Source organism: Rhinopithecus bieti, unplaced genomic scaffold, assembly GCF_001698545.2.
Source record: "Rhinopithecus bieti isolate Rb0 unplaced genomic scaffold, ASM169854v2 scaffold_82392, whole genome shotgun sequence".
NCBI classification, from domain to species: Eukaryota; Metazoa; Chordata; class Mammalia; order Primates; family Cercopithecidae; genus Rhinopithecus; species Rhinopithecus bieti.
The window spans coordinates 487,441-559,080 of record NW_016830337.1 but is presented as its reverse complement, the minus strand read 5'-3'; the positions used below and the strand labels follow the sequence as shown (position 1 = coordinate 559,080).

At 48.3% G+C, this 71,640-nt stretch overlaps 2 long non-coding RNA genes across 2 annotated transcripts; one reads left to right on the top strand and one right to left on the bottom strand.

Moving 5' to 3' along the window:
- Positions 1 to 42,417: 42,417 nt before the first annotated feature.
- On the bottom strand, positions 42,418 to 52,461 carry LOC108524306 (uncharacterized). Its single transcript, XR_001884020.1, has 3 exons — positions 52,360 to 52,461; positions 50,536 to 50,671; positions 42,418 to 43,098 (listed from the first exon to the last, which is right to left on the bottom strand). It is a non-coding gene; the product is annotated as an uncharacterized LOC108524306 (long non-coding RNA).
- LOC108524307 (uncharacterized) lies at positions 45,524 to 46,593 on the top strand. The gene is made up of 2 exons (XR_001884021.1): positions 45,524 to 45,813; positions 46,272 to 46,593. It is a non-coding gene; the product is annotated as an uncharacterized LOC108524307 (long non-coding RNA).
- Positions 52,462 to 71,640: the final 19,179 nt, after the last annotated feature.

Here is a 71,640-nt window from a genome sequence, read left to right as displayed (position 1 = left end):
TTGCAGGGGCCGGTTCTTCCCCTAACTGGAAGACTGTGATATGTAGAAAGCAGTGACAAGGTTTAATTTAATTTAGGTTGTTGAAGCCCATCAAATTATTCCATTCCCACCCCCTGGGCCCTTCTCTTTCCTGCCCTTGAATCTCATCTTCCACTTGGTCCTTTGACAGGGACGATTCGCCTTGTGACGTGGAGTCCCTAAGCCATCCAATTTCCTGTGCATTATTAAAATTGTTAAAACACGGAATCCAGGTACCGTTGTTATCTCTTTTATTGATTCATACAGAAAAGAAACAGCCAAAGAAAAGGAAAAAAATAATCACGTGACCTTGGATCCATATCAGCTCAGCACAGCTGAACAAAGGCTGGGGAAATTTTCTGGTTGATGTGTGAGATTTCATTCTCAGAACAGCGATGCTTCAAAACAATGATACCACCCATGGCTTTTGTTTATGGAGGGCTCATAGAGGCTGTCTGGTGCTGAGGGGTCAGGGAGGGAACTGCTTCTGCATAGGACATTATTTGTTTCAGCAGGCATTTAGTGAGCACTTGGTGTGTACCGAGCATGGCTCTAAGCACTTCACAGGCGTGATCTCATTGAGTCCGCCTGACAGCCCTTGGAGAAGTGATGTTATTAGCCCCATTTCACAGATAGGAAAACTGAGGCCTGGAATGGTGACGTGTTTCCTGTTCCTCACAGAGTGAGTAAGAGATAGAACCTGGATTAGCAGCAGTCTGTTTCACAGCCCGTGCTAGTCAGCCCACCTGGTTGACTGATGCAGCTGGGTGACCTCGGCCCAGGTGTTTCACCTCCCTGTGTCTCGTGTTTCTTCTCTGGAAAGTGAGGACAATAGTTACACTTTCCCGATGAGGCTATTGGGAGGATCAGATGGGCTCCAGGAGCCTGGCAAGCGCTGCATAGCTATGAGCTGTATTGCATCTGAAAATCCACCATTGGAAAAATAAGGCAGACGATCTTCTGTGGGAGCCACAAAAATCAGGATTCCAAGATGCCCCGCCTCTGCCTGTACCTGGGGCTGTAGCTCCAACAGTCACAGTTCACGGTGATCAGCCTCCCAGATATCACGCAGGCTGTTCTCCGTGGGGGGTTAACATTCTCCTAGTAAGTGCTTCACTTGCAGCTTCTCTGGAGCGGCTGGTGCGTGCGTGTATTTGTGTACTTGTATGTGTATGTGTGTGTATGTGTGTATGTGTGTATGTATGGGTGTGTATGTGTGTGTGATTGTGTTTGTGCATGTGCACGTGTCTACCTGGGTTACAGAAGGGGCTCTGGGGTCAGATGGCCTGAGATTTAACCCCACTCATCAGCTACTCATTAGCCCACAACCTCAGGCAAATGACTTAACTCTGTGGTGCTTCTGTGTCCTCCTCCATGCCGTGGTGACAATCATAGCCCCCCCACCTATAGGGTTGATGTGAAGATTAGATGAATTAGTCTGTATGAAGCTCTTAGATGGGGCCTGGCACAGGACTGGTGCTGGACACGTGTCATTACCAGCCATGATCCCCAGGTGTCTGCTGCACACCAGCTCCACACAGGACCCTGGGGTGAATGCCATGTAGACCCCTTCAGGCAGCGCCAGCCTGGGTGGGGGGAAGTGTTCCAGCCCACTGCTAACTAGCTGGGTGGCCTGGGCCAGCTTCTTCACCTCTCTGTGCTTTCACTCACCTCTGGAAAGTGGGGACAATTACACTTACCCGAGGATGACATTGAGAGGATTCAACAGGCGCCAGGAGCCCAGCAAGGGCTGCATAGCTATTACTGCCATTCCTATCGTTGTCATGTCTCTGTTTGTTCTCTGCCCCTGGCCGCTTCCCTGTTCCTCTAGTAATCTAGATGCTTTCCTGCCTGGTGGTCCTGCCGCTCCCTCTGCTTGGCCCTCACCTCCTCTGGATCTTCATTTAGTGACTTCTGGTTACACATTGCTCCCTTGGGAGGCCTCCCAGCCAGGCTATCTGATGGAGCCATCCAATGGAGCTCTTCGTCCACCACTGGCCACTCTCCAGCCAAAAGTCAGCAAACTACAGCTGGGGGACAAATCCAGTCTGCTGCCTGTTTTTGTCAATAAAGTTTTATTGAGACACAACCACATGGATCTGCCCGTGTATCATCTATGGCTGCCTTCAAGGGCTTGGTTGAGTATTTGCGACAGAGACTATGTAGACCAGAAAGCCCAAAGCATTTTCTATCTGATCCCTCTGGCTGCATGGAGGAGATGGGGTGGGTGTTGGATGTTGGATGAGGTTGGGGGGAGACCTTCTGTCCTTGCACAGCATAGAGAATGCTGAGGGTTCCCAGACACTGGACCTGCAGGCGGAGCGATTATGTCGAGCAAAGCTGACTCTCAGAGGCCAGGTAGGCCCTGACCGTTCCAAAGGTGGGTCACATTTCTGGCCCCCAATATTGTTGTCTGAGAAACGGAATATTTGAGACTCTGGGATTCAGATAAGGGCCCTTCTGCCTCTAAATTTTGCGTGTCTGCGCTGCCCATGACTTCACAGAAAGTTTGTTGGCTCCTGTTCTATTCTGCTATCCCATTTGATTTCCATCAACCCTGAGTTGGGTTCCCAGAAACAGACTCTGGGATGAGGATTTGAGAATAAGGAGTTTATTTGGGAGGTGATTCCAGAAAACCCCACAGGGGAGTGGGGCAGTGAGACGGGGGTGTGTGTGCTATCATACCAGTCCCCTGCTTCCCATCGATGGTTGGCAGAGGGCTGCATCTGGGGCTTCAGCTCCCAGCACTTCCCAGGGGCCAAGAGAAACCCTCAGCTGGAGCCTGGGGCTCGTGCTCAGATACCTGCCCAGCAAGGACTGGCCGTGTGTGGAGGGCGTGTGGGCTGCACCAGCAGCTCTCACACCATCACAGCAACAATTACTTTCCAAAGGCATTTAGTTAAGTGAATTGCGTGTCTATGTTTCCCTATCTGATTGGGACCTCATCACCTGGGCCTTCATGGAGGGTGAGCATCGACGAACACTGGCTGAGGGCAGCAGGGGTGTTTCTCTCCTTCGGTCTCTCTGCCGTCACAGGATTCCATACTGCCCCTGCCCCTGTTTATATCTGATCTTATAAGCAGGACCGATGTCATGATTCCACCTCTCCTTCTGTTCATTTCTGGTTCTTTTTGGTTGAGTAGTTGCAACAGAGACAACCCTTTCTTCACTGATTTCACCTTTTATACATGCAAATTGGGAGCGACCCCATGGTCTCCAAGGCTGTGTCTGTCCCAGATTTGTAGCACACAAAACTCTTCCAGGCACAGCCATGTTCAGCCCAGAAAGCTGAATGCATTGAATGATTCTTCTGGGATTCTTCCTTCTTCCTTCTTCCTTCTTTCTTCTTCCTTCTTCCTTCTTCCTTCCTTCCTCCTCCTCCTCCTCGTCCTCCTCCTCGTCCTCCTCCTCCTCCTCCTTCTTCTTCATCCTCTTCCTCTTCTTTTGTTTGAGATGGAGTCTTGTTCTGTCACCCAGGCTGGAGTACAGTGGTGCAATCTCAGCTCCCTGCAATCTCCGCTTCCTGAGCTCAAGCGATCCTCCTACCTCAGCCCCTTGAGTAGCTGGGACTACAGGTGCATGCCACCACACCCAGCTAATTTTTTGCATTTTTTGTAGAGACAAGGTTTTGTCATGTTACCCAGGCTAGTCTTGAACTCCTGAACGCAAGCAATTCATCTGCCTCAGCCTTCCAAAGTGTTGGGATTACAGGTGTGGGCCATCCTGCCCAACCTCCTTCTGTTCATTTCTTACCAGGCATGGTGACCTTGCCTGGGATAGTGAAAAAGCCAAGACACTGAGCAAGAAACTCAGATGGCAACATCTGGTTTAAGATTTGCCCCTCATGGGTTGTGGGAGCTTGGGCAGACACATAAGACTTTAGAGGCAGAAAGGTCCTTATCTGAGTCCCAGAGTCTCAAATCTTCACATTTTCAGGCAGGGACATTGGGGTTTGGAAATGTGACCCACCCATGGAACAGTCAGGGTCTACCTGGCCTCTAAGACTCAGCTTCATTTGACATAATCTCTCTCCCTGCAGGCTGTGTCTGGGAAGCTTCAGCATCCTCTATGCTGTGTGAGGACAGAGGATCTCCCTTCAACCCCACCCAACATCCAACACCCACCCCACATCCAACTCCCACCCCATCTCCTCCATGCAGTCAGAGCGATCATTCAATGCATGAAACCCTGCTGTCTAAACGCTTCTATGGTATCACCTGGCCCCAAAAATAAAGACAGAAGCTCCTGAATGTGCTGTGTCGGTGGAACTGGGTTTGATTGTGAGCAGCAGAGACCTAGAATGATAAAGGCCAAAATAAGGTAGAAGAAACAGAGAAAAGTCCCCCATGCCTGGGCCCAGTCATCAGGACAGAGTGTCAACAGGACAGTCAGAGAGGTAGGCAGGAGCTGCATCTCAGGGGGCTGGTAGAAGGCTGGATTGCACTCTGTGTGTGTGGGATGAAGTCACAGGAGGATTTTGAGCAGGGGAGCCACATAATTTTATTGACTTTAAAAAGGTGTACTTGTCTCAGTCTCCATATTACATTTGTTTCAATGACTACTAGGTTAATATCTCTCCTCCCCCACCTCTACCCCAAATGAACTGTCCATGGCCATAGGAACCACATCTATGTTTTTCTCAGCTTCTGTATGTATCTATGTATGTCCTGCTTCTAGCACATTGCTTGGCCTGTGGCTGATACTCAGTGAATATTTATAAAAGAGAGAAGGGAGGAGAGGAAAGGTGAGTCTTGAGCCAGGGCAACCCTTTCTTCACTGATTTCCCCTTTTATACATGCAAATTGGGAGCGATCCCATGGTCTCCAAGGCTATGTCTGTCCCAGATTTGTAGCACACAAAACTCTTCCAGGCACAGCCACATCAATGCTGAGGTTGACTGTATGTTGAGCAAGAAAAAGTAATGACAGGAGTCACGTTGACTGCGATTCAATCATCTAAAAAGACAGGGGCCTTTAGGCATGTGGGTTTGGCACCGTCTGTCACCACTGAGAGGTAACTAGAGGATGATTTATTGCAACCTTTTCTGGTGTGATAAGAGCTAGTTGCTTAAAGGGGAAAAACAGATCATCCATGGCTGCTTGCTTAAAGAGTTCAGTGAGTATTTATTCTTCTTTTCAGCCATATAGAAACTTGGAACAACTTTCCTGTGTTCAGCAAACTTTACATCTTCTGCAGACTTCAATTACTCAGTTATCCTATGCTAGCTTACTCAGGAAGGGCTAGGTCCAGTGGCTCTCGTTGTACTAATGCTATGTACCCACAGACATACATTTTGAACTGGAATCTTGTAACTTTAAGAAACAGCAGCCTCATTCAATCTTTTCTCAGGATGGCCCATTAGTGGGAGGAGCTACATCCAGGTCCACAGGATATACTGACAGGGGATATGTATCAGACGTGAGAGTCCCATATTGGTATTTTGGGTAGTAGAGGCTACAGTGTTGGTACCCAGAGGTATTTTCACGTGAACAGCTCTGTGGTAAGATTTGGACCAAGTTCCTGGCTATGTAACTTTAAGTCTAATTATCTAGCCCTTCTGGGTAGATCTCCTAGTTACCTGCTATGTTTTAGCAAGTGTCTGCCTAAATTTACTGGACAGAGTTCTGTTGTTTGCAACTAAAGCCCTGACTCATACATGGTACAGATATGTGAAGTTGCCTATGGAGTACCAGAGAGGAAGATGGGAATAAAAGGGGGCACATGCACTTGGACTTAACTAGGACCCTGGAACCGGGAAGCCGGCACACGAGGTGGGCTATCTGCAATTGATCGTATAGGTTTCCTTTTGTTTAGTCATTCAGAAAATATTTATTGTGCACAAACTATCCCAGGCACTGTGCTAGGTGCTGGGGGTAAAGTACCGAGCAAGATGAAGGTCCTGTTCTCACTGAGCTTCCATTCTGGTTGGAGAGATAGCAAGAGATGGAAAATGAATAAATAAGACATTTTCAGATTGTGATAAGTGCTGTGAAGAATGGTTTGATAAAAAGTGATGACTGTGGAAGGCTGCTTTAGCCAGGGTGGTCAGGGAAGGTTTCTGAGGAAGCTAACCTTGGGGATGCAGAGGATCCAGCCATGCTAGGTGCTAGGGAGCATGTGTCCTGGTGGGAGAAGCAATGAGTGCAACAGTCCGGAGCAAGAAAGGTCTCCATGTTAAAGGAACGCTAAGGGCCAGATCGTGCAGAGCCTCCTTGGGCACATTAAGGAGTTTGGATTTTATTTCACTACAGTAGGAGGTCATTGAGGAGATTTAAGCAAGGAAGTGACGTCAGGATGTGTATTTGTGAAAGCAGAGCTTGAGCCGGTGGGGGTGGCAGGGAGCAGGGGCACCTAACATGAGTGGAGAGCTGCTGTGGAGTGGATGTTTGTCCTCTCCAAACCTCGTGTTGCAATTTGATCCCCAATGTTGGAAGTGGGGCCTAATGGGGGGTGTTTGAGTCATGGTGGCAGCAGATCCATCATGCATAGATTAAGTGCTCCCTCATGGGTGAGGGAGTTCTCACTCTGTCAGTTCCCATGAGAGCTGGTTGCTGAAAAGAGCCTGGAACCTCCCCATCTTGCTCTTGGTTCCTCTCTCGCTATGTGATCTCTGCACACGCCAGCTCCCTTCACCTTCCACTGTGAGTGGAAGCAGCCCGAGGCCCTCATCAGATGCAGACGTCCAATCTTGAACGTTCCAGCCATCAGAATCATGAGCCAAATATTTTTTCTTTATAAATTATGCAGACTCGGGTATTCCTTTATAGCAACACAAAGCAGACTAAAACAGGAGCTGTTTAGAGACCTAGCATCCAGGGTTTTTACTGGGGCAGCACCCGCTGCTTAGCATGCACCAGGATTCCAGACACATGGAAGGAAAGTAGATGCCCAGCCTAAATCACATTGTTTGCAGCAAGGAGGCTATTGTAATTTTCCGACCAAGAGATAATGAGGGCTTGGGTAAAGGTGGGGGTGATAGAGAAGAGAAAAGTAAGTGGATGAAGAATCTACTTGGGAGGTAGCGCTGTCAGAAAATGCTGATGGATTGGGTGTGGAGTGTGAGAGAAAGTGACTGCCAGTCTTAGTCAAATGGACACAGATTATCATGGGAGAATCCATTACCATCATTAAGCACTTTAGAGTTCAAGAAATGCTGCTTCATACATCTCTCTCACTTAACCATGGGCAATTCACAGTAGAAAGGATCTTAGGGGGCATCTAGTGTAGCTGTCTAGTGTAGCTGTGTACTTTGACAGGTGAGGAAACTGAGACTCAGGGAGGGGAAGTGTTTTATTCAAGATCAGACAGAGAGTTCATTGCAGACACCAGCTTGGAATCTGTGTTCTTTGATTTCCAAGTAAGTGATCTTTCAATATGCCATTTTTATGGGAGGATTGGAAAGATTATAAACAATAGAATGTTAAAGCTGGAAAGGATCTTGTGCTGGTTCTTAAGTTACTGTTTCTCGTTCCCAAACTCAACCTCTTAAATTGCATTCTATGATGCTGAAGCTAAGCCTTTACATTTATTCTTTATTGTTTCTTGCTGGGCTCCACCCACTTGGGATAGCAGCCTGGGCCCAATCAGGGGATAGAAACCACACAGCGATTTAAACAGAGAAAATGTTACATAAATAATTATTAAACTATGATAAAAGAATAACTGTAGAATATTTAAAAAGTATATATGGCTCCCTAGGGCTAAGAGAATGAACCCAAGGAAGGACAAACTTGGAAAAGGGCCCCTTCCTATGAATAGGGTTTAGAGCTCCTTGTAGAAGGTGGTTTGCTGACCCCTGACTTAGCTTATTGGTATACAGGAAGAGCACCTTATGCAGTCACTAATATTCTGAAGTCGGCAATCCCTTCTCTTCATCTCCACTGTTGCCATTTTGGTCCAAGCCATCATCATCTCTCAACTGACTATTGCAGTATTCTCCTGTCTAGGCTCTTGGTTTCTGTCTTGACTCTGTATTAGGTCAGGTTTCCTAGAAGCAGAGCCTTTGACAGAGGGCTTATCCATGTGACTTATTGAGAAGCTGCTCCTGAGAGAAGGGAGTGAGGGTGCAGAATAGGTCAGGAAAAAAAAAGAGCTAAGCAAGGAAGGAGAGTAACTTCAGCCTGGTCCCATGGAAAGCCTGGGAGCATGAATTGTACCCCAGAGTTGGTCCCAGTCTGAGGCAGGGGGCTGGCATTTGCATCTCCATGCTAGTCACTGGCTATGGGCTGCCCTAGGGTGAGCATGGGGGTTGCAGCTTATTGGACAAAGAAGTTCTCATGTGGCCTAGGGCAGTACTCTGGGGAGGGGGACGCCTGTGAGCCATTTTCAGACACCACTCAAAATGGCTGGGGCAGGCTGGGTGCAGTGGCTCATTTCTATAATCCCAACACTTTGGGAGGCTGAGGTGGGTGGATCACCTGGAGTCAGGAGATTAAGACCAGCCTGGCCAACATGGTCTCTATTAAAAATACAAAAAATTAGTGGGACGTGGTGGCGGGCACTTGTAATTTCAGCTACTTGGGAGGCTGAGGCAGGAGAATCACTTGAACCCAGGGAGCAGAGGTTGCAGTGAGCTGAGATTGCGCCATTGCACTCCAGCCTGGGCAACAAGAGCCAGACTCTGTCAAAACAAAAAACAAAAAACAAACATAGTTGCACATGCACAGTAAAAGGGATCCAGGCAAGGGTCTGATTGCATCCACTCCCACTCCAACAGTCTATTAATAGACAGTGGTCAAGGTGGTCTTCCTCTTCAAGTTCAGGTTCAGGTTCAAAGACAGAATGGGTCAGTCTTGTGATGGGGACTGTGAGATTTGCTGGGCTGTTGTAAGATCTGCCAAGGGACATTAGAAGAAAGACAGGAAACCACACTGGGGTTAGAATCCCAGAGAATTTTATTTCAACTCCGGCCCTTTCTGGCTGTGAGGTCTCGGGTGAGTGTCTTCTCTCTCTGAATGCATTTCATCCCCTAAAAATGGGACATCCACACCTGCCAGAGGATCTAGCTCTGGACACATCCTCCGAAGCCCACCACTGCTGCTCCTGCTTCATGCATTGGCAGTAATTTTGAATGACTTGCTGGTTGTTCACATAGGTTAAAAAGCTGCTTGAAATGATTTGAGCCCAGAACTGAATTTCATTTTACATAGAAATACAATTTTATTTTTACTGTTTTAAACTGAGTTTTACCACACTGTTCCCATGGTGTAAACCACAGGAAGATTGTATTCAGTTTTTTTCAGGATTTATTGAATGTTGCTCACCAATTTGAAGAAAATCACCTTATCAATGGCAGAGCCTCTTGTGGTGTCTGAGTTGCCCAGAACAGTACAGCTGTAGTCAGTCTTCATCTGTGGCTTCGTTCACTGCGATTTTGAGTCCAAGTTCAAGCATCTGATGACATTACTACATCTTCTAGCTTAGTCATGCCAGGTGTATTACTCTGTTCTCACGCTGCTATTCAGAAACACCCGAGACTGGGTAATTTATAAAGGAAAGAGGCTTAACTGACTCACAGTTCTGCAGGGCTGGGGATGCCTCAGGAAACTTACAATCATGGCAGAAGGGGAAGCAGGCTTGTCCTCCTTCACATGGTGGCAGCAAGGAGAAGTGCAGAGTGAAGTAGGGGGAAAGCACCTTATAAAACCATCAGATTATCCTGAGAACTCACTCACTGTCACAAGAAAAGTATGGAAGTAACCACCCCCATGATTCAGTGACCTCCCCACAGGTCCCTTCCATGACACGTGGGTATTATGGGAGCTACAGTTCAACATGAGATTTAGGTGGGGACACAGCCAGACCATATCACCAGGGCACTTACATGTTGAACAATGTTTTATTTTATTATAAATTCCTTTGTTTTTCTCTTTATATCCCTCTGGGGAAATTATGTTGACTAAGAAATATGCATGTAGCTAGGTTATATTTTCTATGAATTTCATTTCAGTTGAGTAAAGGGAAAGTGATAAAATATTTGTGTTAAAAGCCTGGCACTGACTCTGATAGAGCTGAGAATCACACATCTACAAAGAATTAGATACATCTTCTCTTTCCATAGGCAACACACAGCCTCACTGAGAGATACCTTGGAGCTCTTTGTTAGTTTGAGTCACATTTTACAAGGAAGGACTTTCTGTCCTCTCCCAACCGCTGTCCTTTTTAGGACTCCTTAAGAGGGACTGTTTTCCTCTTAAGGAGTCTGCTGGGGACCTGTGTAATCATTTAGCCCACATCTTGGGCCACATCAGCTCTCCTGAAATGGTCCTACTAGCGTGAGTGTGGCTGTCTCACTCCCCTTTGCTGGAGGAAAAGACCTGGACTTCTGCCAAATTGAGGTCCCTGCCTGGTGAGTAAGTAATTTGTTTCCTCCATAGGAGATGGAGCGACAGTCAAGAAACAAACAAACACATTTTTTTTTTAAAGGCATAAAAGCTTAGTCATGCAAATCAAGACAGAGGAGAGAGGGTAAAGAAAAGGGCCTTATTCATATTCTGCAACTTCAGCAGGCCCTGGCCCATGGGCTGATTTCTGTTAAAACACTCCGCCCAGAGCAGCCAACACTCCGGCTCATTAATAAAGGTTTGTCCCAACTGGAGTAAACACCACCCGTTCCCAGGACACCCAGAAGCAGAAAATTAACCAGAGGTGAACTGGGTCATTAGCTGCGGCACAATATGGGTCATCCTAGATTAATTTAGTCCCCTTCAACTGGAGGCTCAAAGAGAGTGACCGGTTCTCATAGCGGGGGACAGTGACTTAGCAGTGTGTTGAGGTCTCTTGGATACCAGGCCAGGAGCTGTCATTATGATTCATGGCGCCTCTGACATCACTCGGTGGTTTTGTGATGCAAAGTTCACATGTCTGAGCACACATAAGGGACGCTGTGAATACGTGTGTATTTGTTGTGTGCATGCCTGCAGAATGGGACACAGAGACTCACTCTATTCATCAGGGATTTGTTTTAATCAGGTAGGTAAGATCCCCAGACACAGAAAGGACTGTCATGTGGGAAGACATTCATTACACTCTAGGTCCCAAGAAGCAGGAGACACGGCATGCTCTGCAGGGCCACAGGGGGAACCTGGGAACCCAGAGAACTGTGCTCTGCAGGGCCACATGGGGAACCTGGGAACCTGGGGAACTGTGCTCTGCAGGGCCACAGGGGAACCTGGAAACCCAGGGAACTGTGCTATGCAGGGCCACACGGGGAACCGGGGAACCCAGGGAACCGTGCTCTGCAGGGCCACATGGGGAACCCTGGGAACCCGGGGAACTGTGCTATGCAGGGCCACATAGGGAACCTGGGAACCTGGGGAACTGTGCTCTGCAGGGCCACATGGGGAACCTGGGAACCTGGGGAACTGTGCTATGCAGGGCCACACGGGGAACCGGGGAACCCAGGGAACCGTGCTCTGCAGGGCCACATGGGGAACTCTGGGAACCCGGAAAACTGTGCTATGCAGGGCCACATGGGGCACACTTTCTTTCAAGAGGAAGAGGGAGGAAGTGAGACATGAGCAAGAGACTTTACTGAGGACTGAATGGGCGGGCAGAGTCACCAGGCTTAGGGTGGTTAGTTGAGTCATTCCAGCAGGCTCTGGGACACAGGGGCTGTCCTAGTTGTCTGGTACCTGGCCCTGGAGAGGGAGAGCCCAATGAAAGAGGTGGTTGGGGTGTGGGCTCTTGATTTTTTTTTCATTTGCAAGACATGCTCCAGGTGAGTTGTTTCCTGTCTCTTAGGAATTGGCAAGCATGGGAAGAGCATGCTGTCCAGGGTCGGCAAGGCCTGGAAATGTCAGAGCATCAGAATACTGAAAATAAAAGACATGGTCAGTACTCATACATAGACATGACACACACCTGTATACGCATACGCAGACTCACACTGTGAACAGCTGAGTTAAAAAAGCCTTCCACTCCTGGAAGCGGGAGTCACATCACTTTCTCCAAAGCATGTCTTATCCTATACAATGGGTGCTTTAAGTGCAAGAATACTCAAGAAATTGCAGGGATAAAGTTAAACAAATCCAAGTGTTATAATTCTGCATTATGCATATGTTTTGACTTTTCATCTTTTATTCAGAGAGTAAGAAAACCAAATAGAGTAAAGGAAGCCCAGCCAACCAGCTCAGTTTCTCATGAGCAGAACCAGGAGGAAATTGAAAGGGGAGGGAACCCCCTTGCCAAAGCCGCCTCCACTTGCACTGGGAAGCCCACTGCAGGCCACCTCGTGGGCTGGGAGATTCGTCAGCAGACACTGGCCTGTGACAGTCACACTTCCTACTCCTCAGTCTGAGATGCCCCAACCAGATTGCAGAGACCGGATGGGGAAGGAGCAGCCTCTGCAGAGGCCCGCCTGGTTTTCCAGCCCTGGACTTGCAGCCGGGACATGAGGGCTCCCTCCTGCTCCCCCACCCCTCCTGCTGGTGAAGCAAGCCCTCCTGCCCAGAGTGGAGGCTTCTCTGCCCTGGAAAGATGCTTGGAAACTTGGCGATGCTTCCAGACGTGCAGGCGCCAGGGGCCTGTCCACTCCTCCTCCCCCTTCTCCTGGACTCGCTGACCTTCCTTCTGTGCCACAAACAACCAGGTTCATTCCCGACCCAGGGACCCTGTGTGACCGACCGTGCTCCTGCTGGATGCTGTCCCCAGCCCGGTGCATGGCTGCCCCTTCTCACCTTTCAGGGCTTTTCCAGGTGTCACCTCCTGGGTGAGCACCTCCCTGACCACCCGGTCCCCAGGAGTCCCCTCCACCAAGGCACTTTCTAGCATGTCACCCTGTTTCCTCTTCTCAGGATCACTCACCACCATCTGAAATGAACTTGAGCATGTGTTGACTTGGGGAGCATCTCTCCCCCTCCTTACCTGTTGTGAGCTCAAGGAAAATCAGGGACCGACCTGACTTATGAACCTGTGTCCCCAGCACCTATAGTGGTACCCAGCCCAGAGGTGCTGGCTGCACATGATGCTGATGACTCCGGGGGTGAGCCTGGCATCCGAGTCCTGGGCTCAAGTCCTGATACAGCTATTCCCAGGCACCTGACTTTGGGAGAGATGCCTCCTCTCTGGGTCAAGGTTTTTTCCTTTGTGGCATGAACCAATACTCCAATATCCATCACTCACGACTGCTGGGGCTCAAAGACCAAGGTGACATATATCAAGGTGCTTGGCCAACTCAGAGAATTGTACAAAGAGAAGTGACCATGTTAAGTTGCTGGCCCACTCCTGGGTAGAAGTCAGGGAGGGGGCTAAGGAAGAGCATGGTGATGGCCCGCCTGGCGGAAGTCTGCAGTGTGTGGGTGTGTGTGTGCAGATGTGTTTGTGCATGCATGTTATTAATGTTGTTTAATTGCCATTCAGTTTCCATAAATAGTAGCTAATTCTTCCTATGTGCCGAGCATACACACTCACTTAATTCTTGCAACAACCCTGTGTGGTAGGCACTGCTGTTACCACATCATCCCCATTCTACAGATAAGGGAACTGAGGCAAGGGAGAAGAAATGACACAATCTCCTGGACCCTCTCGATGCCACTGTGGACAACAGGCCACCTGAACTCACGTTTCCAGGCTCCACTTGGCCATTTCTGTGACTCTAAGTTCCCCAATCAAAGCTTAAATTCATCACGCTGGTGTCCTTTGAGGATAAAAAAATGATTAATTTTCTGCAACTCACTTCTCTTTCTAGGTTAAATCTATTTTGGTGGGAAGGCTGGGGGTACTGGGAATATGATATTGATCAATCTAGAATGCATAGAGGAGTGGACAGCAGTTTTTAATCAAACAAGACTTTCGACCCTGGCACAGACCATCCATTTGCAGGTTCTCCTGGGACATGGACGTGGTGCATGGGGCTGTGTTCACCTGTGGTGGGGACATGTCAGCTCCTTCGGGGCTCCACTTGACCAGACCCAGTTCTCGTGACACTGTAGGCAGGAGACAGCAGCATGCATCACATGGGGCTGGGGTCTTCTGAACACCCTGAAGGGGCATCTCTGGGTTTCACCTACCTGGACAGTTTCTCTCTGTTTTGCTAGTTCTTAGTGGGCTTCCCTTTGTGAGAAACAACCTTCCTCCACTCTGTTTGTTTTTTTTTGAGACAAGGTCTCACTCTGTCACCCAGGCTGGAGTGCAGTAGCTTGATCAGGGCTCACTGTAACCTCCACCTCCCAGGGCCAAGCGATCCTCCCACCCCAGCCTCTCTAGTAACTGGGATTTCAAGTGTGCACCACCATGCCTGGCTAATTTGGGTTTCACCATGTTACCCAGGCTGGTCTCAAACTCCTGGGCCCAAGCAATTTGCCCACCTTGGCCTCCCAAAGTGCTGGGATTATAGGCATGAGCCACTGTGCCTGGCCCCCTTTCCAACTCTTAATCCCCAGCTTCCCAGCTCCAAGACTGGCAAATGACCCAGACTCCGCCAATCAAACATACTCAGTGATGGCATCATGAGGTGGGTTCGTGAGTCCAGCTTGTCTGATCTGAGTCAGTCCCTGGACTTCTGCTGGGGAACTGAGGAAGAGGCTTCTCTTTTCTACTGTCCTTGCTGGGCTGATGGGATGATCAGGATCTGCTGGGGCATCTTTGCCACCTCATGAGAACTGTGTGACCCAGAAGGAAGCCCACCCAGGAGGATGCCAGCCTGAGAAATGGAAGAGACCCGTTCCTGATGACGTCATTTTCCAAGATCCAGCTGTGCCTGTAGTCAAATACTGTTGGGTCATTAAGTTTCTGGAGTGAAGATATTCATGTTTTGGCTCATTTGAGTTTGAGTGGGTGTTCTGTCCTTTGTGATCAAGAGCGCTGCCCGATAGAGCTTGCAGTGAGCCGAAATTATGCCACTGCACTCCAGTCTGGTGACAGAGAGAGACTCCATCTCAAAAAAAAAAAAAAAGGGTGCTGCCCAATAGATGACAGTTCCCCCCTTTTGTCTCAGTGACTTTTAGAGCTTTTGGAGGTCTGCTGTCATGGGGGGTGTGTGCCTAGGCTGTAGGAGGAGATTCATATTTGTCCTGTATTCTTGGGAAACCTTTGACCTAAGACTAGTCTGAAAGGGCCTCAGGTGCTCTAATCAAATTGAGACCTGGTCCAATCCCTGTGGGCCCCTGAGCCAAAGGTGAATAAGGTGCCTGCCTAGCAGGAGGTTGTGACCCTCAGGTTGATGGTGGGATGAGAGCTGGGAGTCTGGATGGGCCAGATGTAGGCAGACTGCAGGATGAGATTTGAAGGCCACAGCTCGAAATGACATTGAAGATCAAGATCTGTGCTGTCCTCCATGGTAGCCACTGGGCACCTGGGGTTATTTCAGTTTATATCAATTAAAACTAAACAGCTTAAAAAATTCAGTTCCTCCGTCACGCTAGCCACATTTTGAGTGCTCCATAGTCACATGTGGCTATTGGCTGCCATACTGGACAGTGCAGACACAGAACATTTTCACCACATGCAGAAAGTTGTACTCAACAACACGAGACAGACATATAAGGTTTTGAGTCCAGAAGACATCAAGTTGGAGACAGGCACTAGCAAGAAAAAGAGAGCAACAATAAGGGGAACTGTGACCAAGACGCCTCCACTCATTCATTCCATCCTTTCTTCATTCACCTCTTCACCTCACATTGATTGAGCTCCTATCAGGCACCCTCTATGGCTGCGGGCTCCAGGGAAACACGAGAGAATTAGACAGATGTAGCCTCAGACCACACAGAGCTCACGTTTAGTCTGGGGAGTCAGATACTAAAGGAGGTAAATAAGTCACTAAACAAGACAATTCCAGAAAATAATAAATGCCAACATGAAAAGAGAGCAGGTCATAGGATAGAGCGTCTTTGATGGGAGGATCAGGCCTCAAGTTTGGGGAGACGTGTCATCTTGGGCAGCTAAAAACTACAGGGCTCAGAAAACCTCAGACATACAGAAAAGAGAGGAATGTGCTGCTTTATAGCCCACTCCCAGGAAGGCTGGGAAGCCCTGGTCCAGCGGAAGCATGGAATTGGGAAGGAGATCCGACCACAAGGACAGGAAGTGGACAGGGCCTCCAGGAAGCAGAGAAGAAAGGAAGCGCAGAAGTGGCCATGGGGCCATCGTGGAGTCTTTTCATGGACAGAAACACAAAGGGGCTGTTAGGAACAGCCACCCCCGGCCAGCCCCACCTGTGATCACGACCTGACACTCATGGTTTGTGAAGGTTGTTTGGTGGGTTCGTGTTTCAGAGGCATTTGGCCTCTCTGCTTTTGGAACCTCTGTGAGTGGACTTTCTCTCGGGGCTCACAGTATTTTACTCTCTTCAAGGAAGTGGCTGGTTGTAGTTTAGCAAACAGCCACTGACATTGCTGCTCCTTCAGCCTCTGCAAACAGAGCTGCAAGATCCTCAAGGCCTTTTTAATCCCCAGAAACAAAGTTCACAGGAGGCCAGAGCCTTTGGTGGTGGGGAGCGGAGTCAGCAGGGGGAGGGGAGAGGCCTTTAGGAGAGACTGAGCCACCAGGCCACCGAGGGAACCTGGGCCTGGGATGAGGGACGTCAGCCCCTCGGAGCAGCTGCAACAGTAGAGTCTGACCTCCCAGCAAGGAGCTCTGGCTGCAGGTTTGTTTTCTTTGAGCAAGATCTCGGAAACAAAGATGCCTACAATGACCTCTGCACATAGGAACTTTCCATTTCTGCATTACGCAGGGCATACGTGTGTCACTTAGGTGTTAAAACAGACCAAAATGTGTTCTCCCACTCAGAAGTGAGCAAAGCCAACCCCAGCTGCGGTTCCCCGACAGCCCAGTGAATTCATCCAAAGGAAATGGCCCCACATGGAGGTGGGTGAGGCCCAAGGAGGATGATTGTGGTGGGAAACTCAGCAGGCGGAAATGTTCTCTTGGTTTCTCGGCAGGCTGGAGGTTTCCCAAGGGCCGGTGAAGTTTCAGCCCTAATAGCTGCAGGATTCTCTCAGGGATAAGTGACAGAAGACCTGATGGCTCCAGTGGCTTAGCTGAGAGTGCATTAATAGGCTTCAGCACTCATGCTCGATCTTCAGGCAAGCTGGGTCTGACCCCTGGACACTGTCCCCCCGAGTCTCTGGCCTCCACGTATCCACCCGCTGCCAGGAGGAGGCCCAGCAGCTCCAGGTGCCCCTGCCTGGTGCCAGCTGCCCACCGAAGCTCTCGCCTCACACTCTCAGGTTCAAATCCAGGGACAAGAGTGGATCCCACAAAGGCCCATAAGACTCACCCTGAATGGTCAGCTTAGGTCCCTCCTTCGCTGAGCCCATCATTGTCCAGGGCAAGTGGTGCTGGCTAGGCTAGGTCCAGCTCCTGTGTCCACCCTGGGACCTGAGGTTCAGGGTCAGCTCACCCCAGACACGTGGATTGGGCAGGGAGGGTGAATCCTCAAATACTCTTCAGGTTCTGTCATATGGAAGGGCAAGCGGAGGCAGGAGGAGGCAACAAGACCTATTCCCTCCTCTAACGGCACTCGCAGGACAGCCCAGCCACACATGCAAAGAATCTTGAAGGCATAGGATGATGTGGTTGGTGTGGAAGAAGGTTCATAAATTCTGGATTTAGCTTTGAGGGCTTCAGCCAACCTGAAATTTATACCTGTGCAGGTGGTTGCTGGGTAGGGTGACCACTACCGTCTGTGTCTCTCCATCACCCAGGGCTGTGCTCAGCTCAAAGCCACAGAAGCCCAGGCACGGTGGCATCTCCAGGGGGAAGTTGCCTTATTCCAGATTCACAGGTCCAGGGGCAGAGGGGCCAGGGCAGGTGTGGGGCCGCAGGATATCGCTCAGGGCCGGCTCCTTCTGCCTTTCTGCCGCCATCCTCAGCTGGTGCCTTTATCTCAAGGCCTCCTGTGGTTGCTGGTGCTGCCACGCTCGGCCTCCTGTCTGCCTCCAGCCGGGCGAGGAGGAAGGAGGAGGTGAGAGCAGGAAGGGGCTTACATAAGAGACCACACTTTCCCAGAATCCCCAGCAGCTGCCTGTTCTCCCCCTCCACTGGGCTAGAGCTGTGTCACACAGGCTGAGCGGCCAGGGAGCTGGGCACCATCCAGGAGCGTGTGATCGTCAGGGTCCTGTTGGTAAGAAAAGGGCATGTGGGTAGACATCTGGAGTGCCTGTCATGGTCCAATTAACTGGCTAAAGGGATTTGTGGGTGTGCAGCTGTTTTCAATCAAAAGTACATAATTCACATCTTCCCAAACACAGATTCCTGCTTTTGAGTAATGAAGGTGACCAAACCACATGACCCTGCCTGCAAAGATCCCACCTGGACTCCCGGTTCCTCCAAGGAGCCGTCATGTGGTTCAAATTCATCAGAAATTCTCTAAATCTCCACCCTCCTCAAGGTGCAGAGTTGGCTGCTTTTCTGTGACCCCCGCTGATCACTGCAATCACTGGGCGCCTCGCCCTGCAAAGCCCCAGCTGTCCTCCATCTGCAGACAAGCCGAGGTATGAAAGCCTCCTCGCTGGCCCAGGAGCCTGTCATTGTCCTCCAGCAGCTCTAGCCTGGATGTGGTCCCAGAGATAAATCATATCTCTTTAAAAAGCCATGGTGGCCCATTATTTCTGCTTGAAAATACCCCTGGCTCTTCACTGGCGAGCTGGTTGACAGGCCCCGGCTGTTGTGCTCAGCGCTGCATAGAGTCACGTCAGTCTGTCGACTTGTGTAGTGAGCAAGCTGGTAGCTTCAGATTGCGTGCACATGAAATCCAGTCCTGGCATCCAGGTCTTGGCCGGGGGTTGCAGAGAGAACCACATCTGCAGAAGAGTTGGTAATATTTTATAGTCCCAGCCTCATGTCCACGTGAAATGCCCTGTTCATACCGGGCTACAGGGGCAGGAGCAAAAATGATACAATGACAATTCCTGGGCGGTGTTCTGCAATATTCTGCAACACTTTCTCAAGAAAACTCCAATCTTTAAAAACAGACTGAGCACAATTAAACAATCACTATAGATATTTCAACCAGAGGAATACAGTGAATCATCTACCCATCACCCAGGTTCAACAGCTCTCAGGGTTTGCCCCCTTCCTTCCAGCTCTTTCCCCTCTTTCTGCCAAGTTATTTTAAAGCAAATCCCAGACCTCAAGTGGACATTTTCTTTTTTCCTTTTTCTTTCTTTTTTTTTTTTTTTTGAGATGGAGTCTCGTTCTGTCACCTGTTGCCCATGCTGGGGTGCACTGACTTGATCTTGGCTCACTGCAAGCTCCGCCTCTTGGGTTCACGCCATTCTCCTGCCTTAGCCTCCCACGTAGCTGGGACTACAGGTGCCTGCCACCATGCCCAGCTAATTTTTTTTGTATTTTAGTAGAGACGGGGTTTCACCATGTTAGCCAGGATGGTCTCGATCTCCTGACCTTGTGATCCACCTGCCTTGGCCTCCCAAAGTGCTGGGGTTGCAGGCATGAGCCACCGCGCCCGGCCAACTTTTTTTTGTTTGTTTGTTTGAGGTGGAGTCTTACTCTGTTGCCCAGGCTGGAGTGCAGTGGCGTGATCTCGGCTCACTGTAGCCTCTGCTTCCCAGGTTCAAGCAATTCTCCTGCCTCAGCTTCCTGAGTAGCTGAGATTACAGGCACCACCATGCCCGGCTAATTTTGTATTTTAGTAGAGACAGGGTTACCATGTTGGCCAGGCTGGTCTCAAACTCCTGACCTCAGGTGATCCACCCGCCTCAGCTTCCCAAAGTGCTGGGATTACAGGCGTGAGCCACCGTGCCTGGCCTTCAACTGGACATTTTCTAACAAAGTTGCAATATCCTAATCAAGTCTAATGTTCAAATTCCCCAGGTATTGCACAGATTTTTTTTTCTGGTTGCTTTTCCAGAAATTCAACAAGGACCACATGGCATTTGGTTGTTAAGTCTCTAACTTCTCTTCAGTTGACAGTGATCCCCTCTCCTTCATTTTACTTTTAATGCCACTGCTTGTTGAATTCCTGGGAGCAGTTGCTCTGTGGGATGCCCCACATCCAGGATTTGTGCGTCTGCTGCCTCATGGTGTCATTTCAATTCCTTCCACAGGCGGATGCCACTGGACATCCTTGCCAAGGTGTGTCAGTTTCAATTAAACCTAGAATGGGGTGTTGGAGCTCAAAGGAGCCATCGTCAAGCCATTGCTTGAGCAAAGGAAGGTGTGGGTTGTTTTTTTTTTTCTTCCTGTCGCCCAGGCTGGAGTGCAGTGCACTGCACTCCACTGCAGTCCACTGCAGCTCACTGCAACCTCGGCCTCCTGGGTTCAAGCGATTCTCCTGCGTCAGCCTTTTGAGTAGCTGGGATTACAGGCGCGCGCCACCACGCTCAGCTAATTTTGTATTTTCTTTAGTAGAGATGGGGATTCACCATGTTGGCCAGGCTGGTCTCAAACTCCTGACCTCGTGATTTGCCCGCCTATGGCCTCCCAGCGTGCTGGGATTTCAGGCGTGAGCCACTGTGCCCGGCCTGTGTTTCCTGGATTCTTGTTGAACTAGCAAGGCAGGTGTTTGCTTCCAGTCTTCACCATCAAATGCCCTAACAGCTCTGTTCTGGGTTGAGTCACTTTAATGAGCTGCCCTGCCGTTCCCAGGTGAGATGTCAATGAGAATTTGCAGTCCCAATACCAGGGCCACGTTCTCAGCACCTGAACAAACCCTAACAGTCGAGACAGAATGAATGAAGGACGGATCAATGGGCTGGGTCTACACAAGCACACCCATAAGGCAACCCGAGGGCACATTATTTTGGTCTGAGTTATCTCCTGGGTCACGGGTGTGAGACTAGGAAGGTCAAGGTTTGCTTGTTATCGTTATACAAAGACACTGACCCTGTGTGCTGGGCTCTGCCATGGGCGCCTTCTTATTACATCATCAGAACAGCCTCAGGTGGCTCATGATTCCCTCACTCACAGACGAGGACCTGAGGCTCAGGAAAGATACATTTGCACAAGGTCTCACATCTTGTAGGTCTGGGTTCAGCCTGGATCCACGGTTTCCATTCTTGCCCTAATCCTCCATTCCCTCCCAGCAGCCAATCAGTGGCTGTCCAGACATGCACACCAGCTGTGTTGCACCCCACCATATAAACTTCTCCAATCACTTCCCACTGCTCCCCATGTGAACCCCGGGGGGCCNAAGCTCCGCCTCTTGGGTTCACGCCATTCTCCTGCCTTAGCCTCCCACGTAGCTGGGACTACAGGTGCCTGCCACCATGCCCAGCTAATTTTTTTTGTATTTTTAGTAGAGACGGGGTTTCACCATGTTAGCCAGGATGGTCTCGATCTCCTGACCTTGTGATCCACCTGCCTTGGCCTCCCAAAGTGCTGGGGTTGCAGGCATGAGCCACCGCGCCCGGCCAACTTTTTTTTGTTTGTTTGTTTGAGGTGGAGTCTTACTCTGTTGCCCAGGCTGGAGTGCAGTGGCGTGATCTCGGCTCACTGTAGCCTCTGCTTCCCAGGTTCAAGCAATTCTCCTGCCTCAGCTTCCTGAGTAGCTGAGATTACAGGCACCACCATGCCCGGCTAATTTTTGTATTTTTAGTAGAGACAGGGTTACCATGTTGGCCAGGCTGGTCTCAAACTCCTGACCTCAGGTGATCCACCCGCCTCAGCTTCCCAAAGTGCTGGGATTACAGGCGTGAGCCACCGTGCCTGGCCTTCAACTGGACATTTTCTAACAAAGTTGCAATATCCTAATCAAGTCTAATGTTCAAATTCCCCCAGGTATTGCACAGATTTTTTTTTCTGGTTGCTTTTCCAGAAATTCAACAAGGACCACATGGCATTTGGTTGTTAAGTCTCTAACTTCTCTTCAGTTGACAGTGATCCCCTCTCCTTCATTTTACTTTTAATGCCACTGCTTGTTGAATTCCTGGGAGCAGTTGCTCTGTGGGATGCCCCACATCCAGGATTTGTGCGTCTGCTGCCTCATGGTGTCATTTCAATTCCTTCCACAGGCGGATGCCACTGGACATCCTTGCCAAGGTGTGTCAGTTTCAATTAAACCTAGAATGGGGTGTTGGAGCTCAAAGGAGCCATCGTCAAGCCATTGCTTGAGCAAAGGAAGGTGTGGGTTGTTTTTTTTTTTCTTCCTGTCGCCCAGGCTGGAGTGCAGTGCACTGCACTCCACTGCAGTCCACTGCAGCTCACTGCAACCTCGGCCTCCTGGGTTCAAGCGATTCTCCTGCGTCAGCCTTTTGAGTAGCTGGGATTACAGGCGCGCGCCACCACGCTCAGCTAATTTTTGTATTTTCTTTAGTAGAGATGGGGATTCACCATGTTGGCCAGGCTGGTCTCAAACTCCTGACCTCGTGATTTGCCCGCCTATGGCCTCCCAGCGTGCTGGGATTTCAGGCGTGAGCCACTGTGCCCGGCCTGTGTTTCCTGGATTCTTGTTGAACTAGCAAGGCAGGTGTTTGCTTCCAGTCTTCACCATCAAATGCCCTAACAGCTCTGTTCTGGGTTGAGTCACTTTAATGAGCTGCCCTGCCGTTCCCAGGTGAGATGTCAATGAGAATTTGCAGTCCCAATACCAGGGCCACGTTCTCAGCACCTGAACAAACCCTAACAGTCGAGACAGAATGAATGAAGGACGGATCAATGGGCTGGGTCTACACAAGCACACCCATAAGGCAACCCGAGGGCACATTATTTTGGTCTGAGTTATCTCCTGGGTCACGGGTGTGAGACTAGGAAGGTCAAGGTTTGCTTGTTATCGTTATACAAAGACACTGACCCTGTGTGCTGGGCTCTGCCATGGGCGCCTTCTTATTACATCATCAGAACAGCCTCAGGTGGCTCATGATTCCCTCACTCACAGACGAGGACCTGAGGCTCAGGAAAGATACATTTGCACAAGGTCTCACATCTTGTAGGTCTGGGTTCAGCCTGGATCCACGGTTTCCATTCTTGCCCTAATCCTCCATTCCCTCCCAGCAGCCAATCAGTGGCTGTCCAGACATGCACACCAGCTGTGTTGCACCCCCACCATATAAACTTCTCCAATCACTTCCCACTGCTCCCCATGTGAACCCCGGGGGGCCTCACCCTGTCCCAGGAGGCTCTGCCTGATCTACACCCCGCACCCCTTCCTGCATCCCTGCAACCTGCTTTCCCTACGTCCTCAGTCCTGGAGTCCTCTCTGTTCCCCGGACTTGTCCAGCCCAGTCCTGCCTCCAGGCCTTGGCACCTGCTGTGTGCTTGACCTGGCGTGCTCTCCTGATGGCCTTTACTGGGCTGGAATCTTCTCAGTGCTCAGCCTGAGCTCAAAGCTCACCTCTTCAGAGAGGCCGTCCTCACCTCCCCATCCAATGTGGCCTTTCTTCCCTTCGCTCTTTCAATTCCCAGTTTATTTCCTGTAGAGCAGTTTCACCCTCTTCACCAGTCTTGTTTTTTTATTTCCTTGTTTATTGTGCCTCCTTTACCAGAACACCCACCCTCTGAGGGCCCAGGCCAGGTCTGTCTGTTCACAGCTCTAGTGCTCAGAGAAGTCACTCCATAAATAAATAAATATTTTGCTCAGAAAATTGTGGATACATACGTGAAACAGGTCTGAATACACGAACTAAAACCAAAGTAAATGTGAGTCATCTTTCCCAAGTAGTCATATCATAGTGTTAAAAAAAAAAAAAAGGAATGAGGGAAGAATAGAATGCCTGCCTGGGGGAAGCTGGGCTGTGTCTCTGGACTTCCATTCCAGCAGGAAGAAGTGAAAACAGACTCCAAGGATTTCCACCGGACAGTGGCATGGCTGGACACTGTTTTTATGTCTGGTCGATGGAGCAGTGCTCCATGTTACGACTGGCACGGTGCTGCCTGCTCTTCTGGGGGCATGACGACCACTTACTGGCCCTCTTGGGGAACGGGAACCCTTGGCTGTTTATTATTTTATTTTATTTATTTATTTATTTTTGAGATAGAGTTTCACTCACTCTGTTGCCCAGGCTGGAGTGCAGTGGTGTGATCTCAGCTCACTGCAACCTCCAGTTCCTGGGTTCAAGTGATTCTCATGGCTCAGACTTCCAAGTAGCTGGGATTACAGGCCTACATCACCACACCTGGCTGATTTTTGTGTTTTTAGTAGAGATGGGGTTTCACCATGTTGCCCAGACTGGTCTCAAACTCCTGGCCTCAAGTGATCCTCCTGCCTCGGCCTCCCAAAGTGCTGGGATTACAGGCGTGAGCCACCACGCCTGGCCCCCTTGCCTGTTTATTATCTCCTTTATTATTAAATTCCAAAGAGCTTTGGATGAATCTCTGTTTTTTTCTCCTCTCTCTATCCCAGAGGATGTTCTCAGGCCTGATGGAGTCACTGAGGGACCCTGATGAGGGCTCTGAGTAGCCCTGGATGGGAAGGAGACCTCTCCATCCCCAGGCACAGGGAGACCAGCCTGTGCAGTATCTTCCTCTCCTGCATTTCAAGCCAGCTAAAGGCAGCCTTCACTTCCAGCTTCACTTCAGGAGTCCCCATCTCTGAAGCCAGATTCACCTGCGGCGGCTTCTTCCTCGTGACCTGACATCGCTTTCATGATGTTTTTATTCCAGAACCACCTGAGAGAGAAAAGAGAACTGGTTATAAAAAGGAACTGCTTCTCTTAATGACTCAAACTCCAGAGTGACCTGCCCAAGGGCAGGGAGCAGTGGGGCCTGGGGCGTTTCTGATAGCAGGGGCCATCCATCACCTGGCCCTGCCTCTGGCTATGCACTGCCTTCCGCAGACCTCATCACTGCTGTCCTCTGTGGCATTTAATCAATGGCCTTTCTAGGAGTTCTGAGTGATGCTGTCTCTTGTCAGATGAGAATCCACCTGCAGCTGCCTCTGGAAGGAGTGTTCCAAAAGAGGAGGGTCCCAGGTTCTCCCTCTGCTGGGTAGGGGGAGGTCATAGGAGACGCTTTGGCCCCTGGGCAGCCCTTGTGGTTCCTGAAATTCCACAGCAACAACATGGAACCTCCAGGATCCTCCAGGCTCAGCCCCACAGGTGGGATGGAAGAGATGCCCAGACCTCTGGGCTCCTGCAAAACCCAGCTCCCTTGTCTGCTCACAGCCGTGGCTCTGCCATCACCTACCTGGAACCTGGCAGCCTGTCCTTATCTCCCCTCTATCCCTGGTCATGTCAGCAGCCAAGAAGCCCAGGACCCAAGTCCTCCCTCATCCCACTCCAATCTCCCCCAGCTCTGAGGCATGAAGATCCACCCCCCCAACTCTTCCTGATCCCCTTGACCCCTCTTACTCCCTGAACCTGGGATCCCCTTACTATTCTCCCTCCACCTTCTTTTCCCCACAGCATGGCTACCCTTGCACATGCTCAGTTTCTTGCTCATTTATTTATTTGAGTTCTAGAATGCATGCTCTGGGCAGCAAGAGCTTTTGTCTGCAGATTTTTACCTCATGTAAAACAGGCCATGGCTCTGGAGAGGGAGAAGTGCTATGACTGCTCACTGGAGAAGTGGCTCAGGGTCAGCGGCACCTGCGGTGGGGGGACAGTGAAGGCTGCGGGGACAGAAGACCAGAGCTCAAGTGCTGCCTGCCTTTAACTTTCTGGACAGGCCATGGGAAAGGCTAGGCGGAGCTCCGGTTCCAAGTGTGGCGAGGAAGTCACTTGTCACCAGGTTTCCCTGCAATGGAGCCACCCATTAATGCATAATGTCAGCTCCTGCAAGCCTGTGAAATAAGTCCCAGGCCAGGGCTTTGAATCCTGAGCAAAAAGGTGATTTCTACGTGCAGAGACCGCTCACGAGGAGGCCCTTCAATGCAAGTGTCCCCCTGTAATCTGGTTTCTCTCCAGTTTCAGTTCCTGAGCAGGTAAGCCAATTTCAAAATAATTTTTTCATAAGGTGATTATGAGGCATGGGTGCCATGGAGGTGTGGCTGATACCTCTGCCCTGGTCGCATCCTGCATCCCTGAAGCTCTGTGCTGTGACTCAGTGAGGTCATTGTCTCTGTGCCCCCATCACTGCCCAGTGGATGCAGCCAGGGACATGGTTTTCTCCCTTAGTTTACAATGGGATCAAAGGGGACGTTCAACACTCCTGACTTTAAAGAGACAGATATAAGCTTTTCTTTTCTTTTTTTTCTTTTTTCTCTTTTCCTGTCCCTCCTTCTTCCCTGTCTCTGGAAAGCTCTACATAAAAGGATGCTCACTAAGGTACTGTTTTCTTTTTCTTTCTTTCTTTCTTTTTTTTTTGAGTTGGAGTTTCACTCTTGTTGCCCAGGCTAGAGTGCAATGGTGCAATCCTGGTTCACTGCAACCTCTGCCTCCCGCGTTCAAGAGAGTCTCCTGCCTCAGTAAGGTGCTATTTTCTAACAGCAAAATGCTGGGAACGATCAAGATGGGGAAATAGGAGAAGACAGCGTGAGATAATGATTCAGTAGACTATTACGCAGACATTCAAAATAACTCCATGTAGACCAGGAAGTAGTATGAACTGAAGTGAAAACTGTAAAACAGCATGAAATGCATTTTGTTAAGTAAGAAATAGTATAATGTGATAAGATGTACACCAATCAGGCAGCTAAGTTGACGCCCTGCTGTGCACCTAACAGCATACACATGCTTGAAGACAGTGCTTCTCACACATTAATGTGCTCACAGACCACCTGGGGGGCTTGTTAAAATTGAGATTCCTATTCAGTAGGACCTGGATGGGCCCTGAAATTCTGTATTTTTTAACAAGCTTCTACGTGATGACTAGGCTGCTGGTTTGCAGACCACACTGAAAGAAGCAAGACCTTAATAATATATTTTTGACTTTGAACCTTCATAATAATCCTTAAAACTGAGTAAAACTGGTTCAGAGAAGGTCAGTGACCTCCCCAGATAGTGGCCTCTCAGGTAAGTGACACTGTCATATGAGTGATGTCCTCAGGTGAGTGCTGTCCTCAGAGTCACATGGCAGGGACATGGTGGAGTCAGGATTTGAACACAGATACCCAATTCCAAAGCTCCCAATCTCAAACACATTGGCTGTAGCTGCAACTACATGAGTGATTTTCTTTTCCATAAAGTCTGTTTTCATCATTGTCTCATTAATTAAAATTGATTACAAGATTGTAAAAAATTAATAAGATGTTGTCCCCTCCAATAATCTCGGGGGGGACGATGAAAATCTTTTTTTTTTTTTTTTTTTTTTTTTGTTGAGGCAGAGTCTCGCTCTGTCACCCAGCCTGGAGAGCAGTGTAGCAGTGGTGTGATCTAGGCTCACTGCAACCCCCACCTCCTGGGTTGAAGCGATTCTCCCACCTCAGCCTCCCAAGTAACTGGGATTACAGGTGCCCACTAACACACTGGGCTAATTTGTGTATTTTTGCAGAGATGGGGTTTCACCATGTTGGGCAAGCTGGTCTCGAACTCCTGACCTCAAGTGATCCGCCGGATTCGGCCTCCCAAATTAGCACTTGTAATCCCTCCCCAAGTGCTGGGATTACAGATGTGAACCACTGTGCCCAGCCTGAAAATCACTTTTGTATGACACTGTTCTGAATGGATTGAGGGAAGTAAGTGAATGTGAAAGAGGCTTTGGGGGGCCAGGAGTGGTGGCTCACGCCTGTAATCCCAGCACTTTCGGAGGCCGAGGCAGGTGGATCACGAGGTCAGGAGATCGAGACCATCCTGGCTAACACGGTGAAACCCCGTCTCTACTGAAAATACAAAAAATTAGCCAGGCGTGGTGGTGGGCGCCTGTAGTCCCAGCTACTGGGGAGGCTGAGGCAGGAGAATGGCGTGAACCCAGGAGGCGGAGCTTGCAGTGAGCTGAGATCGCGCCACTGCACTCCAGCCTGGGCGACAGAGCAAGACTGTCTCAAAAAAAAAAAAAAAAAAAAAAAAGAAAGAAAAAAAGGCTTTGGAAGGACGGCAGATGCTGAGCATTTATTGCGTAAGTTGTCACTCTCCATGGCTCAGCACAAAACAAAAGATGTTTTACAGTGACCTAAAATTGCAGTTGTTTTTGCCATGAAAATTCAACACAGCATCTTATCTTTGCTGTAAGAGTGACACAGACTTGAAGGGTCTGCTGTTACCATGATGAACATTTTCAACCAGGTGAGACTCAGAGAGAGAGAAATCTCACCTGGACAGTGACGCAAAGCCCTCCCAAGCTATGCTCTCTGAGTGGCTCCTGCCTTTTGCACCCTTGAACGTGGCCATGCACAGAAAAATCCCAGTTTGGGATGCATCTGTCACAGCCATGCTTCAGGTAACCTGGAGATTGCATGTCAGTCCACGTGTCCTTATCGTAATAGAAATTAGAAGAGAAGAAAAGCAAAACCCCCAACCTCATGAGAGAGTCTACAGAGAGTAAGGAGAGAATAAAAGTAAGTTAATCCATTCTCCATTTCTGCTCCTTTTTAAGATTTCTTGTTGGTATGGAAATATGTGCTTAGAAAAACACTGCAGATCTGTACCCAAGTGATATGATCGAATAAAATAATTTTAAAAGTCATCAAATTTAGCTGAGAAAAGCAAAAATACCAGATAGTCAGAATAGTAAAGTCACTCTCCAATTTACAGTCGGGACTGCATCCAGAGATTTGGAACAGAGGAGGTTTTCTCACTGAGTGGTCTGCAATGGCTGATATTTGCCACTTCATTTTGGCTGTGCAGATACAGACTTTGCATTGACAGACAAAGCTCACGTTGTCTTGTCACAGGTGGTCTCTTAGATCTTGTTAACCTAAAAACAGGAGCAACCACAAGTAGAAAGTCCAGCCCTGTGATCTGGGCTCACGACTTCTTCCCAGGCCTCACTTTGCTCAGGGGTAACACTAAGGGGCTTCACTAGGTGACCTCTAGGGTCTCTCGTCTGACTCTGAAGTTCACATGTAAAGAACCAGGTTGGCCGTGGGAAGGTGTGTTTTGTACACAAACAGCTAGCCAGGGAAGGCCTCGGTTTAATAATCTACCCCTTACTATCACGTGACATGAGAGTCAGAATCAAATAGAGAGCTGTGGCTGCAGGGAATGGAAAACTCGGTGCAAACAGATGTGAGCAGGAGGGAGATTCGTGGGCTCAAGCCTTCAAAAATCCCAGAGGTAAACAGCATCAGGAATGATTGGATCAGGCTGTGGTTCAGTTTCCCTGAAGTTCTCTTGGTTCTTTCCTCTCTCATGGGTCATGATTTCAGACTGCCTTTTCTTGTGGTAGCAGAGAAGGCTGTAGTGGTTCTAAGAGCTGCATCCCATCCACTTTGTCCAGAGGAAACCATGGGAAAGCCAGGGAGCCGAGGCAACATCTTACCTTTCACTGGCCCACCTGGGCCAGGTGCCCATTCTTGAATCAGTCAAGGTCAGAGAGTGGGAAGAGCTGACTGCATCAGGCCAATCACAGCCCACTGCTGCGGGTGGGGGCAGGGTCGGGGTTATGGGCTGCTGGGCTGCGAGATTTGGGGTCAGGTGAAGAAGAGCCTGGTGAATTGTTGCTGTAATCCTTTAATAGGAACCCACTGCAGGGAGAAAGTCACTCCATCTTCTTTGGCAAAAGAGAAACAATCATAATCCTCTTCTTCCAACCTTGCCACATTGTTACAAGGATGGAAACAGGTCACCAGAGGCAAAGTTTTGGTATGAGCAAAGCCCTGCATAGCTGTTAGCAGGAGGGGCAGGCATTGTAGCTACTTCTGATCTCGTTATGAAGGTGCCAAAATGTTTACTGTAAAGTTGGTTCTTTCAGGATGATGCAGTGCCTGCTGTCAAATATCTCAATCAAAAAATTAAAAATTCTGTTACTTTATGGCGAAATCTCTATTGCATGAAATTGATTTTTAAATTAAAATTAATTTTCAAGACACAAGTAATATATAAATGTATTTCCCTGTAAGAAAACCAAAGACTTAAAGATAAGTCCCCAGTTACCATCCCCAGTCTACCACCCCCCTAAATTCTCAGAAAGGGACATTTGACCTGAGATTGCCTCCTCTGGAGTGCTCATCAGTGAAGACCCAGCAGATCCCCAGTCAGTGCTCGAATTCCTTTAGGTATGAATGGAGTTGAGTTCATCCTGAGAATGAACCCTGAAGGCCGGGCTGACCTCAGGTGTATGGAGGTCCCTGGGGAATAGCAGATTTTTTCTACTTACGTCCATGCAGGAGCTGTTGGGTGTGACTTGGCTGCAGGGAGGCAGGACGTGTCCTCTTTGCAGAGTGGTGAGAGCTGGCACACACCAGGCACTATTCCCCGTGCCCTGTATCTATGATCCCACTTAGTCCTCACACCAACCCCATGAGATGAGGCACTATTACTAAGCTCCCCATGCTACAAATGGGGAAGCTGAGGCAGAGTGGTCAAGGCAGTTGCTCAGGGGGCAGAGCTGGGACTTCAGCCTGGGCAGTTTAGCTCCAGAGACTATGTTCTTAACTACTAGGCCATGTGGGCTCAACCTCTGTTAAATCAGGTTGGGAGGCAAGAGTCTTAAGTCAGCGAACTATATACCATCAACACCAGTACCAACACACACATCCACTCATACCCCCTCCCCGCCCCCCCCCCCACACACAACCACACACACCCACACACACGTGTGCTTGGCTGGAATACTGGGGCAAATCCATGAATGTTTCACAATTCCATCTTCAGATTCCCGGGGCGTCCGGAATTAACCAGCTTAGCAAGCCCTTCCTCACTCTGCTTAACCCCACCTGTGAGTCTCAATGCCCCTTCATGGCTGACAATGGAAACACGTAGACAGGACTGGCCAGGCTGAGTTGAAGGGGCAGGGCCGTCCCTCCAGGCTCAGGGTTCCACTTGGTGGCGGCTGGACCATCTCTTCTCGGCGTGTGCACATGGCCGAACCTGCTATCTCTTTCTGAGGGGACACAGCCCCTGTCTAACGTTCCCTGGGCCGCAGTGGTGGGGTCAGGACTGAGAATCTCCCCCGCCCACCTCCACGCTCAGCCCGAGTCGAAGTCTTCGAGGCTCCCCAGTGCCATCTGCACAGGACCCAGGTGCCATCGCCTCCAGGACTCTCAGAAACTCAGGGCGGTCCCCGAGCAGCTCGCATCTCCTGGGGCTCAGCGTCCGCAGATGCTGCAGGAAGGAGGCGACCGGATGAGGAAAAGGATCAGGAAACAGAGTTTGGCCAAGGCTTTGTTGGAGCCACTGGTCCCACGTGCACGGAGCTCTAAGCAGTTCCTGCCTCCTTGAGACAGGGACGGGCCAGGCCCCCCATCAACCTCTCGCTCTCTGGACTTGGGTTGTAAATCACCCCACAGGGGCGGAAACCACCCAGAAAGCCGGGAGCTGCCCCAGGAGCTTACAACTGGGGTGGGATAATCCGCGGAGTGGTCACCCATGTGCTCATGGCCCTGGAGTCCCTGTGACCAGCCCTGGAGACGTCACCTCGGAGGGAGGGGGCTTTGCCCGATTCCTTCACCGCTGGGGCCAAGACCTGGAGCTTGGGCACAGAGCAGATATCAGTAGGTATCTGTTGAGTGATTCGGAGCCCACTTGTCCCAAATACACTACGAGGAGGCCTCCAGGATGTTAAGAAAGGAGGCTGGGGCAGAAATGCAAGAATTCCTGCCTGGGCAGGTTTCATCTGCACAGAAAGAGGAGATTCCTTCCCGAAAGCTGTCAGGGTCTACCCTAGCCACAATGATGCCTGACAGCCTGGAGGTGTGACCAGATTTCAGGGATTGGGGAGAGGGACACGGTTTTGTTAGGGACAGGGCCAAAGCAAGGCAGGGGGCAGGGTCATGCAGGGGTGTGGCCAGGATGAGGGTGTGGCCAGAATGAAGGCGGGGCCACCGTGGAGAGGGGCCATGGTGGGGGCTGAGCCTTGCTGCAGGTTGTAGAAGGGCTGAGCCCATATAAAGGATCTGCTAGCCGCTGACCTTCCCCAGGAGTCTCATGTTTCCAACACTGATGGTTCATTCCCCCATCTCCCATCGCACTGGTTGCTTTTCATTAAAGTTGTGACAACTGTCATCCTAACTCATTCCTTTGGAAAAGGCTACTGAGAAGGTGCCACCCTGGAGATGCTGCTCGGGAGAATAACCCTGCTGGCGACTGCTTTCACCTTCTGCCCCTGAAAGGGCCTGACTGTGGGGGTCTGAGCTACTCTACAAACATCCTCATATCTGAGGGAATGCAACATTGAGTAGCAAATAATAAACACCATGACAGGTCAAGAGACAGACTACAGAAAGAAAGCAAAAGTTTTTTTATTTTAGTACCTATAATGACATTTTGTTCCTGCTTTTGAGCATGTGGCCTATATTTTCATTTTGCACAGGCTCTGAAAATTATGTACTTGGATCCTCTGGGAGAATGTAATAAGTCTACTAAGAGTCACCCTCATCCACTCTGTTCTGCTCTCCTGTGTCTCTCAGAGTCAGAGAGGGCCTTGTCAGAGCACAGTCCTCCCGCAGTCTTCCCCATCTCTGTAAATGGCGGCTCCACCCTCCCAGCTCTCAGGCCAACACCTGGGAGTCATTCTCCACTCTTCCCTGCCTTCCACACTCCACTTCTCATCCACCAGCAAGTCCTGGCGGCTCTACCTGCAAGAGATCTGCAGTATTGGACTCCCTCACCTCCTCCACTTTGACCGCATGGCTCCGGTCACCATCACCTCCACCTGGCCTCCCTGTTGGTCTTGCTGCTCCAGCTGTTGTCCCACATCTCCAACCTGTCCTCAGACAGAGAATCCCATTAAAAGGTAAGCCAGACCACGTCCTGTCTCTCCTCGAGCCCTCCAATGGCTCCCACTTCCCTTAAAGGCTGAAGTCTTCACAGGGTCACCTAAGGCCTGAGATGACCCGTCTCTCTCTCTGTGCCCCACTGTGACCCATCACCCCTCTGGCCTCATCTTCTAACACCCCCTGGCTCCAGCCACACAGGGCTCCTGGCTGCTTCTCAGCCTCATCCCTCCCCTCGCGTCTCTGGACTCTGTCCTCACTGTCCCCTCTCCTGCATCGCTCTGCCCCCAGGCCCCAGGCAGCTCCCACACCTCCTTCCAGGGCCCAGAGTTTACACCAGATGCACACGTTTTCTGCACATTTGAACAAATGAACAAAAGAAGGAATGAGAACATGCATCCTCCGCGGGGAATACTGCTCCCAAGGGGGCCAGAGCTGGTTCCCGGAGGTGAAAAGATTTTTCTCTCATTATGTAAAAATACAGATGTACGCACAGTGCATAAACCAGTTTGCAGTATTTCTGTAGTATTAAATTCATGGCGGGGATGAGTAAGAAAAAAAACCTCTATAAAGGTTCCTTAGGGGGTGATCATGAATTAAAGGTGGGAACCACTGAATTAGAGGACAGTTTGCTGAAATCACAGGCTTCTCTCCCACACATTGCCAGGGCACTGGGGAGACTGTGGAAGACAAATCAAGATCCGTGCAAGTGCCTGAAAGAGTCACAGCCATTCTTCCTGGCGCTTAATAGAAGGAATGCCTCGGTGCTTTGGGGAAACCTTTTTTTATTTCCTGCCAAGGGACAGACTTACAAAGGATGATATTCACATTTTCCTGAAGCCTCTAATTTTCCCATTTATCACTTGTCAGAGCCCGAGGCCCTTCCTCAGCTGCATGGAATGTTTGCAAACATGTAATGATCCCTTTTACCAAAGAACGTCACAGCCTCCACAAGGAAATGTGTTTGTGTTGCAGAGGCTGCTAATTTAATGCATTAATGTCACTCTGCACCATGGCGGGGTTCTCAGAGCATCTCATGTCACTGTGAGCGAGCTGGTCTAAGAGGAACCATGGAAACCATCCAGGGCCTGGTTAGTGATAGATGCACAGTGGGGCGCCGTTCAGTGCCTTGAGGGTGAATGTGGACTCTAGGAGTGAGGGCCAGGCCTTCTAGAGCTCCACCCACCTTGAGGTCACGGGCCTGGCCCAGGCTTGCTGGACTTGCCCAGTGGGGAACTTTCAGGGGGAATTTAACCAGCCTGAGGGACAAGCAGAGCAGCCAGAGGCCAAAGGCACCCGTGGGGCTCCCCAGGACCACTGTGAATCCCCTTCCCCTCCCTCTGTCCGTCAGCGCCTCTGTCCTTCCCACCTGCCCAGCCCGGGTGCCGGCCACACACCAGCCTCAACCGAAAAGTCCACCTGGGCCCAGGGCAGTGATTCCCAGACCTAGCTGATGCCGCAGGGAGCTTTGGGTCCTGCTGGTCCCCGGGTTCTGATGACAAAGGGACATGCAGGAAGGCAAAGTCCCCTCTGGATTTTTCATCGTGAGCCGCCCTAGGTGCTGCAAACTGCCAGGCTGCCGATTCCACCAGGAGAGTCTCAGGAAATGAAAACTAAGATTTTAGTTGTTAAATTTCAGGAGTAGGGGCTCTTTGAGATTGAAAACACCTGGAGGTTGGGTGCACCATGGAGAAGGGGCTGTGGGGACATTTCCTCTTGCCAGTGGAATCCGTGATTATTTACCAAGCAGCCTGGAGAAGCCCAGTCTTCACGGAATGGAAAAGCTGAGCCGGGTTTTCATGCACAAACCGGAAGCTGGTGGTGCCCTCACAGCAGAGCTCCTGACCTCCCTGCCTCGCACGTCCTGCTGGGGCACGGGCCGGGGGAGGGCGGCTGCCTTGGAGACAGTTTATTGTGTGACGAGGAGGGAGATAGAAGAGTACAAGGCCAAAAAGCCCCAACGAATGGCTATGCCTTAAAAACTACCTTTAAAATGCCCAATTCAGGCAGTTTTCTGGCATTTTACCAAATGAGGCAGTTTGTTTTGGCTTTTCCCACCATGTGACTGGGTCTGCCTTGCCCTGCCCCACCCCTGCTTGGGCAATCGTGCCCCCTGCCCCCGCCCCAGCTGAGCTCAGCAGCCTGGCATGAGGCGAGGTGTCTGTGTGGCTGCTGGTAGCAAACCCACCATTCGGGGGATCAGCGCCTGGGAGCGGCTTCCCTGGATGGTGATGTGGCTGTTCCCTAACTGGCTTCTGGCCCAGTGACCTGTGGTGCCGCAGGAGCCACTGCGGGGTCCGGGCAGCAGCAGTGAAGGGCTTTGCTGCTCTCTGCAGTTTCGATGTTGCCCTCATTGTCCATTTCCTCAGCTGAAGGAGACCCGGTGGCCTGGTGGACCTGGCTTCCTTCTTTCAGCTCAGGGGGACGTGTATTTTTCCTCCTTTGAACCGAATTAGCAATGAACTTCCCCTCCCCAGATGGATAGCGTGGCATCGTCAGGGCCCAGCTGCGGCTTTCCGGGCCGATGGGTCTTCGTGCCTTGTCTGATTTGGTTCTGACAAGCACGCGAGGCCATGTGGTCATTATTCCCACTTTACAGATGAGGAAACACAAGGTATGGAACTTGCCTGGGGTCACAGGGACGGCTGGATGTAAAACAGACTCCTGCGTGTACAGATTTAAAGATCAATAAGAAGAGAATTTCAAGTCTCAGCCAAAGCGAAGGTCAAGTCACTGCATCTTGGGGACGTTCCCTTCACTCCCCAGAACATTCCAACATGGTCAGTGAAGACACTGTGTCCCCCTAACCCTGGGGGAGAAGAGGACGGGCTTAATGCAAAGTAGGTTTCGTCTTTCCACTGTTGGAGATGCTGGCGTCCCCACATCACCGTCCCCGCTGCTGCATCTGGTCCACTTCTGGGCCCCATGTGGGTCCCTGGGCCGGGGCTTCCTGTGGATGAGCCGGGATGATGCAGCGATGTGGGATTGCTCAGGGCGCCCCCTTCACTCCAGAGTGACCCCTGACCCAAAGCCAGTGCTGGGCGATTGCGGAAACCGAAACCAGGGCAGGTCTGAATCAGACCCTGCAGAACAATGAGACCTTTTGTGAGAATGAGGCGGGGGAGGGGCAGGAGAAGGGTTGGGGGGAGACCAGGAGCTTCCTGACGGGGTCTGCAGCGCAGGCCACAGCGAGCAAATTCAGGAGGTGACCCTCGGAGGTCAGGTCACAGCCGAGCAGCACAGGCACTGAGTTAAGTGTCCACAAAGGAGACAAACAAAGCGGCCGCTGTGGGAACAGAGTCAGTGTCGGTCAAGGCTGAGTGCAGGAGCTCGGGCCAGCCGGGCGGCCATGGGGGCTTCATGCTGGCTCCCCCAACAGTCAGGAGGGCCATGCGCTGAGGAGGGTCCTCAGCGTCACCAGGATTGCTGGTGGGTTCACCTAGTAGAATTGCAGAGGTGATTCCACTAGCTGCGATTTTTTTTTTTTAGACAGAATCTCGCTCTGTCGCCGAGGCTGGAGTGCAGTGGCGCGATCGGCTCACTGAAACCTCTGCCTCCAGGGTTCACACCATTCTCCTGCCTCAGCCTCCCTAGTAGCTGGGACTACAGGCACCCGCCACCACGCCCGGCTAATTTTTTGTATTTTTAGTAGAGACGGGGTTTCACCGTGTTAGCCAGGATGGTCTCAATCTCCTGACCTCGTGATCCACCCGCCTCAGCCTCCCAAAGTGCTGGGATTACAGGCGTGAGCCACCGTGCCCGGCCTAGTTGAGATATTTTTATCTAATGGATATTAAAGTGAATAAATAACTATTGATATAAAAATATACTTCCCATATTTATTTGTAAGTAAATTCATCAGACCCCCAAATACCCCTGACTTCATGAGCCAGAGGTTTGCTTCTCTCCCATGTGACAGCCCCCACGTCGGGGGCCCAGGGCTGGTTGGGAAGCTCCCAGGGCTGAGCCTCAACCCACCCATCTTGGGCTCTGTCATTGACAAAGGCTGTTTTTGTCCTGCTGGTCCAAGGAGGTGCAAGTCACATCAGGCAGGAGGGAAGAGAAGGGAAAGTGGGGCGTACCCATGCATTTAAGGGTACACTGGGAAGGTACACACCAGCTGCAAGGCAGGATGGGAAATTCAGTTTTGGTCGGGGCAGCTAAACTTTGGGATTTCTAATGTTAAATGAAGGGGATGAGGGGTATCAAGGGTCAGCCTGCAGCCTCTGCCCCCTCTATGTGCTCCTGGAAGTCATCTGCTCTCCTAGCAGGGGATCCCACCAGGGCATCCCACGTTTTGTGAAAATTAGCTGATTAGGAGAGCATCCTTTCTGCACTACTGTGGAGGGGATGGGGGCTTAGGCACAAGCAGTTCCCTAAGTCGTGGTTCAGGACCTCCCCCATCTTGGGAGAGCGAAGGCTGTCTATGGTGTCTGCCCACCCCAATGCACACCCACACAGCTTTCCTGCTGCCTGTGCTGAGCCAGGCACGGTATTAGACATGGAGTCAGCGTGGGTGGTGTCCAGACTCCCAAGTCATTCCATGGTGAGACAGACTCGCAGGGCTCCAAGGACAAGTCAAAATAATTTGTTTTAGAGGTTGGTCAACTGGTGTCAAAAGCTGGAGAGGGACTCATTCAAGGGCATGGGGCTGTAGGTGATGGAGCCAAGAGCCACCTGGGTACCTGGGCTCTTTCCAATGAACACCACCGTGACCTCACTGGTCCTGAATGATCCCTTTTTACATTAAAGAGATATATGGTGACCAAATCAAACACCATTGAATCTTTCTGTTCCCTGCACACCTCTTCTCAGAGACATCCACAAGTTTCCGCACATTATGTCCAAATCCTGAAAGAGGAAGCTTGGCCGGGTGCTATGGCTCATGCCTGTAATCCTAGCACTCTGGGAGGCTGAGGCGGGTGGATTGAGACTCCAGGTGTTCAAGACCAGCCTGGGCAACACAGCAAAACCCTGTCTCTCCTAAAAAGACAAAAAGTTAGTCGGACGTGGTGGTGTGTGCCTGTAGTCCCTGCTACTTGGGAGGCTGAGGTGGGAGAATCACCTGAGCCCAGGAGGTCAAGGCTACAGTGAACCAAGATCACACCACTGCACTCCAGCCTGGGAAACCAGAGTGAGACCTGTCTCAAAGAAAAAAAGAAAAGAAAAGAAAGAGGAAGCCAGGGAAGCTATTCATAGAGCTTTCAAGGTCTAGTGTTATTTAATGTCTGCTAAGCTAGATGAGAAGTTAGCTGTTATACCACCCACCAGCTCCTTTCCTGCTACGCTGTACGCTACATCACTATTTTTAATTGCATCATAATCAACCTTTATGTCCTGTGACCAGGTAAATGCTATTCTCTGCAGAACTAAGTGCTGTAATATAGTTGTATCTTTTTCTTACACACTTTACATTTTTCCTAGAGTTTGTCATTTTCTTGTTCTTTTTTTTTTTTTTTGAGATGGAGTCTCACTGTCGCCAGGTTGGAGTGCAGTGGCACGACTTCCGCCTCCCGGGTTCAAGCAGTTCTCCTGCCTCAGCCTCCCGGGTAGCTGGGATTACAGGCGTGATGCCGGCTAATTTTTGTATTTTTAGTAGAGATGGGGTTTCACCATGTTGGCCAGGATGGTCTCGATTTTCTGACCTTGTGATCCGCCCGCCTCAGCCTCCCAAAGTGTCGGGATTACAGGTGTGAGCCACTGCTCCCGGCCTTCTTGTTCTTCTTACTTGCAAAATTTACTTAGAGATACTTAATTATTTCTCAATTCTCCGTCATTGAATCCATTCCAGTGTTTTTCAAGCTGTTTTGATCACAACCGTCATAAGAAATTATTTTACAATGGAACCTGGCGCGCGCGTGCTCTCACACACACACACACCCTCCATATATATGAATATAAAGTTTCACAAAGTAGTACTGACAACTTTTGATATTTTCTACTCAATCCTGTGATGAGTATTTTAAAGTGCCGGTTGCACCGCTGAACTGACATTAGTTTGAGGAGCTCTGGGCCAGTCCCGCGAGGTCCTGCTCTGTGCACTCTCCTGAAACTGACCAGCTCCCGTCTGGACTCTTCTCTCTGCTGCTCTCCTGAGCAGATCAGTTTTTTTGTTTGTTTGTTTTGTTTTTTGAGACGGAGTCTCGCTCTGTCACCCAGGCTGGAGTGCACTGGCGCAATCTCAGCTCACTGCAAGCTCCGTCTCCCAGGTTCAAGCAAGTCTCCTGTCTCAGCCTCCGGAGTAGCTGGGACTACAGGCAACCGCCACCATGCCCGGCTAATTTCTTTTTCATATTTTTAGTAGAGACGGGATTTCACCTTGTTGGTCAGGCTGGTCTCGAACTCCTGACCTCAGGTGATCTACCCGCCTTGGTCTCCCAGAGTGCTGGGATTACAGGCGTGAGCCACCCTGATCAGCCTTTTGATAGATCTCATGTCTTCTTTCATTAATTTTCTGCTTTTTATGAGTCACTTGCAAATTACTTCTTTATTGACAAAAACAAAATCGTTAGTGACTCTCTAGCATTTTATGTTTTCTTACCATTCCTCCAGTAACAGAAAATACTAGTGAGAAGGAGAAAATTACAAGGAAAGGAAGTGGCAGAGCAAATAAGAGATTCAATCTACACACGGTTTTGGTTCTGCGTGAGGCCGGTGATACCCAGATGAAAAGCTAGACGTCCAGCTCCGTACATCCCTGGAGATACCCAGATGATGGAGTGGAATGTTCATTGTGGCACTAAGTCAGAGCATCTTATACTAGGCTTTATGGACAGTCTGCACAGGATGTGTCTGTGGGGACTTCTGTGCATCACGGGAGGTTTAGAAGCATCCTTGGCCTTGCCCACCAGATGCCAATAGCATCCCCCTCTCCTAGCTGTGACAATTGCAAACATATCCAGACATTGCCAAATGTCCTCTGGGGGGCAAAGTTGCCCCAACTGGGAGCCACTGCTCTACAGGTTTGGACGCTGTGCCTGCACTCCATGTAGCATCACGGCCTATTGATCATGTGTCAGACGGAGCTTAAATTGGTCGATCGCATCCTCAAGCAGCCACTCCAGAGCGTGATTATCTGACACCTGTAATTTACCATCCTGGTTACTTGGGGGGCAAACGTGGAATTATGCACATCAGCAGGCCCAGGGCCTGTTTTCCATGGACTCGGTGTTCCTGCTGAGCACGGCCTTGGTCTCCCCGAGTTATTAAAGACATTGATGCCCCAGAACTGACTCTGCCTCCACTTAATTGGCTCACCAGAAAATTACAATAAAAATCATCTGCCACTTATGAAATTGCCGTTCAAATGGACTATTTCCTGCCACCTGGGGACAGGCTGCTGTTTCTCTTTCGGCATCGGTATCTGAGATGTTATCTCTGGGAAAGAGCGATCATAGATGTTGAGACTGTCCGTTGGCCAAGCTGTGTGCCTGGATTGAAACCAAAGTCATAACAATGGGTCTGAAACGTACTGAGGAATCCGTTCCAAAGATGGCAAGAGCAATTTCAAACAGTACTGCGAGGGCCCTTTGGGGTCAGGACAGGCACTGATCAGCTGAGAGCACAGGCCCTGTGCAGCCACGGCTCCTCCAAACCAGTACTGCTCACTCCACCCATGGAATCCCAGCCAGGAAGGCCAATGTACCTGCGCCAGTGCCTGAAATGTCAGTATCACAAAGCCAGCAGGAGGGGTGACCCGGTGGAGCTCAGCAAAAATGACATAAAACAGGCCACAAAGCTGGTGAGCCAAAGTAGAGGAGGATTTGTCTGTTTTCTCCTGAGAACGGCTGCTCAGTACACTCCACACAGCATTTCCATGCTTCATCTGTTAGCCCTGGAATGGGTCCCCTGGGAGCCACGGACCTTGGCAAGCTCCACTGTAGGGGACCCTCATGCTGACAGCTCACCTTTGTGGATAAATCCGGACTCTTCCCTGCATCTGGAGTCATCCCCAAGAACCCGATCCCACAGCACACAGGAGGGCTGTGAGCTGAGATGAAATCTGGGCATTGTCTTCGTTGTTATTAATTTAATTGTCATTCTGTCTGAGCAGTTTCATTTTCGAAGAGTAATTCAATCGCCCTTTTAGAACCTTGATCATCTCAGTGTCATGTTCCTAGAGGGAGGCATCCCTGGAAGAGGTGCTCACTGTGCTGTTCTTTTAGTTAAATTCATCTATTCCTGCAATAATGTGGATGAAACACCTGCCCTGCAAGCAAAATACGCATTTGCTCCTATTCTCGGGACCCAGAGTGGAGTGGAGTTGACCACAGCGTGTGTGTTAGATGCCACTCTTCAGGCAGGTTCAATCCTGAGTCTGCACTCAGGGGACTCCCGCTGTTTCCCATCGTCGTGCTCACACCCACCCGGTTAGCAAGTGTGCATCGGGAGACGGATTTCACAGGTGCTGAGCTGCTGGGTGGGTGAGCCGGGAGGGAGATGGTGGAGAGAACAGAAAGGTCGGATTTCGTTCGATTCTTACCTGGAAGGTTTGAGGTTGCAAGAAGAGAACTTTTCTTCTCTGCAGTCAGGCAGAGCTCAAGGCAGGTCCTCAGCCTTGTGAGGTCAGCTTTCCAGCTCTGGCCACTTCTGCTCATGGAAGTCATGTCAGGACGCCTGTTTGTGTCCACGGATGAGGGGCTTCCCCTGCCCCCCAGCCTCATGAGTGGCAGCTGATGCTTTCCCGTCCCCCGGGTGAACCTTGCTTCCATTTCTCATGGTGCTGAACCAGGAGCAGGGGAGGCTGTGATCCATGATCTCCCACAAATCCCAACAGACATATTTTATAGTTTAAAGGGGTTATACGAGTTCTTCTTTTTGGATATTCTTTGTGTGTGATCAGTTTATGTGGTGTTTACTGGGTGTTTGTGTTTTTTATGTCGGTTTGTGGGATCTGGGAGAAGAAGGGTTTTTATGAGGAAGATCCTTGGGGAGACAGAAACCTTGATGCGGGGAGCTGTGAGCGCTCCACTCAGGGCAGGGAGCACATTCAGGACGAGCTGGGCAGAGCTTCGGAGGCTTCTGGCTGCCCCTCTCTGGGTGTGAGGCCTGTGGGGCGACTCCATTCAGGGAGGATCTGGCCACTTGAGGCAGGAACAAGCCCAGTAAAGCCTGCACTGCAGCTGAAGGAATGATCCCCTGTTTGTTCTCTAAGAGGCCCCTGCAGGCGGGAGATGTCTTAAATAACCACCCGCAGGCAGACAGTAAAGGGCTCAGTGAAGAAAGAAACTGGAGCTCAGTCCTTTGAGGGCAGAAACGCATCCCCCACACCCGCCCTGAGCTGAGCACAGCCATGCCTGGCCTTTGTGGGAACCTGGCCAGGCCCAGCGCCTGCCCTTTGCTGAACAGGGAGTAAGGGGAAGTTAGAGAGCCGCAGGAACATCCTTGGCCTGACTGGTCCAGCCACCTCACTAGCACGTGGGGTGGATGAAGCTCAGGGAAGCCAAGGGACTTCTCCCGGATCCCTGGGGAATAGGACCTGAGGTCCCAGCTCTTGACTCCCAAGTCAGTGCTCCTGCTATGGCCCAAGGTAGCTCAGCACCTGCCTGGCCTGTGCGGGGCACTTTAGAATCATTAGCCCATTTAACCCTGACTGCCACAGACACAAGAGGCTGGGAATGTACCCATTCTACAGATGAGGAACCAAGGCTCAGAGAGTCAGGTAGATAGGAAGGTGAGACCCAAACCCAGCACTGTGACTCCAAAGAGCCCTTACCTTCTATATGCTCATCAGATAAATATTCTACCCTGAGACAATTAGTATTTTCTTAGATTCAAACAGACAAACAAACAAACAGAAACAAAAGAAATGTTAATTGTTGGGGACATGATTCTCTAATCAGACTTTCAAGGAAATTCCCAGAACTTTGCGGGTTAACAGTGATGCTACTTGTTACCATTGGCTTCTGCCCCTCCTACCCAGCCCTGACCTAAGCACTTTTTTGGCATTTAGTTGTTTAAACGTCATCACAAACTTCTAAGATACGATTTGATGCAACATCATTGCCCCTGTGTTAAGGGTGTGGAAACTAAGCTGGGAGAACAGAAATTGCTTGCTCTAAAATCCTGAACCCATGATTCAGTTTCCTTGGAAATATGCCTGGGATGGGGATTTGGAAACCTGTGGGAGGTTGTGTTATTGAGGGTCATTGTTGTCATTCTCCATCTTCCTTCCCTAAATCCATGCCCTGTGTCATGTGACTTTGTAGTTTGTGCCTCTAGAGGTGGAGTCTGTTTCCTTGTCCTGTTGATGTCGGGTTTGCTTGTGTGACTTGCTTTAGCCAATGGGACATTAGCAGGTGTGATGTAGGCAGAGAGGCAGCATGTGCTAGCACAGCTGGTCTTGCCTGCTTGTTCTCCTGCCTTCCATTATGACAGAAATAGGCCTCTGGTTGTCACTGGTCCAAGGAAGATGGGAGACCCTCAGTATAGCAGACCTGGACCCAGCTTGCAGCCAAGAAAAGCCAGTCCTGGCTCAGATGTGATGAACCCCATCAGACCTGTGGACATGAGAATGAGAAATAAATACTACTGTTTGTAACTGAGTTTGGGGGTGGTTTGTTACACAGCATGATTGTGAGAGTAGCTGACTGATACAAAACTAGAGACCCAACATGCTGCAGCGCTCACTAGCACCCGAATGCACCTGCCCTCAGGGCCATCTTCTCCTGACACACCATGCTTTCCAATGCCCTCAGGGCATCTTCATGTCAGATGATGGGTCCTTGACCAGCATGTCATGTTGGCCCCTGTTCCCAAGCGGCAGACCCAAGTTCTTCTGGTCTAGTTCAATGGAGCAGCACCTCTGTGCATCGGAGGAGCTCTTGCTTGTTTGTTTTGTTTTTCTCTAATCAGACATGCAAGGGTCCATTGAGCTCTTCTAATGCAGAGAAAGCCTGTTTGGCTACCATTATGTCAGTTTCTTTTTCACTTTTGCAAACTGTCACTAAACATTCGTCAAACCTAGAGCTGGTCTTTCCCTGGTGACAATAAAATAGCAGGAGTGTTTGTGTCCTCTTTGGATCATGGTGATATTTCTGGCCACCCTGACATCTTCTCTGGAGAGAATGCAACTGTGTCCCCTCCTGATGACTGTTGGGAAGTTTCTTACTAAATAACCATCAGCATCATTATCATTGTATGTCTTTTGGACAGAAAGAAGGGAGGGCAAAGTTCTGTCTCAGACTCTTAGGAGTCAAGAGGGAAGGGGACGGGAGTTGCTGACCTCTGACGGCTTCCCCAGGGAGCTCTGGCTGGGCTGCTCAGCTGTGTTCTCTCACAGCATATGGTTCATAGCTCCCTAGGACCTCAGTATTATTCTTACCACAGGACAGAAGATGACAGCAAAGCTCAGAGAGACTGTGTAACTAGCTTTAGGATTTAGTTTCAGCCTTAGAGTTAGGCTGTCCCTCTTCCTGATTATAAACTGAAATTATAATAACGGTGAGTCAAGGCTTTCTAAACTAAGCATATTCAAGCAATATTATAATAACCAAAAGCAAAACAAGAAAAAAATTAAAAATTTTATTGCTCAGAAATAGAAGATTGTTGAAGGCAGTTATCGTATATCTATATGAAATACATTGTAACTAATGAAATTTATGCTTTTGAAGACTGCTTGATGGCCTAAAGAAATGTACATGGTATAATGTGAATAAAACTCAAAGCAGAATCTGATGAGTAAATTAACAAAACTTCCAAACTAACTAAATGAAACATTTAGAAGAAATCCTAATTTTATAAACCAAATAGATTTTATATGTGCATTAAAAACACTGGAGTTAGATTTTATTTTTTCTCTATTTTCTAGGAATATTTTATAAACGTTTCAATTACTTTTTTAAATCAGAAGATAAATGAACATCCTTAAGAGTAAAAACATAATAAAAGCATAGAGCAGCCTTGAGGTGTGATGTGTAACTGTCTCATCATATGGGACATGTTTTCATTTCACAAACTCTCCCGTCTTCTTTGGGATGCCCCAGGGCAGGGACCCTGTCTCCTCTCTGTCTTGGTGACGCCGGGAACGTATCAGAGCCCAATAAATCATTGATAACAACAATTGAGAACTCCTTGAAAGGAGTCCGTTCACTTCGGGTGGCCCGCTAACTCCTCAAGGCTTTCTCTTAAGTGCATTTCATTTGTTTTGATTTTTTTTCAACTTAAATGGATGAAAATTAAAGCCAGGGAGCTGTTGGCATGTGGAGAGCCAGAAAAGAGAAAAATAAATGAGTGCAGTCCCTGCAGGACCAAAGGGTGGGGCCTGGACCTGGGCACCTGCCATGTCTGAAAGTCCATTTTTTGCCCAGTTGTTCTGTAAGGCACTATGATCTAAAAGTCAGAAAAGAAAATGGATGATGTAAGGAACAACATTCAATATTGTTACTACAACATAAGAAAGGTGGATTTAGAGATCAGAGAGAACGGTCCCTGCATTGGAGTCACTTGTTCATAGGTGTGTACTGAGCACCCACCCCTGCCAGGCACTGCTCTGGGACAGGGCAGGGAACAAAACAACGCCCCCTGCCCACTGCTCACTGCAAGGTTACTTTCGAGTCTGGAGGACAAGCAGTAGCAGTTGAACTGGCAACTGCGTGATGTGCGGGAGGTGGGGATTGTTCTAAAGGACGATAGAGGTGAAGGGCAAGGCCATGTCAGGGGTCAGGAGGCCTCTCTGAGGAGGTGAGCGAGCCCTGGGAAGAGCACCCCAAGCAGAGGCACAGCAGGTGCACAGGCCCCGGGGCAGGAGAGACCTTGGTGATCCTGGCTGAGGAATGGCAGGGAGGTGGGTATGGCTAGAGCCACGTGACCGAGGGGGAGGTGGGATGAGATAAGGTCACAGGAGAGGGCGTGGAGTGAAGCAGTGAGGGGCGACCTGTGGCCTGTGGTCACTGTATCCAGGTAGGCAGGCTCCGGTGGAGAGCCAGGGCTCTCGGGGTGGTCCTAGGGGCAGCAGCATCAGCACCCCGGGACCCTGCTGGGAAAGCCAGCTCTCGGGCCCTGCTGAGACCTCCCGAATCAGAACCTCAGGGTGGGCCCGGCCATCGGAGTTTTAACAAGGCCTCCAGAGGATTCTGACACTCACTAGAGTCTGAGAGACACAGCAGAGCTCCAACCTGGGCTCTAGTTTTCACCCATGGAGGATTCTGGATGGAAGGGCAAGAGGGGCTGGGGTCCCCCCAAGAAAGGAGCGCCCCAGGAGGACGCCACACAGGGTGGACATTCACTCCTCCTGGGAATATTCTCTAAGGATTCCTTGGACAGGAGAGTGGCTCTCTGGGCTGCCTGGCATTGGAGACGCCGGGGGGCGAGTGCCCCAGGAACAGGCCTACACCCGTGACTGAGGGGCGGGGAATAAAAACCCCAGCTTCCCCTGTGACTGGGTGACTCTGAGGGGCGTCCTGTACACAGATCCCAGGCTGCTCAGCAGGATCGAGTTAGGAAGGGGGTTCCAGGACAGGAACTAGCATGACTAGAGGTGGAAGAACTTTGGCATATGCAAGGCACTGTGTGTAATTCCATGGGGCTGCAGTGTAAGCTTGCAGAGAGGAGGGAGAGTGGCGTGAGATGGAAAGTGACTGATGAAATGTATGTCTCCCCAGGAACATCGGCCACGGATAAGCCCCCAGTGAAGGGACTTAGGAAGCCTCTCCCCCTTGTGTTCTTTCCCCAGAGAGTCTTCAGAGACTGGAAATGCTTGCCAGGAAGGAAGAGCCACTTTCTGTCCTCCATCATCAGGAGCACAGAAGAGTGAAGCTGGGCCCACATAGAGAAGCATCTCATGCTGTCTGCAGCAGCTGTAGCGCTCTCCTGGGGCAGGAGACGCTCCAAGGTCAACATGACTTTGAAAAGGGGCTGGGAGAAAAGCCCCCAGTGCTGGCCCTGGACTCACTACCCCAGGGCTCCTAAAGGGCTAAACATGAATGAGCCTTTCCCAACATGCAAGGAAGCATCCAGGGATAATGTCTAAACCCAGATGTGCTATTTCTCTCCTCTTCCTTTTTCAACTCCCATCTGTTGGGGTCCGCGTGTTTCCTAAACAAAGGAATGAACACACAAGACAACACAGGACAAGACAAACATGGCGGCCGCCATGTTTGTAGAGGACTACGTGCTCGCAAACGAGATGTTCCCGATAAGTCCTGCTCTTGCAAACGAAGCAGGGTGTTCCTTCCCTGCAAACAGGGAGGACAAAGGAGCCAGCTGCAAACAGCAGACCCTGGGGGCTGGTTTATGTATAAACATCTTGAAAATCCAGAAAGTCAGGGAAAGGTCAGAAAAACAACAATGTGTCTTGTGACTTGGCAACATTCCACAAACCACTGTATAAAATAAAGCAGAGCGTGCCCCTTCTGGGAGGCCGCCATGTTTGTCTCATCCTGTGTTGTCTTGGGTGTTCATTCCTTTGTTTAGGAAACACGCGGACCCCAACACCCATCACCCTCAGTGTCCTCACAGCAGCTTCCCCTTGTCCTATGACAAACCTGGAGCAAGGTGCTTTGGGTGGGAGGCAGAGTGACGTGGGAGACCCTGAGTTCTGCATATCTCTGTCTGTATTTCCCTCCTTCCTTCCTAGTTCAAGGAGGCAAACAGGTGTGGCGACTCCTCCTGGCGGGGACTTTCACAGGACACAGGCAGGAGCTACTTGAGAAAGATTTAGCTCATTGGAGAGAGGGATGGGGCAGAGAGGGAAAGAGATGGAGGAGAAGATTGTTGAAGAATGGAAAGGTGCAATGTTCCCCAGGTCCTTGGCAGAGGGTGGTTGTGAGGTCCCACACCTGCAAGTGGGAGTCACTGGATTCTACCAGTGGCTGACCTGCTGACCAGAGATGGGAGCCCAGGTTCCTCTTCTGTAAAATCAGGTGTAGCCCAGTGGCTTTCAACCCTTACTGTATGTTAGGGACACCTGGGAAGTTTTAAAGATTCCTGACACCCACATTGGACCCCAGATCTATCAGATCAGAACATCTGGGTTTAGAATCTTTAGTGTCCCTCAGGTGACTCAAATATGCAGCCAAGACGGAGAGCACAGACCTTAGCTAAGTCCTGTTGATGAGAATTTGGAGACCATGAAACACTTAGAGCAGGCAGGATCCTAAGAAATCACCTGCTGCAACTCCCACCTTTCGCAGGGTAAGAAACTGGTGTTCAGAGAGGCCAGATCATTCACTCAAGGACACACAGCATGTGAGGGGCAGAGCCATTTCCAGTATTCCCGCCACCTCTTGACCTCCCTAGAAGACCGGCTGGAAGCTCTCAACTTCACAGGAGAGCTGGGTCTGAGAGGCCCACAAAGGATCCCTGATTTCCAGGAAGGAAGCCCAGGCCTCCTGGCGGCTCAGTGAGTCACCCTGCAGCAGTAGCCCTGAGGCCCCTCCTTGAAGAAAAATTCCAGGAGGCTTGAAATGTTCTCCAAGATATAGAAAAGGAAGACGTGCCTGGAAACTGGAGAAGACTGCACAACGGATATAAATATTTGGGTTTTGTGGCTTCTTTCCCCCCCAGAAAATAAACATGGCAGAATTGCTTCTCACTGAAAGGGCGTCTGGGTTTCATAAACAGACCATAAAGAGGCAACCAAAGACCCAGACATCCCCAAATCAGCATCTGTCCCTGCCGTCTGCTCTACCTCCATCGTCCTAGGTCTCTCTCTCACCCACGCTCACAACACAGGGAAGCGCTCTTGCCTTTTGGAAAAAGGACCGTCTTCTCCCCACATACTTGTCGCTTGGCTCCTCCCACAGGTGGAGCGTGAATCTGATTGGTGGGAAGATAAGACTCTGGGCTCCATCTAGTGGGTGGGACTAATAATGCAAATAGTCAAAAGAGGATGCTTTTGGCAGCAACTAACGGAATATGCAACTAAAAGTGGCTTATTTTATTGCTACCTAAAATGGGGTCCATGAACCAGCAATATCAGTTCATTAGAAATGCAGAATCTCGGGTAATACTCAAGGCTTACTGAATCAGAATCTGCTTTTCTTTTTTAAACAAGATTACCCAGGTGATTCATATGCCCATTAAAATTTTTAATTACTTAGAGTCAAGTTTATTTTGTTTAAGCTTTCTACCTGGCTAAAATCTAATTATATATTAATTCCAAAGCCTCCCCAACCCCACCCCGCTACATTTTCCTGTTTGAAAAAAATCACAGTACCAAAAGGAACTGATTTCTAATGTGTAATATATTTTATTTAATTGCCTTTGTGCAGTTCAGGAAATGGGTTTCCCACATTAATTCATGGATCCACAAAAAATTTAGTGCAATTTGGTTAATTTTAGATTCACACGTGATGGTAAGAAATACGGAAAATCTCACCTGCACTTCATTCATTTCCTCCCAATAATACTATCTTCCTAATTATAGTAAAGTTTCACAAGCAGAATATTGACTCTGATACAATCCATCTGTCTGACCCAGGTTTCACCAGTTTTTATATGCACTAATTAGTGTGTATTTAGTTCTTTGAAAGTTTATTATATGTTTAGATTCATGTGACCACCACCATTAAGCTTCAAAACAGTTCTGGCCGGGCGCGGTGGCTCACGTCTGTAATCCCAGCACTTTGGGAGGCCGAGGCGGGTGGATCATGAGGTCAGGAGATCGAGACAATCCTGGTCAACACAGTGAAACCCCGTCTCTACTAAAAATACAAAAAAATTAGCCAGACGTGGTGGTGGGCGCTGCAATCCCAGCTACTTGGGAGGCTGAGGCAGGAGAATTGCTTGAACCTGGGAGGTGGAGGTTACAGTGAGCCGAGATTGCGCCACTGAACTCCAGCCTGGGCTATAGAAGAAGATTCGGCCTCAAAAAACAAAATAAATGAATGAATGAATAAATAAATAAATAAATAAAATAAAGATATCTAAGTGAGATCATATGGTGCATAACCTTTTGAGATCGGCTTTTTTCACTGAGCTTAATTCCCTGGAGAGCCATCATGCCGTCACAGGTATTAATAGGTTGCTCCTTTTAATTGCAGAATAATATTTCATAGTAGAGATGCACCAGTTTATTTAACTCATTCATTAAAGTACATTTGGGTTGTTTTCCAATTTTTCGCTATTATCAGCAAAGTTGCTATGATTATTCGTATATAAATTTTTGTCTGAATACAAGTTTTCATTTCTCTGGGACAAATGCCCAAGAGGGCAAATGCTGGGTTATATGGTAAGCACATGTCTAATTTCTGGAAGGAACTGCTGAACCGTTTTCCAGAGCATCTGTGTATCAGCAGTGTTTTGTATGAGCAATAGAAGTTTTCTATACCCTTGCCATCATTTACTGTTATCACTGTTTTTTATTGTAGCCACTTTCATGTGGGTATTTAGTGATTTTAATTTGCATTTTCCTTGTGGATAATGATGTTGAACATGTTTTTGTGTACTTACTTGCCATTCATATATCACCACTGGTGAAATAGCTGTTCATATCTTTTGCCCATTTCCTAAATGGATTTTTTTTTTTTTTACTGTTGAGTTTTAATACTTCCTTATATTATTCTAGGTATTAAATCCTTTGTGGGATAAGTAGTTTGAAAATATTTTCTCCCAGTACGTAGCTTGTCTTTTCATCCTCTTCATAAGGCCTTTTGCAGTGCAAAAGTTTTAAATTTTATTGAGGTCCAATTGATCAATTTTTCCTTTTGTGCATTGTGTTTTCTGTGTCAAGTCTAAGAACTCTTTTTCTAGCCCTGGGTCCTGAAGATTTTCTCCTGAGCATTATTTTTTTTAAGTTTTATAGTTTTACATGTTACATTATGAGTCCAAAATCCATTTTGAGTTAATTTTATATAATGTATGACAGTTAGGGTGTGACTGATTTTCTTTATCTATGGACAAATTTTTTTCTGACACTATTTGTTGAAAAGGCAATTGAACATTAAAGTTCTAGAAGCACTGGCTTAAATTACAAAGGCATTTTGTTTTAAACTCACTTAACAAGAAGTCCAGAAAAGGCAACTCCAACTTGGGTTACTCTCCAGTTCTAAGAGGTCTCTGTCTGCGTCTTTGGGATTCTCTGGCCTTCGCCTTGGGGTTTCCGGTGGCTGCCATTGCTCCAGCATCACCAGCCTGTGTCCAAAACAGAGGAAAGGAAGGAGAGTTGGGAGATTTTACTCCTGTGTGGCTTCTTCTATAGCCCAGGCTTCCCAGAAGCCTCTAGTAAATGTCCCTAATAGTTCTATTAGCTATTAATAGAACTGGATGACAGGCTTATTGTCAAACCAATCACAAGCAAAGGGAGAGGATTACTGTTCTTGGCCTTGAACCACTGACCAATCATGTTGCTCTGCTTAGGGCTGAAGCAGGGCCACCTTCCTTCAGCACATTGTTTTCTTTTTTCTTTTCTTTTCTTTTTTTTTTTTTTTTTTTTTTTTTTTTTTTGAGATGGAGTCTCGCTCTGTCACCCAGGCTGGAGTGCAGTGGTGCGATCTCAGCTCACTGCCAGCTCTGCCTTCCGGGTTCATGCCATTCTCCTGCCTCAGCCTCCCAAGTAGCTAGGACTATAGGCGCCTGCCACCACGCCCAGCTAATTTTTGTATTTTTAGTAGAGATGGGATTTCACCATGTTGGCTAGGCTGGTCTCCATCTCTTGACCTCGTGTTCCACCCACCTTGGCCTCCCAAAGTGGTGAGATTACAGGCCTGAGTCACTGTGCCCAGGATGGTCTCGATCTCCTGAGCTCGTGATCCGCCCGCCTCAGCCCCTCAAAGTACTGGGATTAAGAGGCGTGAGCCATCACACCTGGCCCAGCACATTGTTTTCTACTGGAGGGTGAACAGAAGTGTGGCTCTGTTACCAAGGAAGAAAGGAGAGTGGCTACTAGTGTCTGCCGTGAACCTGGCTGTCCCTGTGTCCTCTCTCCTGTGTGTGTGTGTGTGTGTCTTGCAGACATCAGTGCACAACACACCACAGTCCTATAATTCAGTGGACTGTTTATCTGCTCGGCAGACTCCACCGCCCCCACAGTCAGGGTTCAGGCACTAGAAGATATGTGGCAGGAAGGCAGAGGAAGACCCAAGCCACAGACCCCCATCCAACTTTGAGTGCAAGCAACGAAAACCAACTCTGGATTCCTTGATTTAATTTTTTGAAGACATTTATGGGAAGAAATGGGGTAAGCATGTAGGAAAATTAAACATGAGGAGCCAGATTCAGGGAGCTTGGGGGCATCAGGGCAGCTCCTGGGTCCTCTGTGTGGCCATGATGGTGAATTCACTCATGTCACTGTTCACGATTCAGGTCCCCACAGGAGGACAGGATGGTCCTGTCTTGGCCACATGTTACCCCCTGGACTCGGGGAGGGTGTTGTCGTTTGACTGAAAGTCCCTCCTCACCCCATGGACAGGGATGGGGAGCTTCTCAGCAGAAGCCCAAGGATTTGCTTAGGATGGGAGAGTAAACCCCACATGCCCTCCACATATCACCTGCACAAACGCCCCTGCAGCCGAGCCAGCCTGCTCACTGCCCCTCAAACATCCTTCCCTCCCATCCTTGCTTGTGCTGGGACCCCTCCTGGAAGGCTTCCCTCTCCTGCCTGCTCTTCTGACTTTCATGGTCCTTCAAGACTCTAGTTAAGCCACCCTCCTCCTCCAACAAGCACCAGCCATTGCTGCTGTGCTGCTGTGTCGAGGTTTCTGAACCTCAGCATTATTGACCTTTTGGGCTGGGCAATCTCTCCTGTAGGACTCTCCTGTATATTGTAGGATGCCTAGCAGCATCTCTGGCCTCTACTCAGTAAATGCCAGTTACGCCCTTACCCAGTCGTAACAACCAAAACTGTGTCCAGACATTAGCAAGTGTACCTGGAGGGAAAAATTGCCTCTGGTTGAGAGCCACTCCTTTTCTGAACCTGAGTCACTAAGATTTACTGCCATAGCAACTTAATTACATCGTGATGTTTACTTAACTTCTCACTGCTGCTTATTGCTTTGGCAGACTGTAACCAGCCAGAGAGCAGCCAGGTTAACCCCTACCGTGGCCCCATACTAAGTTGTCTCCTGCACTGTGTAGGGATGGCTCAGTGCACAAGGAGCATGGCAGGGTACACATTTGGGCTTGATGGCTTGGAAGCCTCTGCTAGATTGGCAGGCACACAGCTTGGTACCACGTCTGGATGCAACATCACGTTCCTGAGGCAGGATGGTGCTTGTACTGAAGACAGTCTTGCTGGCTCTAGTGAAGGACAGAGTTCTCAGTGGATCCAGTGGGAACCAAAGCCTGCTGTGACCCTCCAATAGTGATAGCCATCCGCTCAACCTCTGGGCCCAGGCACGCCTCACAGGAGCTCTCTACAGGCACTGTCTCTCCACAATGAATTAGGTATCAGTGTCTGGTTTTTAGAGATTCAGAAACTGAGGCCAGAGCGTTCTAACGTTCTAAGCACATTCACGGTGAGTAGGAGCAGAGCTGGCTTCTGCCTGAGAGGTCTGAGTCCAGGGTCAATGCTCATCGCCACGATTCTTATAGGCTACCCAAGCCCACTGTCTCCTTGAGCACCCATGTGCCCCATGCAGCATGTAACTTGCAGGAAATAAGGCATTTGCCAGTCTTTGCCTGTGTCCAATGTGAACTTATCTCCTATTTAGCACAAAGCCTTTATTAAATTAGAGTTACTGATTTAGCGGATACATTACTCTGTCATCTCGACAGCGATAAGATCTGCATTTTGCTCACTTCTGGATCACACAGTCTAGCAGAATTCTTGATGCATGGCAGGAACTCATCATTATTTGCTTCAGTTAATTGAATTGTATTATGTTTCTGTGGACACTTCATCACACCTAACAGTGTTTTGCACAAAGTAATTGTTAAAAAAATACTTTTCAAAGGGCTAAATGTTTGATCAATCAATAGGTTTTTAATTGAGTATCCTTACAAGTGAATATCATAAAGCGACTATAAAAGTGTTTTTATTACTGTGTGTTGATTACCCAGATTAAATGTTTCTTTAAGCCTCGGAGTGTGTAATGATTCAGTTCCTCTGATTTTAAGTTCAGATCTATTCAGTGATGAGATATGCAGGTCTGGAAGCCTCTGAAATTCATAATGTGGATGCTGGGAACCCATGATGCTGGTGGCCAATTTTGAAAATTGTTATGGAAATTTATATTCATTAGAAATGATGGCAAGTTCTGGAATGGGATTCTGCAGAGTCAATTTAAAATTTGTTTCAAGGAGATAACTGAGGAAGTAGCAAGTAGAGACACTAACTTGAACGTGACACCCCGGAGAGACAAAACTCAGCTTGATGAATGGAGCCAAGCCAGAAAAGGGCTGTGGGCCTGTCCCAGAGGGGCCACATATTTTCTGACAATTGGCAATGTTATCTGTTAACTAGAAATCTGTTATGGGACAAGCAAAAGATTGCCTGCAGCCCTCGGAGAATAAGACAGTTGTCCTCTTGGCTTCTATATAATATGCCTCTAAGCAAAGTTTCAGGATTTATCAGTGGTGAGATCCTCAAATATTTAACCAAGCACCCCTGAGGGCTATGACATGGTAGTGATGGGAAATAGAGCTGGGAGCAGGGGAAGAAAAGCTGAGATGTAGCTTTTACCCTAAGCACATTCTCCTAAAGTGATACCTTTGCAATAATCTGTTTCAATAATATGCTGACATGGGCAGTGTTAAGACAATAATCAGAAGAATTTAGAGGAAGCATTCTGAAATATGAAAGTGCAGCTTATGTGGCCAGAATGTGAGACTCCCAATTGAAGAGTCCAGGGTGAAGAGTCTACGTGGACGTGTGTTCTCTCACCCGCCCCACCCCGCAAATGGCACAGACTCCATCCAGACCCTCCCCCAGTCCATCGCCCAGGTGTAAGACCAGCCTCCGATTCTGCGACTTACAAGATGGGAGTGTGGGAGTGCAGGAACTATCCTCCTCTCTGGAGGAGGAGGAGGCTTCAGGTCTGCAAAAGCTGCAGGCACATTCCCCTCTGGTGCTCTGCCATGGGATTCATGCTACAGCCTGCATGACTTTCAGAGCCAGAGCTTGGAACAGCTTATCCTATGCCGAGAGTTTGTTTTGCCAAGGGTTGTGTCTCCTGCTGGGAGTGCAAATACATCTACATCACCTTCCAGACAGGGAGGGAGAGGACGAAAAGAATGGCACCAGCAAATCACTTTATGCAGGCAACAAAACCACAAAAATAAACCCTTGAAAATGGACTGAATGACACGCCCACATCACTGATAAATGCCGTTTTCAGCAGTCTCATTTCTTTGCCAGAGAGGTCAGTCAACTTGGACTCTTGTTATCATCACATTCAACACCAGATATCTGCTACATTCTACAACCATTCTCAAGTTCATGTGCCTCTGGCCCAGTAAGGGGGAGCTGAGTTGGTTTGAAAAGCCCTAATTACAAGGCTTAGTGTTTTCTTTGTAAAGGGGATTTTGAGTTTAGAAACAAAGTGACTGTAGGTACAAACAGATGCAAAGCTTCAAAAGTAGTTTATTTTCATTCTGTGCCTCTATTCACCCAAAGAACGACCCTCCACCTCACTCCACCCCTGGCCAAAAACTGTGGCAGGGGAGGTTGGAGAAGTAGCACAATATTTTCTTTAGGCTTGGAGAGTAAAGACCTCCCTAGGTAGCATGTCAATTCCAAATGTTACAGTCTTTCCAATTGGTCTCACTCGGAGTTCTTTGTCTCAGGACCAAGAGAATTAAGGAGCATGGACACAAAGGGTGAGGTTGGAGCAAAAGTTCAATAAGTAAGAGACAAAAGCTTTTTGCCACAGAGACGGGGCATGAAAGAGGGTTGCCGTTTTTACAGTTGAATGCAAAGGCTTTTATAAGAAACTGATGAGGACTGGGCATCTCATTTTTGTAAGACTCGAATTTCTGGTAGCTCCACCCCATCCTCCTAATGCACCTGTGGTGCGTTAGCTTGAATTACTCCATATTGTTTGTTCTTCTTACTGCACATGTGTTAGCGGATGGAATTTTCCATTGTGGGCATGTCTGGGCAAGTCACCTGTGTAGTCTTTCTTATCTGTGCAGGTGTGAGCATGTCTCAGGCAAGTTCCCATGTGCAAGTTCCCTTATCTGTGCCTGTAGCTTATCAGGCTGTTCTTTTGTTTGAAAGAATTCAACTGAGGACCCACCCTAACTGCCTGCCTGACTGGTTTCTTCTTTTCTCCTTTCTCACTAATTGCCCTTGGAAACTCATCATAGGAGACCCTCATGGAATATTGAGGTGCAAGGGGCCCTTGGAGTTGCCCTGTTGTTGGGGTGGGTACCTCAGTGAGTGAGGTCCTGCAGGGAGGCTGGGCTATGAGCCCCTGCACTTGGCATCAGGACTCGACTCTTCTGGTCTGTCTGGGGTCCTTCCTGGGCATTACCCTGACTTCTGGGCCCTGCTTATGGCAGAGATCTTTTTATACAGATTACTTTCTTGCTGGACATCATCTCAGCCTTCATTTTTTGTGCAACAGCTTAGAAGTCCCATTAAGAAAAAAACAAAAACAAAAAAACTTTACTTTTTAGAAGTGGACTAATCCATACCTCAAGTTCTCAACCCACATTGCGATGGTGGAACCATGGGGGTCTTCAGGAAGTGGATTATTCCCTAGACCTCTCTCTTCCAGAGAAGTGCACGGTGTATGTGTGTGCATATGTCTATGTACACTAGGGTGTGTGCCTGTGAACACATGTGCTGGGTGTGTGTACATGTGTACATATGTGGAGGCCAGAGCAGCTCCATTTTGGAAGCAAATCCACCATGTTGGCTTCTGATTACTCCCAGTTTCAGGAAGACTTCTAAGATTTCCAGTTTATCTATTGTTCCTTGTGGAAGAGCAGGTACTTATTGTAAATCCTGCCCTTAGTTCAAACGTTGATGTTATCTTACTTCAATAGTTCTACGCATCCCTTCTGAATCACCCCTTCCCTATGGGTTTGCAGGGTAATGGTGTGGGGATCCACCACCTTGTCTCTCCTCCAACCAGGAGACAGACATGGCTTTTGTTTGCACATCCTTATTACATGTTTCTTCCTAAGAAACTGGATTCGTCAGCCTCTCTGTTCGACCTTTCAGCTTCCTCGGTATTTTGAGGGTAGGCTTGGATAGGCCTAACTGCCATGGAACAGTGTGCTTGTGTGAGCATGTGTGTTTTGCCTCTTCTGTTAGCATGATGGCCCTGGAGGCCAGCTCTCTGCATCCATTTTCTCTGTGAGTCCTGCAGCCCCCATCCTTAGGAGTTAACAGTGTCTGGTTTAACTCAGGAGTATGGGAAGAAAGCTGGAAGCAGAGTCAATGACTTTTTCAAGTCTAGATCGTCCAGACTGACTAAGAAAGGTCAAATATTTCATCATGAAAACATTTTGGTGGTCTGAAGATGGGTCCACAGCAGGATCACATTTGCCTCACCACTGTGATTGGTTCACAGGTGATCACATAACCCAGGGCTAAGCCAATGAATGCACAGTATTCCCCTTAGCCACTGGAATTGGTTCCGAATTGATCTAATCAGAGTGAAGACAGAACTTTTTCAATTGTAATAGACTATTTTTTAGAGCAGTTTTAGATTAACAGCAAAATGAGCAGAAGGTTTCAGAGGTTTTTCACATATCCTTGGCCCCCTCACTTGTACATCTTCCCCATCAACATCTCACAATAGAGTGACACATTTGTTGAAATCGATGAACCTACATTGACACATCATTATCATCCAAAGACTATAGTTCACATTAGGCTCCATCCTTGGTTTTGTACATTTTATGGGTTTGGCTAAATGTACAGTGACATATGTTCATCCTTATAATATTATACAGAGTATTTTCACTGCCCTAAAAATCCTTTGTGCTACACCTGTTCATTGCTCCCTTTCCCCAGTCTCTGGCAACCACTAATCTTCTGATCTTCTGTCATAGTTTTGCCTTTTCTAGAATGTTGTATGGTTGGAAACATATAGTACGTGGCCTTTCAGGCTGGTTTCTTTCATTTAGCCATAGACATTGAGGGTTCCTTCTTGTTTTTTCATGTCTTCATTGCTCATTTCTTTTTAGTGCTGAATAATCTTCCATTATCTGGATTTATCACAGTATATTTATCCATTTGCCTACTGTAGGGCATCTTGGTTGCTTTTAAGTTTTGACAACTATGAATGAAGCTGCTGGAAATATCCATATGCAGGGTTTTTTTTTGTGGACATGAGTTTTTAACTCATTTGGGTGAATACCAAGCGGCATGACTGCTGCAGGATTGTATGGTAAGAGTAGGTTTAGTTATGCAAGAAACTGACAAATTGTCTTCCACAATAGCTGTAACGTTTTGCATTCCTGCCATAATAAATTGGAGCTCTTATCACTCCACATCCTCATCAGCATTTGTTGTCAGAGTTTTGGATTTTCTCTATTTTAATAGGTGGTTACTGGTATGTAATTTTTTTTTTAAATAGAGATGAGGCTTCCCTACATTGCCCAGGCTGGTCTCAAACTCCTGGGCTCAAGGGATCTTCCTATCTCGGCCTCCCGAAGTGTTGGAATTGCAGGTATGAGCCACCGGGGCCAGTCTCATTGTTTTAATTTGCATTTCCCTAATTACATACTACAGGGGGCACCTTTTTATATGCTTATTTGCCATCTGTACATCTTCTTTGGTGAGGTGTGGGTTAAGATCTTTGACCCATTTTTAGTCGGGTTGTTTTCTTATTGTTTAGTTTTAAGAGTTCTTTTTATATTTGGGGTAACAGTCTTTTATCAGATGTGTCTTTTGCAAATATTTTCTCCTAGTCTGGGGCTTGCCTTTTCATTCTTTTGACAGTATCTTTTGCAGAGCATTACATTTCAATTGTAATGGAGTTCAGCTCATCAATTCTTTCTTTCATGGATTATGCCTTCGGTGCATCTATAAAGTCATCACCAAATCCAGGGTCATCTTGATTTTCTCCTATGTTATCTTCTAGGAATTTTATAGTCTGCATTTTATGTTTAGGTCTGTGTTCCATTTTGAGTTACTTTTGTAAAAGATGTAAGCTGTGTGACTAGGTTCATTGTTTCATTTTTAAAAAATTTTATTTTATTTTGTTTTTTTTTTTTTGCAGGTAAATGTCCAGTTGTTGGAGCACCATTTGTTGAGGGGTCTTTGCCTCATTTGTATTGATTTTACTCTTTTGTCAAAGATTAGTTGACTCTATTTATGTGGGTCTATTTCTGGGCTCTCTATTCTGTTTCATTGATCTATCAGTGTGACCCGTACCATACTGTCTTGATTACTGTAGCTTTACAGTAAGTCTTGAGGTCAGGTAGTGTCAGTCCTCCAATTTTGTTCTCCTTTACTATGTATACTATGTGTTGGCTATACTGGGTCTTTTTTTTTTTTTTTTTTTTTTGAGACGGAGTCTCACTTTGTTGCCCAGGCTAGAGTGTAGTGGTGTGATCTCAGCTCACTGCAACCTCCAACTCCCAGGTTCAAGAGATTCTCCTGCCTCAGCCTCCGGAGTAGCTGGTACTACAGGCGCACACCACCACGCCCAGGTATTTTTTTTGTATTTTTAGAAGAGACGAGGTTTCACCATGTTGGTCAGGATGGTCTCGATCTCCTGACCTTGTGATACACCCGCCTTGGCCTCCCAAAATGGTGGGATTACAGGTGTGAGCTACTGCGCCTGGCTATTCTGGGTCTTTTACTTCTCTGTAAAAACTTTAGAATCAGTTTGTCAATAACCTCAATATAACTTGCAGGAATTTTGATTGGGATTGCAACGAATCTACTGATCAAATTGGGAAGAGCTGCCATCTTGACAATATTGAGTCTTCCTATTCATGAACATGGACTCTCTCTCCATTTATTTAGTTTAAAAAAATTCTTTTCATCAGAGTTTTGAAGTTTTCCTCATATGAAACTTGTACATATTTTGTGAGTTTTATAACTATTTCATTTTGAAGAGTGCTAATGTGAATGATATTGCATTTTTAATTTCAAATTCCACTTTTTCATTGCTGCTATATAGGAAAGTGATTGACTTTTGTATATCAACCTTGTATCTTGCAACCTCACTATAATAATTTATTGTTTCTAGAAGTTATTTTGCTGATTATTTCAGTTTGTCTGCATAGCCAATCCATACCATCTATAGACAAAGATAGTTTTATTTCTTCTTTTCCAATCTATATGCCTTTTATTTCCTTTTCTTATCTTAGCTAGGACTTGCATTATCTAGGGCATCCAGTGCAATGTTGAAAAGCAGTGAGGAGAAGGAACATCCTTTTCTTGTTCTTGATCTTAGTGGGAAAGCTAAGTGGAGTTTCTTGGTATTAAGTGTGATGTTAACTATGGGATTTTTGTAGATATTTATTAAATTGGGAAAGTTCCTCTCTATTCCTAGTTCACTGAGTTTTTTATCACGAATGAGTGTTGAATTTTGTCAAGTGCTTTTTTGGTAGCTACTGATATAATCATGTGATTTTTCTTCTTTAGCCTGTTTATGTGATGGATTACGTTAATTGATTTTGAAGATAAGATTTTGATTCACAGCTGGGAAACAGAAGCTTTTTCCCTTCTGGAAAGTGAGGATGCAAACAGTAGTCTGTGACCACAGTGAAATTCAGAGGGAATGAAGTCGCTGGCATTGCAGTCAGAGCAAGAGATGCACAAAGACACAGAGCCAAGACTGGTCAAACCCATCTGAGGCTCTCTACCTCAACTGGAGAAACCTAAATGCTCCTTTTAATGTTTAGTTCAGTTTGAGTTTTGCTGTTGTTGTTTGCCACACCAAACATGCTAACTGATAAATGCCTTACCCCTCAGGTATTTAAGAAGGCGGGGGTGGGGGGCTGAGAAGGTGTCAGGGATGTTCAGAAAGGAATTTTTTCTGTGAGTTGAAGACAGGTCTGTGAAAAGCTGTGTGAACTTCCTTCTAGCTGAATGACGTAACGGATAATACTTGTTCTCTGGAAAACAGATGTGCACACATGCATGCGTGTATGTGTGTGTGTGTGTGTGTAAGGTGGGAAAATAATGCTTCTTAGAGGAATAAAGAAAGAGCACTAATATGGCTCTTTCAAACCTCGGTGAAGCTGGCGGGAAGAACAGCTCAGGTGCATTTTGTGATCTGAAGGTTCTGTGCACCCGAGTGGGGCCTGAGCACTTCCGGAGAGGATGCTCGGCTTCTCTCTGCAGAACAGGGTGTACATGGTCTATAGGGAAGCTCCTGGCCTCCTGTTGACCCAAGAAACAACTTGACCAAGGGACAGAGCAGGGAGAGCAAACCCTTCAGTATCTCTGCCTAACTGTGTTTAGGCTTGACCTTGAAAAAGCCAGGGTGGAATTCATTACCACAAGCACATCCCCAAGACCAGAGATGCTGCCACAGTCTCCCTGATGAATTCATTGTGTTGTCACCATGGCAACCACGACGGGTGGGGTCTGGCCTGGCTGGTGCATGTTTGCAACAGTTCCCTGTTAGGATCCGGGAGCATCCTAAGTCTATGCAATCTTTCCCGCAACTACCACAAAGTCTTACTCCTCTCAGCAGCAGGTCCAAATTATCCATGCTGTAGGCCTCAATGTTGGCATGAATCGGCAGCATGGAATTCACCAGGAAGCATTCTTTATTTAAAAAAAAAAAAAATCCAACATTACTATTTAGTTCGGTTCCTCTGTTCTGGCTTCATGAAAGTAAAAATGCCCCTTGTTGGAAAAAAGAGAGATGATTTGGTCAGCTCTTGCTGAAGGCCAAATAAAGAGGGATGGATTTCCCCACCTTGGGTCACACGATCTTTGCTAATTTTCTCTCAGCCCCGTCTAAGGGCACCCTGTAGCTGGACTTCAGCCATTGAATGTGAATAAGATGTACAGTCAGCTGTCTCTATCCACGGGTTTTGTATCTGTGGATTCAACTGACCATGAATAAAAAACATTTGGAAAAAAAATTTTTTAATGCAGATTAAAAAATCAATATGTTGTGCAGAATCTGGATTTTAAAAAACTAAAACAAAAAAAAAAACAAAGAAAATTAAAAGGAAAACAAATTTAAAAGTCAGTATAGTATAAAACTATTTACATAGTATTTACATTGTGTTGGGTATTACAACCTAGAAATGACTTAAAGTATAGGGGAAGATACACATAGGTTATATGCAAACACTATGTCTTTTTATACAAAGGACTTTAGCATCTGTGGATATCTGTGGGTGGGGGGTGGGTCCTAGAATCAATCCCCCAAGGATACTGAGGGACACCTATAATTGTCTTTTTATGAGGAACTCATTAATATGCTGCCCTAAGGCCAATTCTACTGACACTATACATGGTAATAGTCACAGGAGTCATGTACCTGTAACTGTGAACAAATATAGATCCACCGAATGGCTAAACTTGAAAGACCACAGATTCAGTAGGAGAATCCCAGTGGGAGCGTCTAAGGGTAAGTTATCTAAGGGAAGTGTAAACACAGTACACTTCCATGGACACACATGTGACAACCCTCAAGGGAAGATACAGATCATTTCAGCCAGAAGGCTTCCCCATACCCCTTTTGATTCAAAACATACTGATATGGTTTGGACCTCTGTCCCCATCAAATCTCATGTAGAATTGTAATCCCCAATGTTGGAGGTGGGGCCTGGTGGGAGATGAGTGGATCACAGGGTGGAGTTTTTATGAATGGTTTAGCACCATCCCCCCTTGGTACTGAGTGAGTTCTTACAAGATCTGGTTGTTTAAAAGCGTGTGGCAGCTCCCTCCCTCTCTCTTGCTGCTCCGGCCATTTGACATGCCAGCTCTCCCTTTGCCTTCTGCCATAATTATGAGATTTCTGAGGCCTCTCCAAAAGCAGAAGCTATTATGCTTCCAGGATAGCCTGTAGAAACATGAGCCAATTAAACCTCGTTTCTTTATAAATTACCCAGCCTCAGGTTCCCTTCCCCTTCCCCTTCCCCTTCCCTTCCTTCTTTCTTGTCTTTCTTTCTTTTTTTTTTTTTTTTTGAGAAGGAGTCTCCTCTGTCAGCCCAGGCTTGGAGTGCAGTCGGCCTAGATTCTCAGTCACTGCAAACTCCGCCATCCGGGTTTAACGGCCATTCTCATCCTGCCTCCAGCCTCCCTGAGTAGCTGGGACCCTACAGGCGCCTGCCACCTACCCGGCTAGTTTATTTGTAATTTTTTTAGTAAGAGACCGGGGTTTCAACCGTGTTAGGCCGCAGGATGCGTTCAAGGGATCTCACGTCGACCCGTTTCTGTCGCGAGTCTGCCCCGCCTCAAGCGCGCGTCAAGGGCCCTCGGCCTCCCAAAGTGCTGGGATTACAGGCTTGAGCCACCGTGCCCGGCTCGCTCTGTCGCCCAGGCTGGAGTGCAGTGGCGCAATCTCGGCTCACTGCAAGCTCCACCTCCCGGGTTCACACCATTCTCCTGCCTCAGCCTCCCAAGTAGCTGGGACTACAGGCGCCCAGCTAATTTTTTGTATTTTTAGTAGAGACGGGGTTTCACTGTGTTAGCCAGGATGGTCTTGACCTCCTGACCTTGTGATCCGCCCGCCTCGGCCTCCCAAAGTGCTGTGATTACAGGCATGAGCCACGGTGCCCGGCCTAATATTTTTTTCTATTAGGCATTTGACTGCCATGGAAATGCATACACATGTCTTCTGGTGAATGTACATACTCACTACTCTCGGATAGGTTCCCAGGGTGGAAGGACTGGGTAATAGGGAAGGTGGATATTTATTTAGCTTTAGTATAAGTTTCCAGACATTTTTCACAGAAGTGAAAAATCACATAAGTGACTGTAGCAACTTGCATTCCCATCAGCAGCATGGGAGTTACAGTTGTCCTACATCTTTGCTAACACTTGGTATTGTCTGTCTTTTGACATTGTAGCTATTTGGCGGATGTGTGGAAGTATCTCATTATGAATTTAATTTGCATTTTTCTTATGAGTCGTGATATGAAAAATATTTTTACATGTTTATTAGATGTTCAGATCTCTTTTGTTAAGGTTTGTTGAAATCCTTTGTTCATTATCTAACTGGGTTGCTGTGTTCTCACTGATTTTTAGCAATTCTTTGTATCGTCTAGATACAAGTCACTGTCAAGTATATAATATTACGAATGTCTTCTTCCTATCTGCGATTTGCCTTTTTACTCCCTTCCACTTTCTTAATGATGTTTTTGATGAATAGAACTTCTGAATTTTAGTGAGTTTGATTTATCATTCTTTTCTTTCATGGTTAGATGAAGAAATTGTTTGCCTACCTCTGCATGCAGTTTGATGGTTTCTGTGAATCAAGTGGTTAAAACGTTGCTGAAACACCAGGGGTTCAGTCTAGGTCCTGCTGCTTGCTACACAGAAAGCGAATCATTGATACAACAAGTATTGTCAGGAAAGAAGGCTTTAATCAGATGCTGCAGGAGTATTGTCAGGGAAAAAGACTTTAATCAGTTGCTGCAGTCAAGGAGATGAGAGATCAGTCTCAAATCCATCTCCTTGACTGACTAAAATTATGGGTTTATATACCAGGGACAAAATGTAACCATGTGTGGGAAGACAGGAAATAGGGCAGGGTAAGGAAGAGGAATTGCTCAATAGGAAGCAAGTGATGGCTTAGGCAGACATGATGGGTGACGGGGTCTGGCGTTTCATTGTCTAAATGCAGTCATCTGGTGAGTTTCAGTTCCTTGTTACTATCTGGCAGGCCTGGTGGTTGGTTTCCTGAGAAAGGAACTCAGATAAGACAAATGTAACTTTCTCAAGCTTTGAGACCAAACTGGGAAGATCAGTTTTATTTTATTTAGAAAACCATAAGCATCAGCTCTATGGGACATTTTGGCTAATTTCAAAAGATAAGCAAGTGGTGCAAACCAGGCCATTAAGACCGTTTCCAAAGCTAAACAGCTTCAACAGGAAGCACCAGGATCAAACCTGGGCTTTCTGGTTCCAAAGAGCACACTCTTACCTGCTGCATTGTGCTGCCTCTTTACTAATCAGGACTCCTTTGGTTGTGAATGATTAAAATATAGCTCTTAGGGTAAAAAGAGAAATTATTGGTTCATGTACAAGATCCAGGATGTTTGGCTTCAGGCATGGATGGATCCAGGTGCTCACATGACATGGGAACATAAAGGGTGCCTTCATCCATTCCCACTACTATGACAACATGCCTGAGACTGGGTAGCTTATAAATAATAGAACTTTATTCATCACAGTTCTGGAGACCGGGAAGTCCAAGACAAAGGCACTGACAGGTTCAGGGTCCTCTGAGGGCTGCTCTCTGCATCCAAATGGGTAGGAGGGCACCAGTCACATCCAGGAGCTCTGGCCTCATGCTGGAATCACCTCCTGGAGGCCCTGCTTCTCAACACTATCACACTGGTAACTTGAGTTTTAACATGAGAATTTTGGGGGACACCTTCAGACAGTAGCAGAGGGGCAGACCATGAGTAACGACAGCCCAGGATCACCCTCTGTGGACACCCAGGAGGGACTGGGCGGGTCCTTAGGGGAAGCACAGGGAGCTCCCCAGGAGAGGCCTCAGGGAGCAGGGCTGGGAAATCCAGTGGGATTATCGGAGTGAGTGTTGGTGAGGCAGGGGTGTGGACATCACTACAGGACATACAATTTCCTTAAAGGGATGGATGTGGGCTGGAGCACAGGTTAAGAACTATGCATGCATGGAGGAAACCTGTGTAGTGTCCACAGTCTACAGAGAGACCTGGGCTGCAGGAGACACGCTGGGCAGGTCGTCCCAGGCACAGGGAAATCCCCAGAACTCAGGTTTACTGAGCCCATCCTGTTCAGGCCTGGATCTCAACACTGTGCCTCCAGCATCTCACTGAAACCCTCTCCCCCTCCACGACACAGGTCCATCCTGCCACCCATTTGTGTTCGGAATTGGTGGGTTTTTAATCTCACTGACTTCAAGAATAAAGCCATAGACCCTCGCAGTGAGTGCTACAGTTCTTAAAGATGGTGTTTCCAGAGCTTGTTCCTTCAGACGTGTCTGCAGTTTCTTCCTTCTGGTGTGTTTGTGGTCTCACTGTCAGGAGTGAAGCTGCACACCTTTGTGTTGAACGTTACCGCTCTTAAAGGCAGCTCGTTTGGAGCTGTTTGTTCTTCCCATTGGGTTCATGGTCTCACTGGCTTCCAAAGTGAAGCTGCAGACCTCATGTAGTGTTATAGCTCTTAAAGACAACATGGACCCAAACACTGAGCTGCAACAAGATTTATTATCAACAGTGAAAACATAAACTCAGAGCATACACCAAACCCTCAAGCGGTTGCCACTGCTGGCTCCTGCAGCCTGCTTTTATTCCCTTAGCTGACTTCACCTACATCCTGCTGATTGGTCAATTTTACAGAGAGCTGATTGGTGTTTTTTACAGAGAGCTGATTGGTCCATTTTACAGAGAGCTGATTGGACCATTTTGACATAGTGCTGATTGGTGCATTTACAATCCCTGAGCTAGACTCAGAGTGCTGATTGGTGCATTTACAATCCTCTCGCTAGACATAAAAGTTCTCCAAGTCCCCACTAGGTTAGCTAGATACAGAGTACTGATTGGTGTATTCACAAACCCTGAGCTAGACACAGAGTGCTGATTGCTGCATTCACAATCCTTTAGCTAAACACAGAGTGCTAGACATAAAAGTTCTCCAAGGCCCCACCAGGTTAGGCAGATACAGAGTACTGACTGGTGTATCCATAAACCCCTGAGCTAGACACAGGGTGCTGATTGGTGTATTTACAATCCCTTAGCTAGACATAAAGGTTCTCCAATTCCCCACTAGATTCAGGAGCCCAGCTGGCTTCATCTAGTGGATCCCGCTCTGGGGCCACAGGCGGAACTGCCTACCAGTCCTGCACCCTGCACCCATACTCCACAGCCCCTGGGCGGTTGGTGGGACCAAGCTCCGCGGAGCTGGGGGCAGCGCTGGTTGGGAAGGCTTGGGCCGCGCGGAAGCCCACCGCGGTGGGGTGGGGGCGATTCTGGCATGGCGGGCTGCAGGTCCCGAGCCCTGCCCTGCCTGGAGGCAGCTGACGCCCCGCGAGAACTCGAGCGCAGCACCGGCGGGTGGCACTGCTGGGGGACCTGGCGCACCCACCGCAGCTGCTGGCCCAGGTGCTAAGCCCCTCACTGCCCTGGGCGGCGGTGCGGCTGCCCCAAGTATGGGGCCCGCCGAGCCGGTGCACGCTCCCCCGGCCAACTCGCGCTGGCCTGTGAGCGCCGCAGCGCAGCCCCATGAGCGCCGCAGCGCAGCCCCGGTTGCCACCCTCACCTCTCCCTCCACACCGCCTGGCAAGCAGAGGGAGCCGCCTCCGGCCTCAGCCAGCTCAGAGAGGGGCTCCCACAGTGCAGTGGCAGGCTGAAGGGCTCCTCAAGCACTGCCAGAGTGGATGCCAAGGCTGAGGAGGCGCTGAGAGCGAGGGCTGCTAGCATATTGTCACCTCTCACATTTTACAGGGGAGGAGACTGAGGCCAGAGAGGGCAAATAACCTCCCCACCGTCACACAGGTTGGAAAGGGCCGAGTCAGGGTTCCAAGGACAGCCTGCACCCCTCCCTGCTGCTCTGTAGCCTGGCTCAGCTGCAGGAACGGAGCCCCAGGGCAGGTTGTGGTTTGGGGCACCCTGTGGCCGTGTGTGCACAGGGCCAATGAGGCACAGGACTGGGGATGGGGGTGGCCATGTGCGGCATTGTTGGTTTCTGTGGCAGGGACCAGAGCTGTGGCACCCAGGGCTGCAGACTCCGGTTTCCTCTCTGCTGAGCCCCCTTTGGGTCAGGGACTCGGTTCCTGATTGTTTCCTGGGCTCTGGTTTGTGCAGTGGCATGATCTCAGCTTGGTGCAAACTCTGCCTCTCAGGTTCAAGTGATTCCGTGCCTCAGCCTCCCAAGTAGCTGGGGTTACAGGTGTGCACCACCATGCCCGGCTAATTTTTGTATTTTTAGTAGAGACAGGGTTTCACCATGTTGGCCAGGCTGTTCTTGAACTCCTGACCTCAAGTGATTCGGCCTCTCAAAGTGCTGGGATTATAGGCATGAGCCACCATGCCTGGCCTTGGTCTAGCAGTTTCTTTCAGACCCAGCCCCAATGGGAAACAGTGACATGCAAGTCGGGGGTTGGGGGCAGAATTAAGGGAACTGCTAAATGATGAAAGCACCTAGGGACCAGCAAGAGAGGGAGCTGCCCAGAGCCCAGAGTTGGAGGGGTGGGTGGAGGAGAGTGCATGGGTAGCCTAGGGAGAGCCCTGCAGGGAAGGTCACACGGCAGGGAGAGTAGGGAAGAGGCACCCTGACCTTTCCCCTCCTGCCCTTGACCTCCGGGGAGCCTCTCCTTGGGTGAACCTAACTGGATGCCAGAGGGCAGGGAGCCCTGGAAATGTGATTCTCAGGGGCCAGTTCTGCAACAGGGAACCCCGGGCAGAGAAGGGATCCAAGTACTGGGGAAGGAGTTGGGGAACAACCAGCTGAGGCATCTGTACCTTCTCCAGACACTTGTGCCACAGGCTGCAGGGGGAAAGTGGAGGAGAACAGAGGAGAAAGTCCCTTCCAGGCCCAGTCCAGGCTTTGGGAGCACAGGGAGAGCGGGTGCCAGCCAGGAGAGGAGAGGGAGCTTTGGAGATCTGGAAAAGACAGCAGAGAGGAAGAGCTTTAAGGAAGAGCTGAAGGTTTGTGACCGTTGAAGTGCAGGGAGGGAAGCAATGGCTGAGGAGCATTGAGTGGGCTCCGTGCTCAGCATGAACTCAACATGGGTTATTCTATGTTTTCTCATTTTAATGCATTATTTTTTTTTCCAAGTTCCATACTCTTATTATAAGGTTTAGGTAACATGAGAGAAGCAGGTGGCAAGCACTGGTCTCTCCAGATCTGCTTTCTAATAGAGAGGCTGGCTGGTTCAGGGCTTGACATTTCTGCCCAGATTAGTTTTTGAGATACGATCTAACTGCCTGTTACTTTTCTGGTGGGAGTTGGAAAGTATTTCAAATACTAATATAAGAAGGCCACTTCCTTTTTTCACTGTTGGGATTATAAATCATTTGGAACTCTTTGGGGACAACGCATTTTACAGACACTCTATCTGGCCAGGTTCAAATTGAATGTTTAAGCTCAAGTTCAAATGTCTCTCATCCTTGACTTTGATGTAAAAACATGTCATATTTCACTCGTGGATTGCATGTGAATAAGCAACATCAGCCCTCAGAGAATGGAACCCCAGCGAAAGGGAAGATAGTGGTTGTGTTCATTTTCAAGGGCTGCTGTAACAAATTACCACAGACTGGGTGGCTTAAACAACAGAGATTTATTTCCTTGGCATTCTGGAGGATAGAAGAAGGGTTGATTTCTTCTGAAGTCTTTCTCCTTGGCTTGGAGATGGTCATCTGCTCCCTGCATCCTCTGCACGTGTCGGTGTCCTCCTGTCTTCTTTGAGACACTAGTTGTATTAGTCTGTTCTCACATTGCTGTAAAGAAATACCCGAGACTGGGTAATTTATAAAGAAGAGAGGTTTAATTAGCTCACGGTTCTGCAGGCTGTACAGGAAGCATGATGCTGGCATCTGCCGGGCTTCTGGGGAGTCCTCAGGAAGCTTCCAATCATGGTGGGAGGCGGAGGAGGAGCAGGCATCTCATGTGGGAGCAGGCATAAGAGAGAAGGGGCAGGTGCTACACACTTTTAAATGGCAAAATCTCACAAGAACTTGCTCACTATCACAAGAACAGCACCTCAGGGATGGTGCTAAACCATCCACGAGAAACACCTCCATAATCCAGTCACTTCCCACCAAGTCCCACCTCCAACACTGGGGAATACAATTAAACATGAAATTTGGGCAAGATCCATAACATGTCACTAGTCTTACTGGATTTGGGCTGGCACAAATGACCTCACTTAAACTTAATTACCTCTTTGAAGACCCTGTCTCTAAATACATCATTCTGAGGTCCTGGGGTTAGGACTTCACATATGAATTTGGAGGGGAATCCAATCTGGTCCATAAGAGCTACTTTGTTATTAATGAAAGCAAGGCTTTTCCTTCGTTTTCAATGATCCCAGCTCACACCAAATCTGTCATCTGATTCTCAGAGCCATTAATCAAGCTGTCAGTAAGAATTTACCAAGGACTTGTTCTCAGATTCAAAGGATAGTGAATGGCACTAGGACAATTAAAATCAGATACTAAATTCGTAGCACATATGGTCTAGCTGGGAAGATAAAAATACTTAATTTTTGTATTAAGAATTTAATTTAAAAAAACCCTCCCTTTTATTGCCAGGAAAACCTACAAGAGAAAACCATGCTTGGAGAACATCAGAGATTCTTTTGGCTAGCAGAGTTTGTAGTTTTCAGTCTCTTAAGGGATATTTCATGCTGCCCATATACTAGCTCCAGACTCCCATTTTGCTCACATGTAATAGAAAATTAGGCCATTTCTGTTCCAGTGACTCAGCACCATAGAAGTCATCCATCTCAGATTTAAAATTAACTGCAAAATGCAAAAGAGACAACTCAGTATAGGGGGAGTGAAAGAAGTAAGATATTTTGCAAGTTTAAAAACATTTTGGAATGAAAATCATCCTTGTAAAGCTGGAAACTAGAAGAAAATTCTGCCAAGGTTTTATTTTGTAAAAAAAAAAAAATATGTATCTTGAAACTTTTAAGGAGTATTTTATCAAAGGATCCATTCCCAGCAATGTTATTTTGAGGATCTATTTGATACCAGCTGACATGATTCTATTTAGCATTTCACTGACTTTGAAAATCACAGCACCCAAATTACAGGCTGTAGCTGAAGAAGGGAGTAGGTCTGTGAGCTGAGTTTGATTAATATATTCACTTCTATCCCCATCTCTTTCTTGCCTTTGATAATGGGTGAAACTGCTGCATGAGTTATTCATTTATTTTGGAAGAAAAGAAAAGGAAAATGGGGTGTGGTGGCTCCCAGGTGAGTTGACTCTTCACATACATCTTCCTTGTGGTCATCTGCATTGAAGCAGGCCACTGTACACTGACCTGGTTTGTGCAGATGACTTGTGAACCTGGCTGGTCTGCTTTAGATGAAAGCATGATGGTGAAGGAGGTCCTGTGGTCCCTCTCACAAATGGTGAGAAAAATTCTTCACCAGAGAGTGCAGCCTGAGATGCTTTTGTGAAGGTTGACATCTGCTTGTGATGTGATGTGATGGAATGGGATGTGTTCCTTAGTTTCCACTGAGGGCAGATAAAGAAGGGCTGCATCAGTCTGCTCTTGCATCGCTATAAAAAATATCTGAGACTGAGTAATTTATAAAGAAAAGAGGTTTAATTTGCTCGCTGTTCTGCAGGCTGTACAGGAAGCATGATGCTGGCATCTGCTTGGCTGCTGGGGAGGCCTCAGAAAATTTTCAATCATGGTAGAAGGCAAAAGGGAAGCAGGCACGTCTTACATGGCCAGAGAAGGAGGAAGATAGGGAGGAGTTGCTACACACTTTTAAACAATCACCTCCCACCAGGACCCACCTCCAACATTGGGGATTACAATTTGACTTGAAATTTGGGTGGGGACATAAACCCAAACCATATCAAAGGCTCAGTTTTTCAAGAGAGGGATTCGTTTATATGGTGTGTCTTCAAACAGGGACTTCTTTTCCTAAGTAACTCCACATTTGACCCAACTCAGGAATCCCTAATGCTTCCTCTTGAGCTGAAGCAATGCATTCTCCTAGAGATCTGCATGGTAACCACCTCTTCAACCCCAGCCAAGGAAACCCTGACCCAGTAACGTGACCTGCACTGTTGGTCTGGAAGGACTCATCTGGGTTCAGGTGTTTCTGTGGTTAAGGTTCTCAAATTAGGATCTTTGGTGATTACCCGTGAATACCTCAATGAGGTTAAAAGTGTAACCAGATGCACCAGGAATGTGAAAGGAATATTTTGTATTTTTTGATGAACTATCCACAGTGAATACCTTTTATCTTCAATCAGTGTTTCCCATGTGAGAAACCAGCACCACCACCTTCGTCAATATCACCATGACTTTCATCGTCATCACCATTGCAACCACCATCATTAATATCACCATCACCTTCACGTAACTACCTCCACAACCACCATTATCAATATCACC